Genomic DNA, 58,617 nt, shown 5'->3' on the forward strand with positions numbered 1-58,617 from the left:
ACAACCTAAAGGATTTACAGATCCACATCATCCAGATTATGTGTACAAGTTGAGGAAGGCCTTGTATGGTTTGAAGCAAGCACCTAGGGCTTGGTATGAAAGGTTAACTGAATTCCTTGTAAGCAATGGTTACAGTAAGGGTGGAATTGATAAAACTCTGTTTGTGAAGAATGACAAAGGTAAGCTCATGATAGCACAGATTTATGTTGATGACATTGTCTTTGGAGGAATGTCGAACTCAATGGAGGAGCATTTCGTCCGACAAATGAAATCTGAATTTGAGATGAGCCTAGTTGGTGAATTGAACTATTTTCTAGGACTACAAGTCAAATAAATGGAGGATTCTATGTTCATATCACAGAGTAAGTATGCTAAAGGGTTAGTCAAGAAGTTTGGCCTTGAAAAGGCTGGTCACAAGAGAACTCCTGCTGCTACACACATCAAACTTTCCAAGGATGAGCAGGGGAAAGATGTTGATCAAAGTCTCTATAGAAGCATGATTGGAAGCTTGTTGTATCTCACTGCTAGCAGACCAGATATCACCTTTGCAGTTGGTGTATGTGCAAGATATCAAGCAGCTCCTAAGGCTAGTCATCTGCTACAAGTCAAGAGAATTATCAAGTACATCAATGGCATGAGTGACTATGGTATTCTCTATACTCATGATACAAGTTCTTCTTTAGTTGGTTTCTGTGATGCAGATTGGGCAGGTAGTGCAGATGATAGAAAGAGCACATCTGGTGGATGTTTCTTCCTAGGGAATAATCTGATTTCATGGTTTAGCAAGAAGCAGAATTGTGTCTCATTGTCTATAGCTGAAGCAGAGTATATTGCAGCTGGAAGTAGTTGTACTCAACTCATGTGGATGAAGCAAATGTTGAAGGAGTATGATGTTGAACAGGATGTCATGACATTGTACTGCGACAATCTCAGTGCAATCAATATTTCCAAGATTCCATACAGCATAGCAGGACCAAGCATATTGACATTAGACATCATTTTATTAGAGACTTGGTGGAGGATAAAATTGTCAATTTGGAGCATGTTACAACTGAAAAGCAATTGGCTGACATTTTCACAAAACCCCTTGATGCAATCACTTTTGAAAAATTAAGAGGCAGTCTAGGGATTTGTTTTTCTGATGCATAGCAATTAGCGTGCCCCAGTGTGTTAACGGCTAGTTTATTCTTGGTCATCATTAACTGCCGTTGTGACATCAGCAGAGAGAAAGTTACTTCATGGTTCACTTATCCTATAACTACCTCCAATGGGCAAATTGTGTTCTCTCAACCGTTTGTGCATCTATCTTCTTCCAGACTTATCATCTCTCATTTGCTATTCTGTTTCGTTGTTCTGTACTCTGTCTGTAATTGCTCTCAATTCATCATGTCTCAAAGTTCAGGAAAGAAGGAATCTGTCAATGTCAAGATTGAAAGAACTGCTAAAGGAGTCAAGTGTATGGGTTTGAAGAGTGATTCTTCTCAACCATCTTTTATGTCCAAGAAAGCTCCCAAGAAGATGCGATCACGAAACCAAACATGTAAGGTCTACAAATCACAGGTCAAGAACAGCAAAACCCCAAATGTTCCTATCCTTGAGGATGTTCCTGACGAAGAGGAAATCAATGATGAAGATTCTCCTGTGAAATCGCCCCCTGATGTTGTGCCTGATGTTGAGACATCTGAGTCTAAGGAAAGTTCTGCTCAAGAAAATCCTGGAAAGGATTCCACTTCTCAAGAAGATTCAGGCAATGCTACCCAGCCTGATATCTCTGTTTCATCCTCTTCAAAGGATGTTGATCCAAAGAATGGTAACTCTGAGGATATCAATTCTGAAGAGCCAATCCAGGCTCCAGCTTCTGTTCAGGACATCTCTGATGATGGTTCTGATGGTGTTCCTCTGACTGAGTCATTTGCTGATAGTGTTGCTGCGAGGATGAAGAAGAAAAGAAGGGGTTCTTCTTCTGAAGTCACTTCTACTCCATCAAAGAAATTCAAGTCATCACCTATAAACTACAAGTCACGACAGGCCAGTGTGAAGAGTAAGGGAAAGCACAAGGAAGACAAGACTCCTAATGAGAAGAAGAAGAGGAAGATTCCAATTGAAGACTCTGAGTCAGATGTTGAAGTCGGTGTCCAGGACATTCGATCTTCTGAGAAAAAGAAGTTTTCTGGTAAGCGTATTCCTCAGAATGTTCGTGCTGTTCCTATTGATAGAGTGTCTTTCCACTTAGAAGAGAATGTTCAGAAGTGGAAGTTTGTTTGCAAGAGGAGAATGGCCAAGGAAAGGGAAGTTGGTTCTGATGTTCTTGAATGCAGAGATGTAATTGCACTGATTCAGAAAGCAGGTCTGATGAAGACTATTCAGAATGTGGGACGGTGCTATGAGAAGCTTGTGAGAGAGTTCTTGGTGAATCTCTCTGTTGATGTGGGACTTCCTGATAGTGCAGAGTTCAGGAAAGTCTATGTGCGGGCTGAATATGTGATGTTCTCACCTGCTGTGGTCAATCAAACACTTGGAAGAAGTGCTATTGAATTTGTTGATGAAGAAGTGTCCATGGATGATGTTGCCAAGGAGCTTACTGCAGGTTATGTGAAGAAGTGGCCTAGCAAGAAGTTGTTGTCTACTGGAAATCTGAGTGTGAAGTATGCTATTCTTAACAGGATTGGTGCTGTGAATTGGGTTCCTACTCAGCATACCTCTGGTGTTTCTGCAACGCTTGCCAAATTGATCTATAGGATAGGCAAGTCTATTGCATTTGATTTTGGGACTTTTGTGTTTGAGCAGACATTGAAGCATGTTGATACTTGTGTTGTGAAGCTGCCTGTTTCATTTCCTTCACTTCTTACTGAGATCATTCTGAAGCAACATCCTCAGATGTGCTAGACATTGCTTTACCAATCACTTTGGATCAACGTTTGTTTCTGGAGCCACATGTGCTAGACATTGCTTTACCAACCAGCAGAACATCTGCTCCTCCTGTGACTGAATCTGGCACTAAGGCCATAATTACTGAATTACTAGAAGTCTCCAAGGCTTTGCGGGAGACAATCAGGGTGAGTACTGCCAGGAAGCTCAAGGTTGATGCGTTGCTACTCAAGCTACAAGAAGAAGAACGTCCAGATGGTGAGCAAAGTGTTGCTGCTACAGCTGCTCAGAAAGCGGGTAATGAAGAGGAGGAAGGATCTGAAGAAAGTGCAGACGAGTCTGGGGAGGAGTCCGGCTCTGAAGCCTAGTTTGCTTTGTTCTTTTGGTATTGTTTTTTTTTTATGCACCCTTTGCAAATTTGTGCTAAAAAGGGGGAGTATTTCAGAAGTCTGTGATTTCAGAAGTTTGTTTGTTCAGATGTTTGAGTTTTCTTGTTCAGATGTTTGAGTTTTCAGAAGTCAGATGCTTGAGTTTTCAGATGTAAAGACCTATGTTTCTACTGTGAAGTTTTACTGTGAAGTTGCTTCTGATAGTGTTAGCTTTGGTTTGTTTAATTTGAAGACAAGTTCAAGATCAGGCTATGTTTGTTTCAAGAGGCATTTTCTGTTAGCAGAATTTCTGACAGCCTATGTGTTGCCAACTTCTGAAGGCAGTATTTCTGAAACGTTACTTCTGAAACGTTATTTCTGAAACGTTACTGTAGTACTTCTGATCATGTGCGGTTAGCTTCTGATAGTAGTACTTCTGATCATGTGCTGCCAGCTTCTGACGGTAGTATTTCTAACACTATGATGTTCAAGCTGTTCTATTTTGGTGTCATCATGTGCTAAGGCTGATTGTACTTCTGGTTTTTTGTTTGTAAGTATTTTTGTTCCGACTATGCCTTCTGAAGTATGATAGTTGGTTGTGGAGTTGCATCTGTAAGGCCCTAAGTTCAATTTGGAACAATTTTATGGATGTTTGAATAAAATTGAAGTTTTAGCTAATGTTTGATAACTGGCAGATTAGAACTGTCAACTTGTGAGAATATTTAGAGGGTCTTAACGACTTCATTTGGGAAAACTTCCTTCATGAGAGTTGTAACCCTTTAAGTTAAGAAAATTCTCGATGTGGTTTCGTGTAAATCCGATATTTGTAGCTCCAGATATCCCTATTTTAATGAGCAAAGGTCGGGCTGTACAGTACCTACGAAATTTTATTAAAAGTTGGGTTTGTGTTTTGGGCTTAAACCTTTTTAATTTGGGTTAAGTGGTGGATTAAACTCATAATCAGAAGGTTCTTAGGCTGAATGGAGCATTATGGGCCAAGGAAGGCTGATCCAAGGAAAGAAGCAAGGGTTTTGAAAACCCTAAGGCTTGGTGAGCCGCCGGCTGCCCATGGAAAAGGAAGGGGGCTGCAGCTGGTTTTTCCTCTGAATTATGAGCTTTAATGAGCCATTAATACTCATAATTCATGATCCTTGCTGGAATTTTTCTCTTGAAAAGCCATGAATATGATCCTCAAATGTTGTTTATGATCTGAATCTATGATTTTATGCGAGTTGCCATGGTATTTGTTAAGTTTTGTGCTATTTTGCACTTGTTATAACATGATCCTTGTTTTGTGCTATTTTTCTCTTGGTGAGCCGCCGGCTGCCCATGGAAAAGGAAGGGGGCTGCAGCTGGTTTTTCCTCTGAATTATGAGCTTTAATGAGCCATTAATACTCTTTTCTTGGGCTGTATCAGATCTGAAACCAGAACCCTAGCCCACACAAGCCCTGGCCGCCACCTATAGGCAAGGATTAGAGTGAAATCCTTATTTTCTTACATGCAAAACAGCACCAGAAAATATTTCACGTAAACACCAACCAAACAAGCAAACCAGCACCCTTCCCCTTGCTCCTAAGAGGCCTCCACTCGTCACCCTTGCACCACCAGCAGCCACCGCCCACCAAGGAGGAGGAGACACGAGAAAGAGAGAAAAACCGCAAGGAAGGAGAGGAAACGCGAGAAGGAGAGGAAGCACGTGGAGGAAGGAGAATTTTGGACAGCAGAGGAAGCTCTTTCTATTCTTCACTTCTCTCCATCAAAATCCTGCTTCTTTTCATCTAAATTCATTCAAAACCCGAGGTAAGGGCTGGTTCTAGGAATGGGTAGGTTCTTTAGGGAATATGCCATGAATTGCCATGAGAAACAACTTGAGTTTTGGACTGTTTTTTCATGATTTCCTGTACATGCTTGCTTGCTGGAATTTTTCTCTTGAAAAGCCATGAATATGATCCTCAAATGTTGTTTATGATCTGAATCTATGATTTTATGCGAGTTGCCATGGTATTTGTTAAGTTTTGTGCTATTTTGCACTTGTTATAACATGATCCTTGCTAAATGTTTGGTTCTGAAATTTTGAGTGGATATTTGGGTTGTTGGGGCTGTACCAAGATTGCCATGATCAAAGGGGAAGCACGGAAAATTATTTTTGAAAACCATAGAGGCATGGGAGTTTCGCTGCCAGTTTCCTGTACTGGACAGCGGACTTCAGAGCCCCTTTTTACCTGTTTATGGTCATCAAATGAAAAAGTGATTAAAATGAAAGTTGTAGATTTTCGAAATATCTTTCCAGACATATAAAAATCATAATTTTTGGTTTAGTAATGTGATCTGGGGGTCGTGTTTAGTAACTGTCACACCTGCTGTTTTTCCTGTTCCGGACAGTTAGCTTTAAGGCCTAATATCACCTAATTCTGGGACTCAAATGAACAAGTGTGTAACTAGAGAGTTGTAGATATTTAAAATAGCTTTCTGGAAAGGTATCACACGTGATTTTTGGTTGAAAGATGCATTCTGTGGCTATATTTTTGTGAAAGTTGTTTCTGCTGTCAATATGTTGAAGTTGCGATGATATATTATGCATGAGTGAATGTTCTTGCGTTCCTTTACGTGGATTATATTTATTTTCTCAGTTAATGGTTCAAGGGTCGCTCACCTAGCCGTAATTCCCTTGTAATCTGTGAATGTTGTGTTGTGAAGGTTGTTGTATAAAGAGTATGATAAGACTCTAGGATTGACTTTAGAGACTTAACAAAGAGAAAAGTGTAATAAACTCGCTTGCAAGTAAATGTGAATAATTTGGACATAGGTCAGGTAGACTATGGTCCATGAGAACGATGGTACCTTGCACGCGAGGGAGTTATTTGGGTTGACTGCGGTCTCCCGTGAACCTTGTGGGCCGGTGTGGCTTCACGTGATTTGGTTGACTGCGGTCACCGTGAACTTTTGTGGATCATTGCGGCTCCACGTGATTTGGTTGACTGCGGTCACCGTGATAACCGTGCCTCTGCGGAAGCACGAAGATGGCCATGGAAGTTTTGGTGGGTTGTGTGAAGTGAGATTCCGTTAGTAACTGACTTTTTCCCATAAAAGACATATAATGTACTTATATTATATATGTTGTTGTTGATTTTGTCATTATCATTCTTTTTGTTGGACCTGACCCTGCTTGTTTGCTATGTGTTTATTTGGGGGGGGGGGGTAGATGGTCGTGAAGATAATGGCGACGACTCATTCTTGGGAGTTGATGCTACGTGACGAGACACTACCAGATGACGACTACACTTCTGATGAAGAGGAAGAAGATAAAGAGGAAGGGGCCAAGGATATGGTTGGGTTGTGAGACATCCATTTTTCTTTTGGGTTGAGAGTACCGAGTTTTGGAAGTATTGAACCATTACTTTATTTTAGTTGAGATAGTTTAACTTGATGTAATTTACTTTGAAGTTTTCTTCCGGATATTTATTTCATACTCTTTTCAATGATTAATAAAGTTTGAGGTTTAGGTTGATGTTTATTTCCGCAAGTTTGAAATGGTTAAGTTTCGAGAATTTTGTAAAATTGAACTTTTATCATTAATTCAAGATTAATAAGTGAATCGACGAAAACTCTTTACGAAAATTGGTTAATTAGTTACTGTGTAACACTAGAGAAATCGGGGCGTTACATTGTGGTATCAGAGCTCCGGTTGAGAAACCAGAGCACTAAGGGTTTTGGGCTTACGAGTTTCCGAACTTGTTGGTGTTTTTGTTTTGTTTTTTGATAAAGATGTTTTCAAAGCTTCACGGTGAGATTAGGTAGACTTGTTTGCTAAGATGTTTGCTTGGCTGTGAGATTGTCTGTAGTTAGTATCATTGCCTTGATACTTGAGACTAAGTGTTTGATTATATTAAGATGTTTGAACTCTGAGATCGATTGATGGAATGTCAATCGAAGGAAGAGTGGGCTTTTGAATCCCTTTTGCGCCCCAAGGTGTACGCCTATGTGCGTTTGTGTGCACCTGTGCTATTGGTAAAGAAGAAGGATGGGAAGTCCAGGTTGTGTGTGGATTACCGGCAGCTGAATAAGGTGACAGTGAAGAATCGTTATCCGATGCCTCGGATAGATGATTTGATGGATCAACTTCGGGGAGCTGTTGTTTTCTCGAAGATAGATATGAAGTCAGGATATCACCAGATCCGTGTCAAGGAATCTGACGTCCAGAAGACCGCATTCAGGACTCGATACGGGCATTATGAATATCTTGTGATGCCGTTTGGGGTTACTAATGCACCCGCAGTGTTTATGGACTACATGAACAGAGTGTTCAGACCATTCCTGGACAAGTTCGTGGTGGTATTCATCGATGACATCCTAATCTACTCGAAGTGTAGAGAGGAACATGAGGAGCATCTACGCCAGGTGTTGGGCGTGTTGCGAGAGAAACAGCTATATGCTAACGGCTCAAAGTGTGAGTTCTGGATGGAGGAGGTGAAATTTTTGGGGCATGTCATATCAAGTCAGGGTGTGGTAGTGGACCCTAGCAAGATCGAGACGATTCTGTCATGGGAGCAACCTAAGACGGCAAGCGACATCAGAAGCTTTGTTGGGCTTGCTGGCTACTATAGACGATTCGTCAAAGATTATGCAAAGTTGACTTCGCCGTTGACCCAGTTGACAAAGAAGAATCAACCGTTTGCATGGACGGAGAAGTGTGATGCTAGTTTCCAGGAGTTGAAGAAGCGGCTGACCACCGCACCCATACTAGCTTTACCTAAGGAAGGAGAACCTTATGACGTGTACTGTGATGCGTCACACAATGGTTTGGGGTGTGTAATGATGCAAGATAAGAAAGCAATTGCCTATGCTTCAAGGTAGTTGAAGACTCATGAGAAGAACTACCCCACACATGACTTGGAGTTGGCTGCCATAGTTTATGCTCTCAAGATTTGGAGACACTATCTCTATGGCAGTATGTTCACGATCTACAGTGATCATAAGAGTTTAAAGTACTTATTTGATCAGAAGGATCTGAACATGAGGCAACGGAGGTGGATGGAATTCCTTCAGGACTATGAGTTCACTCTACAGTACCATCCGGGGGAAAGCAATGTCGTAGCCGACGCTCTCAGCCGGAAGGCTATACATGTGTCCTTAATGATGGTCAAGGAGTTAGAACTGTTGGAGGCTTTCCGAGATATGAGCTTGGACGTTAAGCTCGCACCAGGAAGACTGAGTTTCGGAATGGTGACGGTGTCAAGTGGACTTTTGGAAGAGATCAAGTCTAGACAAGAGACTGATGAAGGGATAGCTGAGTGGCGAGACCGTGTGACTCAGGGAAAGGCACCAGAGTTCTCTATTGGGAATGACAATATTCTGCGATGCAAGGGACGGATATGTGTGCCTAACGATGCAGAAATGAGAAGATTGATCCTGGATGAAGGGCACAAGAGTAGGTTGAGTATCCATCCCGGAATGAACAAGATGTATCAGGACTTGAAACTTCACTTCTGGTGGCCTGGGATGAAGAAGCAGGTTGCTGAGTATGTTTCTACTTGTTTGACATGTCAGAAAGCGATGGTAGAGCATCAGAAGCCCGCAGGGAAGCTGCAACCACTAGATGTCCCAGAGTGGAAGTGGGACAGTATTTCTATGGACTTCGTGACGGCTTTACCTTTAACTCGGAGGAAGTTCGATGCAATTTGGGTTGTTGTTGATCGTTTGACAAAGACCGCTCATTTTATCCCGATCAACCTAAAGTACAAGGTGGAGAAATTGGCGGAGATTTATGTGGCTGAGGTTGTGCGTCTACATGGTGTACCGACCAGCATCGTATCAGACAGAGTTCCGAGGTTTACCTCTCACTTTTGGGGAGCCTTGCAGCAGGCCCTCAGAACTAAGTTGAGATTGAGCTCTGCCTATCATCCGCAAACCGATGGGCAGACAGAGAGGACAATCCAGTCGCTGGAAGATTTGCTACGGGCCTGTGTGTTGGATCACAAGGGCAGTTGGGATGAGATGCTGCCATTGATCGAATTCACTTACAACAATAGTTTCCATGCGAGCATCGACATGGCACCTTACGAAGCTTTGTACGGTCGGAGGTGTCGTACGCCCTTATGCTGGCATCAAGATGGGGAAAATTTGGTGATTGGCCCGGAATTGGTGCAACAGACCACCGAGGAAGTCAGGAGAATTCAGGAAAAGATGAGAACCGCGCAGAGTCGCCAAAAGAGTTACGCCGACAACCGACGGAAGGAGTTGGAATTTCAGGCCGGAGACCATGTCTTCTTGCGGGTTACCCCGATGACAGGTGTCGGAAGGGCAATCAAGTCCAAGAAGCTTACTTCGAGGTTTATTGGGCCGTACCAAATCACGGAGCGAGTTGGACCGGTGGCGTACAGGATCGCCCTACCACCGTTTCTATCCAACATCCATGACGTTCTTCATGTGTCGCAGTTGCGGAAGTACATGGCAGATGATTCGCATGTGATTACGCCAGACGACTTACAGCTGAGAGATGATCTGACAATGGAGGTGCCACCCATCAAGATCGTCGACCGAAGCATAAAGCGCTTAAGAAACAAGGAGGTGCCTTTAGTGAAGGTCGTGTGGAACCAAGAGACTGGTGACGCGACCTGGGAGTTAGAGGATAAGATGCGGGAGTCACACCCCGATTTATTTGTAAACCCTTAAGTTTCGAGGGCGAAACTATTTTTAAGGGGGGTGGTATTGTAAGGCCCTAAGTTCAATTTGGAACAATTTTATGGATGTTTGAATAAAATTGAAGTTTTAGCTAATGTTTGATAACTGGCAGATTAGAACTGTCAACTTGTGCGAATTTTTAGAGGGTCTTAACGACTTCATTTGGGAAAACTTCCTTCATGAGAGTTGTAACCCCTTAAGTTAAGAAACTTCTCGATGTGGTTTCGTGTAAATCCGATATCTGTAGCTCCAGATATCCCTGTTTTAATGAGCAAAGGTCGGGCTGTACAGTACCTACGAAATTTTATTAAAAGTTGGGTTTGTGTTTTGGGCTTAAACCTTTTTAATTTGGGTTAAGTGGTGGATTAAACTCATAATCAGAAGGTTCTTAGGCTGAATGGAGCATTATGGGCCAAGGAAGGCTGATCCAAGGAAAGAAGCAAGGGTTTTGAAAACCCTAAGGCTTGGTGAGCCGCCGGCTGCCCATGGAAAAGGAAGGGGGCTGCAGCTGGTTTTTCCTCTGAATTATGAGCTTTAATGAGCCATTAATACTCTTTTCTTGGGCTGTATCAGATCTGAAACCAGAACCCTAGCCCACACAAGCCCTGGCCGCCACCTATAGGCAAGGATTAGAGTGAAATCCTTATTTTCTTACATGCAAAACAGCACCAGAAAATATTTCACGTAAACACCAACCAAACAAGCAAACCAGCACCCTTCCCCTTGCTCCTAAGAGGCCTCCACTCGTCACCCTTGCACCACCAGCAGCCACCGCCCACCAAGGAGGAGGAGACACGAGAAAGAGAGAAAAACCGCAAGGAAGGAGAGGAAACGCGAGAAGGAGAGGAAGCACGTGGAGGAAGGAGAATTTTGGACAGCAGAGGAAGCTCTTTCTATTCTTCACTTCTCTCCATCAAAATCCTGCTTCTTTTCATCTAAATTCATTCAAAACCCGAGGTAAGGGCTGGTTCTAGGAATGGGTAGGTTCTTTAGGGAATATGCCATGAATTGCCATGAGAAACAACTTGAGTTTTGGACTGTTTTTGCATGATTTCCTGTACATGCTTGCTTGCTGGAATTTTTCTCTTGAAAAGCCATGAATATGATCCTCAAACGTTGTTTATGATCTGAATCTATGATTTTATGCGAGTTGCCATGGTATTTGTTAAGTTTTGTGCTATTTTGCACTTGTTATAACATGATCCTTGCTAAATGTTTGGTTCTGAAATTTTGAGTCGATATTTGGGTTGTTGGGGCTGTACCAAGATTGCCATGATCAAAGGGGAAGGAAGGAAAATTATTTTTGAAAACCATAGAGGCATGGGAGTTTCGCTGTCAGTTTCCTGTACTGGACAGCAGACTTCAGAGCCCCTTTTTACCTGTTTATGGTCATCAAATGAAAAAGTGATTAAAATGAAAGTTGTAGATTTTCGAAATATCTTTCCAGACATATAAAAATCATAATTTTTGGTTTAGTAATGTGATCTGGGGGTCGTGTTTAGTAACTGTCACACCTGCTGTTTTTCCTGTTCCGGACAGTTAGCTTTAAGGCCTAATATCACCTAATTCTGGGACTCAAATGAACAAGTGTGTAACTAGAGAGTTGTAGATATTTAAAATAGCTTTCTGGAAAGGTATCACACGTGATTTTTGGTTGAAAGATGCATTCTGTGGCTATATTTTTGTGAAAGTTGTTTCTGCTGTCAATATGTTGAAGTTGCGATGATATATTATGCATGAGTGAATGTTCTTGCGTTCCTTTACGTGGATTATATTTATTTTCTCAGTTAATGGTTCAAGGGTCGCTCACCTAGCCGTAATTCCCTTGTAATCTGTGAATGTTGTGTTGTGAAGGTTGTTGTATAAAGAGTATGATAAGACTCTAGGATTGACTTTAGAGACTTAACAAAGAGAAAAGTGTAATAAACTCGCTTGCAAGTAAATGTGAATAATTTGGACATAGGTCAGGTAGACTATGGTCCATGAGAACGATGGTACCTTGCACGCGAGGGAGTTATTTGGGTTGACTGCGGTCTCCCGTGAACCTTGTGGGCCGGTGTGGCTTCACGTGATTTGGTTGACTGCGGTCACCGTGAACTTTTGTGGATCATTGCGGCTCCACGTGATTTGGTTGACTGCGGTCACCGTGATAACCGTGCCTCTGCGGAAGCACGAAGATGGCCATGGAAGTTTTGGTGGGTTGTGTGAAGTGAGATTCCGTTAGTAACTGACTTTTTCCCATAAAAGACATATAATGTACTTATATTATATATGTTGTTGTTGATTTTGTCATTATCATTCTTTTTGTTGGACCTGACCCTGCTTGTTTGCTATGTGTTTATTTGGGGGGGGGGGGTAGATGGTCGTGAAGATAATGGCGACGACTCATTCTTGGGAGTTGATGCTACGTGACGAGACACTACCAGATGACGACTACACTTCTGATGAAGAGGAAGAAGATAAAGAGGAAGGGGCCAAGGATATGGTTGGGTTGTGAGACATCCATTTTTCTTTTGGGTTGAGAGTACCGAGTTTTGGAAGTATTGAACCATTACTTTATTTTAGTTGAGATAGTTTAACTTGATGTAATTTACTTTGAAGTTTTCTTCCGGATATTTATTTCATACTCTTTTCAATGATTAATAAAGTTTGAGGTTTAGGTTGATGTTTATTTCCGCAAGTTTGAAATGGTTAAGTTTCGAGAATTTTGTAAAATTGAACTTTTATCATTAATTCAAGATTAATAAGTGAATCGACGAAAACTCTTTACGAAAATTGGTTAATTAGTTACTGTGTAACACTAGAGAAATCGGGGCGTTACATTGTGGTATCAGAGCTCCGGTTGAGAAACCAGAGCACTAAGGGTTTTGGGCTTACGAGTTTCCGAACTTGTTGGTGTTTTTGTTTTGTTTTTTGATAAAGATGTTTTCAAAGCTTCACGGTGAGATTAGGTAGACTTGTTTGCTAAGATGTTTGCTTGGCTGTGAGATTGTCTGTAGTTAGTATCATTGCCTTGATACTTGAGACTAAGTGTTTGATTATATTAAGATGTTTGAACTCTGAGATCGATTGATGGAATGTCAATCGAAGGAAGAGTGGGCTTTTGAATCCCTTTTGCGCCCCAAGGTGTACGCCTATGTGCGTTTGTGTGCACCTGTGCTATTGGTAAAGAAGAAGGATGGGAAGTCCAGGTTGTGTGTGGATTACCGGCAGCTGAATAAGGTGACAGTGAAGAATCGTTATCCGATGCCTCGGATAGATGATTTGATGGATCAACTTCGGGGAGCTGTTGTTTTCTCGAAGATAGATATGAAGTCAGGATATCACCAGATCCGTGTCAAGGAATCTGACGTCCAGAAGACCGCATTCAGGACTCGATACGGGCATTATGAATATCTTGTGATGCCGTTTGGGGTTACTAATGCACCCGCAGTGTTTATGGACTACATGAACAGAGTGTTCAGACCATTCCTGGACAAGTTCGTGGTGGTATTCATCGATGACATCCTAATCTACTCGAAGTGTAGAGAGGAACATGAGGAGCATCTACGCCAGGTGTTGGGCGTGTTGCGAGAGAAACAGCTATATGCTAACGGCTCAAAGTGTGAGTTCTGGATGGAGGAGGTGAAATTTTTGGGGCATGTCATATCAAGTCAGGGTGTGGTAGTGGACCCTAGCAAGATCGAGACGATTCTGTCATGGGAGCAACCTAAGACGGCAAGCGACATCAGAAGCTTTGTTGGGCTTGCTGGCTACTATAGACGATTCGTCAAAGATTATGCAAAGTTGACTTCGCCGTTGACCCAGTTGACAAAGAAGAATCAACCGTTTGCATGGACGGAGAAGTGTGATGCTAGTTTCCAGGAGTTGAAGAAGCGGCTGACCACCGCACCCATACTAGCTTTACCTAAGGAAGGAGAACCTTATGACGTGTACTGTGATGCGTCACACAATGGTTTGGGGTGTGTAATGATGCAAGATAAGAAAGCAATTGCCTATGCTTCAAGGCAGTTGAAGACTCATGAGAAGAACTACCCCACACATGACTTGGAGTTGGCTGCCATAGTTTATGCTCTCAAGATTTGGAGACACTATCTCTATGGCAGTATGTTCACGATCTACAGCGATCATAAGAGTTTAAAGTACTTATTTGATCAGAAGGATCTGAACATGAGGCAACGGAGGTGGATGGAATTCCTTCAGGACTATGAGTTCACTCTACAGTACCATCCGGGGAAAAGCAATGTCGTAGCCGACGCTCTCAGCCGGAAGGCTATACATGTGTCCTTAATGATGGTCAAGGAGTTAGAACTGTTGGAGGCTTTCCGAGATATGAGCTTGGACGTTAAGCTCGCACCAGGAAGACTGAGTTTCGGAATGGTGACGGTGTCAAGTGGACTTTTGGAAGAGATCAAGTCTAGACAAGAGACTGATGAAGGGATAGCTGAGTGGCGAGACCGTGTGACTCAGGGAAAGGCACCAGAGTTCTCTATTGGGAATGACAATATTCTGCGATGCAAGGGACGGATATGTGTGCCTAACGATGCAGAAATGAGAAGATTGATCCTGGATGAAGGGCACAAGAGTAGGTTGAGTATCCATCCCGGAATGAACAAGATGTATCAGGACTTGAAACTTCACTTCTGGTGGCCTGGGATGAAGAAGCAGGTTGCTGAGTATGTTTCTACTTGTTTGACATGTCAGAAAGCGAAGGTAGAGCATCAGAAGCCCGCAGGGAAGCTGCAACCACTAGATGTCCCAGAGTGGAAGTGGGACAGTATTTCTATGGACTTCGTGACGGCTTTACCTTTAACTCGGAGGAAGTTCGATGCAATTTGGGTTGTTGTTGATCGTTTGACAAAGACCGCTCATTTTATCCCGATCAACCTAAAGTACAAGGTGGAGAAATTGGCGGAGATTTATGTGGCTGAGGTTGTGCGTCTACATGGTGTACCGACCAGCATCGTATCAGACAGAGTTCCGAGGTTTACCTCTCACTTTTGGGGAGCCTTGCAGCAGGCCCTCAGAACTAAGTTGAGATTGAGCTCTGCCTATCATCCGCAAACCGATGGGCAGACAGAGAGGACAATCCAGTCGCTGGAAGATTTGCTACGGGCCTGTGTGTTGGATCACAAGGGCAATTGGGATGAGATGCTGCCATTGATCGAATTCACTTACAACAATAGTTTCCATGCGAGCATCGACATGGCACCTTACGAAGCTTTGTACGGTCGGAGGTGTCTTACGCCCTTATGCTGGCATCAAGATGGGGAAAATTTGGTGATTGGCCCGGAATTGGTGCAACAGACCACCGAGGAAGTCAGGAGAATTCAGGAAAAGATGAGAACAGCGCAGAGTCGCCAAAAGAGTTACGCCGACAACCGACGGAAGGAGTTGGAATTTCAGGCCGGAGACCATGTCTTCTTGCGGGTTACCCCGATGACAGGTGTCGGAAGGGCAATCAAGTCCAAGAAGCTTACTTCGAGGTTTATTGGGCCGTACCAAATCACGGAGCGAGTTGGACCGGTGGCGTACAGGATCGCCCTACCACCGTTTCTATCCAACATCCATGACATTCTTCATGTGTCGCAGTTGCGGAAGTACATGGCAGATGATTCGCATGTGATTACGCCAGACGACTTACAACTGAGAGATGATCTGACAATGGAGGTGCCACCCATCAAGATCGTCGACCGAAGCATAAAGCGCTTAAGAAACAAGGAGGTGCCTTTAGTGAAGGTCGTGTGGAACCAAGAGACTGGTGACGCGACCTGGGAGTTAGAGGATAAGATGCGGGAGTCACACCCCGATTTATTTGTAAACCCTTAAGTTTCGAGGGCGAAACTATTTTTAAGGGGGGTGGTATTGTAAGGCCCTAAGTTCAATTTGGAACAATTTTATGGATGTTTGAATAAAATTGAAGTTTTAGCTAATGTTTGATAACTGGCAGATTAGAACTGTCAACTTGTGCGAATTTTTAGAGGGTCTTAACGACTTCATTTGGGAAAACTTCCTTCATGAGAGTTGTAACCCCTTAAGTTAAGAAACTTCTCGATGTGGTTTCGTGTAAATCCGATATCTGTAGCTCCAGATATCCCTGTTTTAATGAGCAAAGGTCGGGCTGTACAGTACCTACGAAATTTTATTAAAAGTTGGGTTTGTGTTTTGGGCTTAAACCTTTTTAATTTGGGTTAAGTGGTGGATTAAACTCATAATCAGAAGGTTCTTAGGCTGAATGGAGCATTATGGGCCAAGGAAGGCTGATCCAAGGAAAGAAGCAAGGGTTTTGAAAACCCTAAGGCTTGGTGAGCCGCCGGCTGCCCATGGAAAAGGAAGGGGGCTGCAGCTGGTTTTTCCTCTGAATTATGAGCTTTAATGAGCCATTAATACTCTTTTCTTGGGCTGTATCAGATCTGAAACCAGAACCCTAGCCCACACAAGCCCTGGCCGCCACCTATAGGCAAGGATTAGAGTGAAATCCTTATTTTCTTACATGCAAAACAGCACCAGAAAATATTTCACGTAAACACCAACCAAACAAGCAAACCAGCACCCTTCCCCTTGCTCCTAAGAGGCCTCCACTCGTCACCCTTGCACCACCAGCAGCCACCGCCCACCAAGGAGGAGGAGACACGAGAAAGAGAGAAAAACCGCAAGGAAGGAGAGGAAACGCGAGAAGGAGAGGAAGCACGTGGAGGAAGGAGAATTTTGGACAGCAGAGGAAGCTCTTTCTATTCTTCACTTCTCTCCATCAAAATCCTGCTTCTTTTCATCTAAATTCATTCAAAACCCGAGGTAAGGGCTGGTTCTAGGAATGGGTAGGTTCTTTAGGGAATATGCCATGAATTGCCATGAGAAACAACTTGAGTTTTAGACTGTTTTTGCATGATTTCCTGTACATGCTTGCTTGCTGGAATTTTTCTCTTGAAAAGCCATGAATATGATCCTCAAACGTTGTTTATGATCTGAATCTATGATTTTATGCGAGTTGCCATGGTATTTGTTAAGTTTTGTGCTATTTTGCACTTGTTATAACATGATCCTTGCTAAATGTTTGGTTCTGAAATTTTGAGTCGATATTTGGGTTGTTGGGGCTGTACCAAGATTGCCATGATCAAAGGGGAAGGAAGGAAAATTATTTTTGAAAACCATAGAGGCATGGGAGTTTCGCTGCCAGTTTCCTGTACTGGACAGCGGACTTCAGAGCCCCTTTTTACCTGTTTATGATCATCAAATGAAAAAGTGATTAAAATGAAAGTTGTAGATTTTCGAAATATCTTTCCAGACATATAAAAATCATAATTTTCGGTTTAGTAATGTGATCTGGGGGTCGTGTTTAGTAACTGTCACACCTGCTGTTTATCCTGTTCCGGACAGTTAGCTTTAAGGCCTAATATCACCTAATTCTGGGACTCAAATGAACAAGTGTGTAACTAAAGAGTTGTAGATATTTAAAATAGCTTTCTGGAAAGGTATCATACGTGATTTTTGGTTGAAAGATGCATTATGTGGCTATATTTTTGTGAAAGTTGTTTCTGCTGTCAATATGTTGAAGTTGCGATGATATATAATGCATGAGTGAATGTTCTTGCGTTCCTTTACGTGGATTATATTTATTTTCTCAGTTAATGGTTCAAGGGTCGCTCACCTAGCCGTAATTCCCTTGTAATCTGTGAATGTTGTGTTGTGAAGGTTGTTGTATAAAGAGTATGATAAGACTCTAGGATTGACTTTAGAGACTTAACAAAGAGAAAAGTGTAATAAACTCGCTTGCAAGTAAATGTGAATAATTTGGACATAGGTCAGGTAGACTATGGTCCATGAGAACGATGATACCTTGCACGCGAGGGAGTTATTTGGGTTGACTGCGGTCTCCCGTGAACCTTGTGGGCCGGTGTGGCTTCACGTGATTTGGTTGACTGCGGTCACCGTGAACTTTTGTGGATCATTGCGGCTCCACGTGATTTGGTTGACTGCGGTCACTGTGATAACCGTGCCTCTGCGGAAGCACGAAGATGGCCATGGAAGTTTTGGTGGGTTGTGTGAAGTGAGATTCCGTTAGTAACTGACTCTTTCCCATAAAAGACATATAATGTACTTATATTATATATGTTGTTGTTGATTTTGTCATTATCATTCTTTTTGTTGGACCTGACCCTGCTTGTTTGCTATGTGTTTATTTGGGGGGGGTAGATTGTCGTGAAGATAATGGCGACGACTCATTCTTGGGAGTTGATGCTACGTGACGAGCCACTACCAGATGACGACTACACTTCTGATGAAGAGGAAGAAGATAAAGAGGAAGGGGCCAAGGATATGGTTGGGTTGTGAGACATCCATTTTTCTTTTGGGTTGAGAGTACCGAGTTTTGGAAGTATTGAACCATTACTTTATTTTAGTTGAGATAGTTTAACTTGATGTAATTTACTTTGAAGTTTTCTTCCGGATATTTATTTCATACTCTTTTCAATGATTAATAAAGTTTGAGGTTTAGGTTGATGTTTATTTCCGCAAGTTTTAAATGGTTAAGTTTCGAGAATTTTGTAAAATTGAACTTTTATCATTAATTCAAGATTAATAAGTGAATCGACGAAAACTCTTTACGAAAATTGGTTAATTAGTTACTGTGTAACACTCGAGAAATCGGGGCGTTACAGCATCAGTTGAGGGGAAGCTCTGACTATGGGGGAGAATTGTTTCTCTAGTTTTTATCCTCTCATATTGTGAGTTGTTTTAGACAAAATTTGACAAAGGGGGAGATTGTTGGAACATGTTGTCGTGCATTTTGTCAAAACAACCGATTGTCGAAGCAGATGCCGTGGCATCTGATCTCGTGAAGCTAGGGCATCAGTCCTCAGCTTGTGTTTCTGTTGTGGGCCCTCTGAAGATTTGCTGAAGATATGTTTTTGAGTTACTTGAGGAGCAAGTAGCTATTCCAGAAGGGTTTATTTGTTGGGTTGTTATTTTTTGAAACAATCTTTGTTAAAAGATTGGTTTCTATCTTTTCTTGTGCAATAAGAAACCGAATCTATCAAGATTGCGTTTTTGAATTGCTGTTACTGCAATCTGTTTCTTCAGCCCATGCCAACCCTTAAGCCCATGCTACCGCTGCTGAAGTCTATAAAAGGATGAAGACCTAAAACGTGAAGAGTACCGAAGCTAATAGAGAGATCGAGTGTTTTAGGATTTGTTATTGTGCTTCGTTCTTTGTTATTTGTGAATCCTCTTTGCTCACTGATTCTATAAAGCAAAGAAGGGTTCTGTGTTGTTTGATTACATTCAAACCCTGATTGTTCATTGTGTTTACCAATCACTGTGGCAGTGATTGAGAGAAAGTGAGGGGCTCTCATACTTAGGTTGAGATTCTAAGTAGAAATGCACTGGGTAGATTAGGGAGTGAACTATGAACTGAGTTGTTCATGAGTGTCTGTAATTCTTGAATCTTGAGATAGTAGATTTCCTTTCTTTGGGTGCAAACCCTCCAGACGTAGGTGAAAGTTTTCACTGAACTGGGTTAACAATTACTGTGTGTTATTGTTTCTGTTGTTAAGTTTTGTTTTACTGTTAAGCGGTTGTCGAACCTCTTGTCCCAGCATCGTGCAGGACAATCGTATCAGAGGGAACCTGAATTACAAACTCAAAAGGCTGCTCTCAGATATTTTCACTCAGAACAAACTGGTCTAGACTCTGTCTGACCTAGGACTTCATGAGGATCTGGCTATGTCCATTGGAGATGCTCTCAATGGGACTAAGTTGAAGAGAATGCAGATCATTGACAAAGTTCAAGTTGAACCTGAAGAAGAATCATCTGAAGAAGTTTGTCAGAAGAACCACCCTGTTGATGACTATCCTCTCTGGTCTAAGAAGGATAATCCAGCCAGCATTCTGGAATAAGTGAGAATGCTCAGAAGTGAAGGAGATCCAATCACACTCGAGGAATTCATCAAAAGACTTCCTGATAGCCCTCCTGAGGTACCAACAAGGAAGTCCAAGAGAACAACTAGCAGCAAGCCTTCAGATCCCAAGGGCAAAGGAATTCTGATAGAGGAAACCAAGAAGATGAAAGCTGCATCAAAATATGTGGTCATCAGGGAACCAATTCCATAACCCTCTCCTGAAAGAACTCCAGTGCACCTTAGAAATCTCAGTCTGATAGCTCTGAGAGCTCTATGGCTTCCTCCATTGGAACTCAAGAAGAAGAAGATGACACCAACAGAGGAGGAATTGTTCACTCTAACTCTGAAGAAGGTTCACTCAGAAGGAATGTCAAGAGGAAAGCTGTCATGGAAGAATCTTCTGATGAGGAAACCGAAGATGATGATGTTCCTGTGACCAAGAGGCAAAGAGTTCAAGTAATCCAAATTGAGGAGGAAGTTGAGCAGGATGATAGTGAAATTATTGGGAATGTGCTCCATGTTATAAGGAAATCTCCAGAAGCTGAAGAATCCACCGATTCTGATGAAAAGCCCATAGGCAAGAGGAAGAAACTGCCTCTAAAGGGTCCACTTCAGAAGAAGGAGCCAGAACCAAAGCAAGCATCTAAGAGTGCTTCAGAGGTACAAAGGATAAGGAGATCAAATATAGCTTATGATCCTGCAAGGATTGCTAGACTCACCAGATCTACAACCCTCAAAGGTTCAAGTAAGGCATCTACCCAAAGCATTAATTTAGATTCTGCCTTAGTAGTTATTTCTGAACAACCTGTACCTATAACTACCTCCCTGCCAACCTCAATCCAAACAATTCCACCTCAAATAGAACCTCACACACAAACCATATCTCAAGCCGAAACACAAACTCCCCACTCAAACATCCAAACTGCTACCACTTCAATTCCATCCATCCCAATTCAAACCTCTTCCACATCCACAACTACTGAGTTTGTACCTCTCGTCAATTCATTCATTAAGGGTATCGCTCAGAGTGAGGCCACCTTGAGAGACTTGGCTCAATAATTCACACCTAAGCCTCCATCCACTTCAAGAACCCTTCTGGTAACTGAATTTGGTGAGATTCCTGCTGTGGAAGACAAAGGAGATGAGGATGTTCAAATTCTAGAATCTCCTTTCAATGTGCAACCTCTCCAGCAGGTAGCCCCTTATTTTGAAGATCTGCTCCAAGATGTTGTTGCTGAGTCTTCTTATGTATCCTTGTCTCACTACTCCACGGTGAACTCAAGAGATCTGAGCTTCACCTAGCCTAAGAAGACAGCTACATCCAGGCAACGACAAGAGACTATTTCAGAGTTTGACCATATGGATGAATCAGATCATTCGGGACTAGAGAAGGTTCATAAGGATGAATCAGCACCTTCAAGACAAAATAGAACTGAGAGTTCTAATGCATCAAGCTCTAACGCAACCAACACTCCTCAGCCAATCATGGATTTGGCACCCTCCTTCAGACCACAAAGTCTTATTCAACTCATTCAGGGGTTCTCTGATGAAGCAACCAGAAGACTGCAATGGCTATATCAGGTAACTGATAATCAATTTGATGCATCTTTGGTTGATGGTATGTGGTCTGCCTTCGGAAGATGGTCTGAAAGAAGGGCTTATGAGCTTGAGAAGCAGCTTAGCAAAGAGAAGCGTCTGAGAATTCATGATGTCTCTAAGAGAGCTAATGAGCAGAGGCAGAGGGTGTTACACAAGGTTTGTGAACCCATGAGAAGAGCAATGGCTGCAAGAACTCATGTTGTCTCTGAACGTACCTCAGAAGATGCTGAGATGATTCCAGCGGAGGTTGCAGAGGACAGTACTGAAGAGATCATCATTCATGAAGATGCAGAGGTTGATGAAGTTCAGATGGAAGAACCTATTCCAGTTGCTGCTGAAGTTCCTATTCCTGTTCAAGCTCCAGAACCAGCTCCACATCCGGAAGTTGCTGTCCTGGCCGCCAGAATTGATAGGATACAAGATGATCAACAGAGGTTGTTTCAGATGGTTGAGCAACAAGGCATCATTCAGAATGAACAAGGTCAGCAGATTCGGGAATCTACAAGCAGAATGGAGAATATGATGAAGTGTCTTATCGAGAATCTACCATCCTCTTCAAAGTCTTGAACCCCTCCCATCTATCCTTCATGCATATTTATTCATCTTATCTGTCTGTGAACTCATTCTATGTTTGACCATGTTTTATTTTCTTATGTGTTTTTGCTACAACTTATTTAATGCACCGTCCACATATCTTAGTAACTCACATGCATTTATGTTCGATAAGTTTTATGCATTTTTTTTTCTGTTACTTCTCTTCTTTATAATCTATTGCTTTCCTTCTTCTCCATCACAATTCAATTCATTCCTTTCTCTCCTCAAATCAAAATGTCTTCTGTTGATTTGATTTCTGAACTTAAGGCTCTGGTATTTGACCGGACCTTTCCCTGGAGTGTCAATCTTTCACTCACTCAAATCTCCCATGCTCTTGGGAAAATTGAGTATCTGCTGGACTGCTGGCTGACATCGAATCAGACCCACTGTCTGAATACTCTTTAGGAAGTTCTGAAAGAACTCCTTCACCTGGCCTCTCGCCGGAAGGATCTTGAAGTTCAATTCGAGAGCATTTGTCTGCTCATTGAGCATAAAAAGAGGGAACGAGAAGATCAAGAAGAAGCAGGTGAAGTGCTTCAAGTTGTTGCCTCCACTCCTACCATCTATGAGAGTGCGATTCTGAAGGAAGAACTGGCTGCCCAGTTAGCTTCCATTGATCAGGACATTCGTCCTTTGCACCTTCAGCTTCTTTCAATGATGGAATCTCGTGCCTTCTTATGTGTATAGGAATTGTTCTCCTAGTATTTTCTTATCCTCTGTACTCATTTCCGTTCATTAATAATAACATGCGTTTTATCTAAGTTAATTCTTTGTTATTGTTTTTGTTTTTCACTCTTTTTGCTTATGACAAAAAGGGGGAGTACATAAAATGGTTTTTGATAAACTTTTAATTTTGTTTATATAATATAAAACCAGTTGAGGAGAATAAGTATCAAATACTTATAGCACATAGATATTGCCAAGCGTCCTAAACAAGGAATACATTTTGTTCAATCTTCTGAACAAACATGCCTCTGACGCCTTATCCCAATCCATCTGGACAATACTCTATGTTTCCATGTGACATACGCAAGTTCTAAACCATAAATTTCTGATGAGTATACATTCTTCTATGCGTATCTTCCGATCACCTCACAAGACTCTGAATCTAGACTCTTCATCATCTCATCAAGTCATAGATTCAGGGGGAGTCAGGGGGAGACCCCAGCTCAGAATCAGGTGCAAACCTAGATTCAGAAGGAGCAACATAAACCGTTACACAAGGATAAGTTTTAACTCTGATCTCTTCTCTCTTGTGTATCCAGTTTATTGACTAAGAATTGTTCATCAAAATACTTGTTTTGTCATCATCAAAAAGGGGGAGATTGTAAGATCAAGATTTGATCAGTGGTTGCATCTCTATATTTTGATGATTACAATTAAGGTTTTTGAGGATGAACAATTATGGTACTCTAACATTTGTCTTTTATATTTGTGACAAACAGGTTCTGATTCTGACCCAAGTCGATTCCATCAGAAGATGAAGACCAAAGAGTAACCAAAAGAGAGTGCTAAAGCTCACCATGTTCGCTCAGAACAGTGGCAAATCCTTCAGAAGTTCTGAAGATAGAAGCTCTCAAGAGGTACAGAAGAACCGGAGTCAGAAGTTCTGAAGACCAGATGTTCCAAAAGGAACGGTCCTGAATTAGAAGATTCAAGTTCTGAAGACCTGCAAGAAGTTGGCTCTGAAGACCCAAGCTATTCTAGCTCTGGCGTTTAGAAGTTCTGAGGAACATGTCCAGAAGCAGAAGTTGCAACGTCAGAGGATCCAAGCTTCCGTCTAACTCTAATCAGAAGCTTCACCAACGTCCATCTGAAGCACTCCAGATCATAAGTCAGCTGGTGAAATGACAGGTCGCTGTCATAGTACACATCGTACTGTCATAGCCTGTCCGCCACCTACCTCGTTCAGCTTAGCAGTTTGATATTACAAGATTGTCACTCCAACGGACAAAACCCTTGCAACGGCTACACCATATGCCTTGGAGTATATAAGGACTGAACATAGAAGAAAGAAGCTAAGAAACTTTGCTGATATTCTTGAATCCATTCTAACCGATCTCTTAGCAATATTTCTTCATTGTTCTTGAACATCTGAGTTTACTATTAGCTTTTCAGAAGCATTTCTTGTAAACCCAAAATCTTTTACAAACACTTTGTAAAGTTCCTTAAGAGACCAAGTTTGGTCAGATCTTGAGAGGACTGAATCAAGTTTGATTCAGTGTTTAGCTAGTCTTGAGAGGATCGGTTGATCAGCTTCTTGAGAGTATACTAGTGAGAAAATCAGTGTACTGTTAGTCACTTTGCAGGTTGCAAGTGCAGTTGTAACATTCATTGATTTTAATGAATTACCTTCATCAGAAGAAGGAAGAAATCACCTTCACGGGTGGACTGGATTAACTTGAGCTTTTATCTCAAGTGAACCAGGATAAAATACTTGTGTGCTCTACTTCATATTCTTTAGCACTTAGTTCTTATCTTTAAGTTTGTCAAAACTTAAAAAGGGGAAAACTTTTGTTGAAAAACTCTATTCAAACCCCCCTTTCTAGTGTTTTTCGCACCTTCATCTGTTACACTCACTTGAAGAAGCAAGTAAGGTCCGTTGAAGAAGTAAGAGCAAGGTCTAAATGAGAAGTGTCTCAAAGAAATAGAAGTTATCACTTGAGCTATAAAGATGCAAGTTACACTAAGAAGAAATGGTGACAGTACATGACGAACGCACTGTCGCGGGTGCGTGTCAAAGTATTCTGCTTTGAATAAAGTACAAAGTGTTGAACACCAGGATCGATCTCACAAGGACTTGGTGAAGTATTAATTGATATTAGAGTAAAACAAAACAATTAAAAACGGGGTTTGGTTTATTTGATTGAAAAGTAAGAAAACATAAATGAAAAGAGATTTAAATTTGATAAGAGAAAGTGTTAGTCCTCGGATTATAACATTTAAGTGCAACGAACCTTCATTGGTTACAAAAGATTAATTCTTCCTTATTAATTCCTTAATTCGTGAAAACTAATTAACTAAGCGGAAATTAATTCACAGTTTCCTAAAACTATGTGATTAAGAAACAGTTACGTACTAAAGTGAACTAAGCGAACATGCATCAACCCTTATTTCTAAAACTACGGAATTAAGCAAACCCTAGATTCAGAATAATAGATTAAGAGAATTAATAAAGAACGATTTTGCATGAAGAACAGAACCTCAAGTTTGCAAACACAAAAATATTATAAATCTTAAGACTAACTAGTGAGTTTAACAACTCATACTGGAAAAGAGGGAGATATAGGAGGTGAAGGTGGGTGAGGTGAGATGGTGGTTAGGTGGTGCGGTGGTGTCTAACAAAATCTTAAACCTCATTTATTTATACTAATAAATAATTTTATTCATCAAGTAACAATCCCATGTTATCTAAGGGCTTGTTTGGTGGTCAGGATAGGATAGGATATGACATGATAGTAATCATATCCTGTTGTTATTTGTTGTTTGTTGCGCCAGCAAGATAGGATAACACTATCATGTCTCCTATCCTATCCTGTCCATCATGTGTAAAAGTTATGCTGAGGGGGGAGCTAGGATAGAACATGATAGGATATCAGTTATATATTTTCTTTCAGTATCCTAACTCCAAATTAATTTATTTTATTATTATATAATTTATAATTTATAATAATATTAATTAATAAATATAAAATTATTAATTTAACTAAAATAAAAAATAAATAAAATTATAATTCATAAATAGTAAAATAGACTACTTACTTACAAATATATATTGATTTATTAATAGTAATAGACTAATTTAATATTTTCATCTCCTATTATTTAAAAATTATTTATCTACCTATATAATAATTTAAATATAAATTACTTTTGAAATAATTATATTTTTAATTTAGTTAATTTTTATTATTTATCACGTGTCACAATTAAGTAAAAACCATTTGGTTACAAATATTGATTTTTTAATAGTAATAGACTAATTTTCTATTTTCATCTCCTATTATTTAAAATTATTTATCTACTTATATAATAATTTATAATTTAAATCTAAAATAATTTTTAAATAATAATATTCCTAATTTTGTTAACTTTTATCGTTAATTATCATGTGTCATAACTAAGTGAAAACCAATTGATTAATTGCATAATTTTATTTAAAATATAAGCGATATTCAAAACAATAAAACATGCTGATTAATTATTAAAATTCAAATTAATTTTAGTTATTTTAAAATTCAAACAGACTCATAAATTATTAAAATATAAATCTTTTCTAAATCTTCACAAAATCGGGCCCATAGAAAGGAGTTAGCTGCTTAACACTCAGGCATTCGCGGGTCCCACAAGAAGTTTGAATCTTCGATCGAGGTAAACATGAGAGTTGTAGGTCTTTAAGTCAAATTCACGGATCTTTAATCGGATCCGCGTTCGGAGTTCTGTAGCCCAAGATATAAACATTTTAGTGCAGATTGTTCCAGACTCGCAAAATTAGCGACAACAACTTTGTAAGGCAATTATGGCGGAGTTCAGACTGGTTCTCGAATTGCGTTGAACATGAAAGTTGTAGGTCTTCAAGTCATCTTTCCAATGACATATTATTTGACCTAGTTAGATATCTATAGCTCCATTTGCAACTTGTTCAAGTGCCAAATATCATACACACTTGTAAAAGAGTAATTTCTTCTTAATATCTCTGCATTACTTTTTGAGAAGAGATCCAAAGTTGAAATAAAATCTCTTGAGATCTAGAATTTTGTGATGAACGAATTTCCGTCGCAAATAATTGTCACTAATTACTTTGCGACGAAGATCTTCTTTCTTCGCATTCTGTCCCTATTTCTATTTCAATTATTCACTAGGGTTTTGTGATGCATTGAGGTTCTGTCGCAAAAATGTCATGAAAATAGAAAAAAAAATGGTGAGTTTAATTTCTATACATTGACGGTGTAAATTTTTCTACACCGTCAACCAATCAGATTGTAAGGATGTGAGAAAATCTCTATTTTTATTTAATTTCATTAATTGACGTAACATATCATTGAAATTTGATTGGTTGACGGTGTAAAAAAACTTTACACCGTCGGTGCATCATCTTTTTTCTCAAAAGTGATATCACAAGTCACCATGATATCACCAATCTCATTGAGTTTTTTTTTTTTTGAAAGTATCAAATCCAATCTCATTGAGGATTAATGATATGCACTAAAGTTTTACATAAAATTAAAAGAAACTACTCGACTTTATAAATAAAACTGCACCATATAGGTAAAAAAGTTACACTTTGAGAGGAGGCATAGTTGAAAGGGAAATTTAATATTCTTCATGATCGATGATGGATTTGGAAACAAAATTTGTAAGAGTTGTTGTTGCAGAGATGAAAAAAAAAAAACCCATTGATTGAGCATGGGGCTGCAAATACTCCACCTAGAGAGCGCGAAAGCCACGGTCAAACGAATAAAGTTTATATTTTTAAAAATAGAGTGATGTGGCCTAATAATTTTTTTTTTGCTGCATTGGAAAAACTACAAAAGGGCTAAGGAATAAAAGCATAATCACTCAGCATAAGAGTCATAATCTCCAGCTGAGGATTGTCCCATACATGAACACCAGGTTGCAAACTTTCCGCACCCAAACGAGCCAAACGGTCTGCCACCCTGTTGGCAATCCTGTTAACAGGTTGCAGCACCACAATCCAGTCTCTAGGAAGCCAATTGTTGATGTCCTGAAGCACTGGCATGAACCGGGTCCTCTCTTGGTCGCCAAAGGATGAGATCAACTCTTGACAATCAACCTCGCATATGAGGTTTCTGAAGCCACGTTGCCACCCACACTCCAATCCGTCACGGAGCGCCGTAGCTTCCGCCAGGAGCGGGTTACCGCCGGTTTCAAAGGAGATGAAGCCACCCATCCATGTTCCCTTGCTGTCACGAAACACACCACCACCACCCATGCGACTAGGTTCTCCACCAAAGTGTAAGACCTGGATTTTCAGAACAAGCTAATTTCCGACTCACGCGTAGAATCAGTGTAAGCGTGACAGGAGTTTGATATTTGAGAAAGATTAATGAAGAAGAAAGTTCAGGAATTGCTTGAGGAATGTTGCGTAGTCATTTTAGGAATTAGAGCGAGTCGTCTGCACACCCGCCTTATGGCAAGCGTGTCCAGAATAGGCTAATTTCGCTTTAGAGCAACGTTTTAAGTGAGATTTCGAATCCTTGGAAAATTTAAAGATTTTCTTTATTTTTCCTTCGACCAGCGTTTCATTTCGGAACTCTAGACTGTACGCACGATAGTATTCACTTTTCGGAAGTCCGACGACGCTAATTTCCTTGCTTCGAAACCCTAGATTCGAGCGATGGAAGAAGACTTTTTCTATTCGGGACTTCTAACGAAGTTTCCGTCCGCGGTGCCAGATTTGTTTCGACATTTCCAATCTTTCTTCAGAAGGAAGTTTTGTCGTCTGAGCATCACAGCAAAAAGTAGTTTAACGGGACAGATTAACTTACACCGCCTTTGGGATTTTAGATATCGTTTTTCCCAAATCATAGATAATTGTTTTGAGTTCTGGAATTCTGACGCCAGAATCTCTCTTAGAATTCCTCGGTGGACGTGCTACAAAAATCGGAATCGCGAAATTTTCATTTTCCCGCGATTTCACCTGCCTATAAATAGCTCGAAAAAGCAAAATCTCTTCATTCTCACCCATTCAAGGCCGCGAGCAAGGAGAGAGGAGGAGAGGAGAAATTTTCGCGAAAACTTGACCAATCTTCGTGCAGTTCGTCCCTACTTCTAGGTATTGAGGTAACTAGCATGAATCCTACCTCTGTTTACTGTTTCTGTTGCGTTTCTGAAGTCGTTTCTGTGCTCACAGTTTTGAGCTTTTTCTAAAATTGTCCGATTTCCTTGATTTCTTGGTTGGGTTATGTTCCTTATGTTCCCATGAGTCTAAAACCTCTGTCAGTAATCGCCGATTGCGATTCAGTTGTCCAAGATCTGAAAAATTGATTCAAAACCCCATTAGTCGCACATTTCGAAACTTTATTGTCGAAAAGCTGTAATATGACTTCGTGCCTTTAGGATTTGTTGTCACGGATGTCATGAGGATCAATGCTGTCAAATTTGTTTTCCGAACTGATAACTTTGAAGTTTTGAGCCTTTATTTTGGACCAAAATGCCCCTGGATAGTCGTATTTCGACCCGATTGTCCGAAAATTGTTCCGACAATTTCTTTGCCTTAGTTTTACCCTAAAACTACCTTGTGAATTGATTTAGATCGAAGAAAAAGTTCGAAAACCCTATTTTCCATAGTGGCCGAAACCTAATTGCTTGGGTACCGTGTCCAAAAATAATTTTTGGGTCTCTATGACCTGAGCCATTGCGTAGCTCTTTCAATTGTCGAAATTTTGGCGCCGGTTTCGTGTCATTCTGAGTTCTGTAGCTCGAGTTATGCTCGTTTTAGCGAACGAAGTCTCCGTTGTCAATTTGTGCCTAAATAGGAACTCTGAAGCTTTAGAGGCTTTCTTTACGATTTCGATTAGTATTAGTAGATCGTGTTGCTCCTAGTGAAGCTTGTGTTGATGATTGTGTTTTCTTTGTTCTAGGTTCGCAATTTCCATGCCCAACTTCTACTCACGAAGGTAAGGGTAACTCGGTTTTAGAGCGTCTTTGAGTCTTGCATGCTTTTATCGCACTGCCTGTGTTTGAGATGAAGATGTTTATATTGATTGGCAGATGATTATGATTATTATGCTGAATTTGGAAAATGTTTTCTGAGAGGCTTCGGCCGTTTACTGGTTTCTGTCGTTACTGCTTCCTAGTGGATGGAACATGTGGTTACTTTGGATTGGTCCTTGGGTGGGCTTTGTTATTGTCTGACTTGGCATATAGGGCTTGAGTCAAGTGGCGATGAGGAGGTGTGTCCTATCATTGTCCCATCTTGCGAGGTGCTAAGTGGCGATCAGGAGGTGTGTCCTATGATTGTCCCGTCTTGTGTGACGTTAAGTGGCGATTAGGAGGTGTGTCCTATGATTGTCCCGTCATGTATGACGTTATAAGTGGCGATGAGGAGGTGTGTCCTATCATTGTCCCGTCTTGAGAGACGATATTGATCGATCCATTTTGTTAGCAGCATATAGTTGCATTATAGGGAACTAACACCTGACCCTATGTTGTTGGATTTTCGTATTGGTTTATTGATATCTGATTTGATGTTACATTGTTGAGGTTATTATTATCTGAGTCCGATTTATGTTTAAGTTGTTGATATATGAGTTGAGTTATGTTGCTGGTTATTTACCATGCCAGGTAATTAAATTCGAACAGCATGATTTTTCTCTTTTATACATGGTAATTGCATGGAGTTAACCCTTTCTATTTGCTACTTGTTGTTTGGGCGCTTAACGCTATTAGGCGATGGAGATCCTTCCGCCGAGGCATAGCTACTCGAGTTGGAGATTGAGTTGTAAGCGGTGGAGTAGAGGTATGAGAAGCAGCTTTGCTTCTCTTCTTGTGGATTATGTTGGAGTCTCTTTTACTTTATGAGAACTCTGTTATTAAAGTCTTGCTTCCGCCACTGTTAAAGTGCGCATGTTCATTCTGAACCTTACTTATGGTATTGTAAACTATTATTACTGTATATCGGGAAACAAGTTATCTAAATAAAGTTATGGTATGTTTCCAACCTTTTAGCCGAAGTGTTTAGTTGTTTTACAGAAAAAAAATTCCCTTGGTTTTTAGGGATTGCAGAGTGGTCCTTAGACTTTGTTAGGTTACTAATGTGACTCCTCAGTTGAGAAATTGGGGTGTTACAATTGTGGTATCAGAGCTTTGGTCTAGAAAACCAGAGCTTTTGGGTAGAGTGCCTGCTTAAGATGTTTGAACTCTGAGACCGATTGATGGGGTGTCAATCGGAGGAAGAGTGTGCTTGATTACTGTTTATATAGATTATTTTTGAAGGTTATTCGTAAGTGAATAACCTTATGCTAGTTATTGTTAATTATACATTTGATATAAGTATATACATAGTTAGTTATTATAGAACTTTGTGTTGTTCTGGCCTGAGTATCTGTTGTGGTCTTTGACTGTTCATGAAAACAGGAACAGGAGGTTTCCACAACCGATCGAGACTCAAGGTTCAGACAGCATGAATCCGATGGAGCAAGCTATTGCTAATCTGACTGCCCTTATGGCACAACAAGTTACTAACACTGCTGCAAGGGAGGAAGCTGAAGCTCAACGTGCTGCTACTGCTGCTTTGGTGGCTGCACAAAACCAAGCTGAAGAGAATGCTCGCCGTGTTCAGCGGGAGGAACGTGAATTAGCTGCTGCTCAGACCAGGGGTCTGAATGATTTCAAGCGTCAGGATCCGCCGAAGTTCTCTGGGGGCTTCGATCCGGAAGAAGCTGACTTATGGCTCCAAGAGTTGGAGAAGATCTTTACCTTCTTGCGTACAATTGCAGAGATGAAAGTTGATTATGCAACCTACCTGCTAACGGGTGAAGCTGAGTATTGGTGGCGTGGGGCTAGGGCTATGATGGAGGCTGACCATCAAGCCATCACTTGGGAGTGTTTCCGTGGAGCTTTCTTGGACAAGTACTTTCCTAGAAGTGCTAGAGCCGCTAAGGAAGCACAATTTCTGAGACTCCGTCAAGGAGGCATGACCGTTGCTGAGTATGCTGCAAAGTTGGAGTCGTTGGCTAAACACTTCCGTTACTTTAGAGGACAGATTGATGAAGGCTACATGTGTGAGCGATTCATTGAGGGGCTGTGTTATGAGCTGCAGAGGGCGGTGCAACCGCTAGGACTGAATCGCTACCAAGTGCTGGTGGAGAAGACCAAGGGGATTGAGGCCATTGATAATGCAAGGGGCAAATTCCAAGGTCTGAACAAGCCTTACCAAGGAAGTGGAGGTCCGGCTAGGACTAACCCAGGAAGAGGTGACAAGGGTAGGCATTTCCAGAAGAAGCCGTATGTTCGTCCTCAGGGTAGGGGGACAACTTCTGGGTCCTTTTATCCTACTGGTGGAAATGCAATTGCACTAAGAACCCCATCTGGGAATCGGGAGGATGTGACTTGCTTCAGGTGCAACAAAAAGGGGCACTATGCCAACCACTGTTCTGAGAGTCTTGCGGCGTGTTGGAACTGCAACAAGCCAGGCCACACTGCTGCAGAGTGCAGGATTCCTAAAGTTGAGGCTGCTGCAAATGTTGCTGGGGCTAGGAGGCCTACTGCTGGTGGAAGGGTCTACTCGATCAGTGGAACTGAAGCTGAGGAAGACGATGGTCTGATCCGCAGTACCTGCGAGATTGCGGGTAATTCCCTTATCGCGCTATTTGATTCTGGTGCTACGCATTCATTTATAGATATAGCTTGTGCGGCAAGGTTAAAGCTAGAAGTGTCAAAGCTACCGTTTGACTTGACAGTGTCTACCCCTGCATCTAAGAGTCTAGTAACTAACACTGCATGTCTGGAATGTCCTTGGATGTACCTAGATAAGAAGTTTGTAGCAAACTTAATCTGTTTACCTCTCAAGGGATTGGATGTGATCATAGGCATGGATTGGTTGTCCCACCATCATGTTCTTCTTGATTGCGCCAATAAGGTAGTTATCTTTCCCGATGCTGGACTCGCTGAGTTCCTGAACTCGTACTTTTCAAAGCTTTCTTTGAGGAAAGGAGCTTTGAGTTCTCTCATGTCTACAACCGTGGTGGAAGCTAAGGAGAATGGAGTACACGGAATTGCTGTTGTGCAAGATTTCGAGGATGTGTTCCCCGAAGACGTACCTGGAATACCTCCGGTCAGAGATACGGAGTTCACAATTGATATAGTCCCAGGCACTGGACCTATATCAATCGCACCGTATCGTATGGCACCGGCAGAACTGACTGAGCTGAAGAGTCAACTCGAAGATTTAACCAAGAAGGGGTTTATCCGACCTAGCGTTTCTCCGTGGGGAGCGCCAGTGCTGCTTGTGAAGAAGAAAGACGGAAGATCGCGACTTTGTGTGGATTATTGACAGTTGAACAAAGTCACGATAAAGAACCGTTATCCGTTGCCAAGGATTGACGATTTGATGGATCAGTTGAAGGGTGCTGCTATTTTCTCGAAGATTGACCTGAGATCGGGATATCACTAGATTAGAGTCAAGGATGAGGATATTCAAAAGACGGTGTTTAGGACACGCTATGGGCACTATGAGTACTTGGTGATGCCGTTTGGAGTTACGAATGCACCAGCTGTATTCATGGACTACATGAATAGGATCTTTCATCCATTCTTGGATCGCTTCGTTGTGGTGTTCATCGACGACATCTTGATCTACTCGAGGAATCGTGAAGAACACGAGGAACATCTACGTCAAGTATTACAAGTTCTTCGGGATAAGGTACTGTATGCTAACGCGACAAAGTGTGAATTTTGGCTCGAAGAAGTAAAGTTTTTAGGACATGACATCTCAAAGGAGGGTATTGCTGTGGATCCCAGTAAAGTGGAAGCGGTACTTGCATGGGAGCGTCCTAAGACTGTGACAGATATAAGGAGTTTCATCGGTTTAGCTGGATATTACCGACGATTCATCGAAGGTTTTGCTAAGATTGCAGGACCATTGACGAAACTCACCTGGAAGAACCAACCTTTTGCTTGGACAGAGGATTGTGAACAGAGTTTCCAAGATATGAAGAAGCGTTTGACGACCGCGCCAGTTCTGACATTACCACAAGAGAAGGAACCCTACGAGGTTTACTGCAATGCTTCGTACCAAGGTTTGGGTTGTGTGTTGATGCAACACCGAAAGGCTGTGGCTTATTCTTCAAGGCAATTGAAGATACATGAACGGAACTATCCTACGCACGATTTGGAGTTAGCGGCTGTGGTATTTGCGCTCAAGATTTGGAGGCACTATCTTTATGGGAGCACTTTCACTGTTTTTAGTGATCATAAGAGCTTGAAGTACCTGTTCGATCAGAAGGATCTGAATATGAGACAAAGGCGTTGGGTGGAATTCATCAAGGACTATGATTTCACTTTGTTGTACCACCCAGGAAAAGCAAATGTTGTAGCAGACGCATTGAGTCGCCAGACAATTCATGTTTCATCGTTGATGATTAAGGAATTGGAACTTATCGAGACTTTTCGCGACCTCAGTTTGGGTATGCAAGTGACACCTGGAAAATTGAGCTTTGGGATGGTGACGATCACTAGTGATTTTCTGAACGAGATCAAGGTGAAACAACTGTTAGATGAGGAGCTGATCGAGAAACGGAACTTGATCATTTTGGGAAAAGCGCCGGATTTTGAGGTAGGAACCGACAACATTCTGCGTTGCAAAGGACGTGTCTGCGTACCATTGGACATGGAGTTGAGAAGGATGATTCTTGACGAAGGTCACAAGAGCAGATTGAGTATTCATCCGGGATCGACAAAGATGTATCAAGATCTAAAGTTGAATTTTTGGTGGCCAGGAATGAAGAAGAATGTAGCAGAGTTTGTGGCGGCATGTCTGACATGTCAGAAGGCGAAGATAGGACATCAAAAGCCTGCGGGTATGTTACAGTCACTTGATGTGCCGGAGTGGAAGTGGGACAGTATCTCTATGGATTTCGTGGTAGCTTTGCCAGCTACGAGGAAGAGATTTGATTCCATTTGGGTCATTGTGGACCGTCTGACGAAGTCAGCACATTTCATACCGGTGAAGACCACGTTCAATGTGGAGGCACTTGCAAAAGTGTATGTCGCTGAGATTGTACGACTTCATGGAGTACCATCGAGTATTGTTTCTGACAGAGATCCGAAGTTTACTTCGCATTTCTGGAAGGCGTTGCACGAGGCGCTTGGGACGAAGTTGAGGTTGAGCTCTGCCTATCACCCTCAGACGGATGGACAGACAGAGAGGACAATACAGTCATTGGAAGACTTGCTGCGAGCCTGTGTTTTGGATAGTCAAGAAAGCTGGGATGAGCTGTTGCCGTTGATCGAGTTTACTTATAACAACAGTTTTCATGCTAGTATTGGAATGGCACCTTATGAGGCTTTGTATGGGAGGAGATGTAGAACTCCTTTATGTTGGTTTCAAGATGGCGAACATCTTCTCGTTGGACCTGAATTAGTACAACAAACTACTGAGAAAGTGAAGCAAATACAAGAGAAGATGAGGACGTCACAGAGTCGACAGAAGAGTTATGCTGACACACGACGGAGAGAGTTAGAGTTTGAGGCGGGAGACCATGTGTTTCTTCGCGTGACACCAACTACCGGAGTGGGAAGAGCGATAAAGTCGAGGAAGCTGACACCGAAGTTCATTGGACCGTATCAGATTATCGAGCGAGTCGGTAAAGTAGCTTATCGGATTGCGTTGCCACCTTTTCTTTCCAAGATTCATGATGTGCTACACGTGTCACAATTGAGGAAGTATATTCCTGATCCCTCTCACATCATCAAGGAAGATGATATTCAGCTTAGAGACAACTTATCTTTTGAAGTGGCACCAATGAGGATTGAGGAACGTAGGATCAAGCAGTTGAGGAACAAGCAGGTTCCTCTGGTAAAAGTGATTTGGAACCAAGTCACGGGCGATGCTACTTGGGAACTAGAAGAGAGGATGAAGGAACAGTATCCGGAACTCTTCACTGAGCCTTAAGTTTCGAGGACGAAACTTTCTTTTTGGGGGGTAGTATTGTAAGACCTGGATTTTCAGAACAAGCTAATTTCCGACTCACGCGTAGAATCAGTGTAAGCGTGACAGGAGTTTGATATTTGAGAAAGATTAATGAAGAAGAAAGTTCAGGAATTTCTTGAGGAATGTTGCGTAGTCATTTTTGGAATTAGAGCGAGTCGTCTGCACACCCGCCTTATGGCAAGCGTGTCCAGAATAGGCTAATTTTGCTTTAGAGCAACGTTTTAAGTGAGATTTCGAATCCTTGGAAAATTTAAAGATTTTCTTTATTTTTCCTTCGACCAGCGTTTCATTTCGGAACTCTAGACTGTACGCACGATAGTATTCACTTTTCGGAAGTCCGACGACGCTAATTTCCTTGCTTCGAAACCCTAGATTCGAGCGATGGAAGAAGACTTTTTCTATTCGGGACTTCTAACGAAGGTTCCGTCCGCGTTGCCAGATTTGTTTCGACATTTCCAATCTTTCTTCAGAAGGAAGTTTTGTCGTCTGAGCATCACAGCAAAAAGTAGTTTAACGGGACAGATTAACTTACACCGCCTTTGGGATTTTAGATATCGTTTTTCCCAAATCATAGATAATTGTTTTGAGTTCTGGAATTCTGACGCCAGAATCTCTCTTAGAATTCCTCGGTGGACGTGCTACAAAAATCGGAATCGCGAAATTTTCATTTTCCCGCGATTTCACCTGCCTATAAATAGCTCGAAAAAGCAAAATCTCTTCATTCTCACCCATTCAAGGCCGCGAGCAAGGAGAGAGGAGGAGAGGAGAAATTTTCGCGAAAACTTGACCAATCTTCGTGCAGTTCGTCCCTACTTCTAGGTATTGAGGTAACTAGCATGAATCCTACCTCTGTTTACTGTTTCTGTTGCGTTTCTGAAGTCGTTTCTGTGCTCACAGTTTTGAGCTTTTTCTAAAATTGTCCGATTTCCTTGATTTCTTGGTTGGGTTATGTTCCTTATGTTCCCATGAGTCTAAAACCTCTGTCAGTAATCGCCGATTGCGATTCAGTTGTCCAAGATCTGAAAAATTGATTCAAAACCCCATTAGTCGCACATTTCGAAACTTTATTGTCGAAAAGCTGTAATATGACTTCGTGCCTTTAGGATTTGTTGTCACGGATGTCATGAGGATCAATGCTGTCAAATTTGTTTTCCGAACTGATAACTTTGAAGTTTTGAGCCTTTATTTTGGACCAAAATGCCCCTGGATAGTCGTATTTCGACCCGATTGTCCGAAAATTGTTCCGACAATTTCTTTGCCTTAGTTTTACCCTAAAACTACCTTGTGAATTGATTTAGATCGAAGAAAAAGTTCGAAAACCCTATTTTCCATAGTGGCCGAAACCTAATTGCTTGGGTACCGTGTCCAAAAATAATTTTTGGGTCTCTATGACCTGAGCCATTGCGTAGCTCTTTCAATTGTCGAAATTTTGGCGCCGGTTTCGTGTCATTCTGAGTTCTGTAGCTCGAGTTATGCTCGTTTTAGCGAACGAAGTCTCCGTTGTCAATTTGTGCCTAAATAGGAACTCTGAAGCTTTAGAGGCTTTCTTTACGATTTCGATTAGTATTAGTAGATCGTGTTGCTCCTAGTGAAGCTTGTGTTGATGATTGTGTTTTCTTTGTTCTAGGTTCGCAATTTCCATGCCCAACTTCTACTCACGAAGGTAAGGGTAACTCGGTTTTAGAGCGTCTTTGAGTCTTGCATGCTTTTATCGCACTGCCTGTGTTTGAGATGAAGATGTTTATATTGATTGGCAGATGATTATGATTATTATGCTGAATTTGGAAAATGTTTTCTGAGAGGCTTCGGCCGTTTACTGGTTTCTGTCGTTACTGCTTCCTAGTGGATGGAACATGTGGTTACTTTGGATTGGTCCTTGGGTGGGCTTTGTTATTGTCTGACTTGGCATATAGGGCTTGAGTCAAGTGGCGATGAGGAGGTGTGTCCTATCATTGTCCCATCTTGCGAGGTGCTAAGTGGCGATCAGGAGGTGTGTCCTATGATTGTCCCGTCTTGTGTGACGTTAAGTGGCGATTAGGAGGTGTGTCCTATGATTGTCCCGTCATGTATGACGTTATAAGTGGCGATGAGGAGGTGTGTCCTATCATTGTCCCGTCTTGAGAGACGATATTGATCGATCCATTTTGTTAGCAGCATATAGTTGCATTATAGGGAACTAACACCTGACCCTATGTTGTTCGATTTTCGTATTGGTTTATTGATATCTGATTTGATGTTACATTGTTGAGGTTATTATTATCTGAGTCCGATTTATGTTTAAGTTGTTGATATATGAGTTGAGTTATGTTGCTGGTTATTTACCATGCCAGGTAATTAAATTCGAACAGCATGATTTTTCTCTTTTATACATGGTAATTGCATGGAGTTAACCCTTTCTATTTGCTACTTGTTGTTTGGGCGCTTAACGCTATTAGGCGATGGAGATCCTTCCGCCGAGGCATAGCTACTCGAGTTGGAGATTGAGTTGTAAGCGGTGGAGTAGAGGTATGAGAAGCAGCTTTGCTTCTCTTCTTGTGGATTATGTTGGAGTCTCTTTTACTTTATGAGAACTCTGTTATTAAAGTCTTGCTTCCGCCACTGTTAAAGTGCGCATGTTCATTCTGAACCTTACTTATGGTATTGTAAACTATTATTACTGTATATCGGGAAACAAGTTATCTAAATAAAGTTATGGTATGTTTCCAACCTTTTAGCCGAAGTGTTTAGTTGTTTTACAGAAAAAAAATTCCCTTGGTTTTTAGGGATTGCAGAGTGGTCCTTAGACTTTGTTAGGTTACTAATGTGACTCCTCAGTTGAGAAATTGGGGTGTTACACAAAGCTTCCATCAACGTTCAGTTTCACCGTTCCCGCTGGCGGAGGCTTCCAACTATCACTCATACGCTGGTTCTCGTTCTCAACATTGAGGGGATCCTGGAAATGGATAATTTCATCATAGTCATGGCAGATGCGACGCCAAGCCTCCTGCAGTGTCCAAGGAGAAGGTTCAAACAACATGTTGTTTTGCCATCTCCAAATGCCCCACAACACCACCACAAATTGAACTCCGATGCTGCTTCGAGCTAGTTTAGTGACCCATCTTCTGGGATCTTGCTGCAGAAAATCATCTCTGGACAGGATTCCCAAACGAAGCCAGATTTCCCTCGAATGAGGGCAATCCCTCATGCAATGAAGGATCGTTTCTTCCCCTCCTGAGCATCGGGTGCACCGCGAGTCTTGGCTCAAATTGCATCTGAAACGATATGTATTAACCTGCAAAGATTCATGACAGATAATCCAGATAAAAAAACGCAATTTCTCTGGGACTGCAAGCTTCCAAATCCAGTTCCACATCCCTGTTGGGGCCTGCGGATGATCCTGGGCATGGAGCCAGGCATATGCGTCCCTAGTGGTGTAGCACCCTGTCGGATTTCCATCCCAAATCCATAGGTCAGATCTCCCCCCTCGAAGCACTAGAGCAATCAGGTTCAATTTATCTCTGAAGATGGGAGGCATCTCCGTATAGGCCCGTTGAAAATTCCACTGGTTTCCTTGAATCAGGTCTCGAAGACGCAACCTGGTGTCTGCAATATTAACGAAAGGAAGCTGGTGGGCTAGGGCACCTAACCCGCTCCAATCCGCATACCAAACGGATGTGTCGCCGCTCCCAAGACGAAACCGAAAGCCATTCTGAATTTTGTCTCTTGCCCTAAGAATACCTCTCCAAACAGGTGAGTCGGAGGTACGGTGAGGGGCATGTAAAATTGAGGATGTTGTCAAATATTTGTTAGCAAGAGCCTAGACCCAGAGTTTGTGAGGGTGATGCTTGATACTCCACACAGCTTTACCTAACAACGCTGTGTTTGCTATTGCCATGTCCCGAACACCCAAACCGCCTCTCTCCTTGTGATCAACCAGTTTGTTCCAACCAATCAAATGCCAACCTGGTCTACCTGAGCCCTTCGACCAAATGAACGATCTCATGGTCTTGTTGATCTGATTTAAGAGCCCTCTAGGAAGCCAAAATGCTTGCATGCAGTATGTGGGGATAGCTGAAATCACAGACTTCACCAAACAAACCCGACCAGCCATGTTCAACATATTTGTCTTCCAAGACGCCAATTTTTTCTGAATGTTTTCTAATAAGAAATTGAACCTGCCATTCCTTGATCTCCCCCTTGCAAAGGAAACCCTAGGTATCGACCAAGATCATTCACGAATGGGATTGGAGCAATGGAAGCTATTTCCTCTTTCAGCTCACGCCGGACACCTTTGGAAGCTATGGCTTTTGATTTCTGGACATTTATTTTCAAACCAGAGTTGGCACAGAAAGATTGCATTATATCTGCAAGAAGATTTACCTGGGATGGAGTGGCTTTGCAGAACAGGAGCACGTCATCTGCGAAAAAAATATGGGAGATAGGGGTCCCATTCTGAGATATACGCAAAGGCTTCCAACTCCCTATATCAACTTGATTCTGAATAGTAACTGATAGGCGTTCCATACAAAGAACAAAAAGATACGGGGAAAGAGGGTCGCCTTGTCTAAGGCCTCTTCCTGTTTTGAATTCCGGGAGGCGGGCTCCATTCCAAAGAAGGGTCGGGTTAGAGGAAGAGACACAATGCATGATAAGATTCACTGTCATCAATGGGAAGCCATAGAGAAGGAGAGTTTCCTTCAAGAAGTTCCAATCGACACTGTCATAGGCTTTCTCAAGATCTATCTTGAAAGCAAGGCTACCCTCTTTAGCCATAGATTTCTCCATCATATGAACTATCTCTTGGGCGAGGAAAGCATTATCCATCGTACCTCTCCCAGGTAAGAAGCTGTTTTGCATAGGGCTCACTATCCCATTCAAGAAGGGTCTCATTCTATTGACAAGCACTTTGGTAATAAGTTTATAAGTAACATTGCAGAGACTTATGGGGCGGAATTCTTTCGCAGATGAGGGGAAGTCCACTTTGGGAATGAGAACCACCAGGATTTTCATGAGATTCTCATCAACTCTACCTTCCTCAATTGCCACTTTTACCAGGTTCCACAGAGCATCACCAACTGTGTTCCAGAACCGTTTATAGAAGATTGGTTGAAAACCATCAGGCCCTGGAGCAGAGAAAGAACGCATGGACATTAAAGCTTTGTATACCTCATCCTTGTCAACGGGAAGAACTAACGACTCTCTAGCAGCTGGAGAGAGACGAGGCACCACCGAATGCAAAAGGCCAGCACCCGTGTCCAGGGGAATGGCGCTGAAGAGAGTGGAGAAGTAGTTTCTGATCTCATTTGCTAGGGTTTGCTGATCTGTACACCAAGAGCCATCATTGAGCTTGAGTCTGTGAATGTTATTTCTTCTCCTGCGGATCACTGTATGAGCATGGAAGTATGACGTATTGCGATCTCCAAAGCGAATCCTATTACCCCGCGCTTTTTGGTACCAAAGGAGTTCTTCATGTTTTAACACGTCCCTCAGTTCCTTCTGAAGTTCAGCTTCCAAGCGCACCAAATCTGAGGAGACCTGCTGGTCTAAAGCTCTTTGGATCCCTTTTAGTCTCGCCTCCACTCTACGCTTCCTCCTGAAGATATTTCCAAAAACATCTTTATTAAAAGACTGGGAATCATTTCTAAGGCGGTTCAGCTTGACTTGGATGTCCTCATCACTACTCCTCCAAGCATTCTTCACCACAGTTTCATACTCAGGGGGCTCCGCCCAAGCCGCCAAGAATCTGAAAGGTCTATCATTTGCACCTTGCATCATAGGTCCACAGTGAATGAGGAGGGGGACATGATCTGATTGATACCTGCATAAAATTTCCACAAAAGCGTCAGGAAAAGCAATGTTCCAATCCACATCTCCTAATTCTCTATCCAATATTTTGGATAGCACAATTCTGTTATTAATTTTTCTATGCCAGGTAAAAGTGCCACCAACTACTCCCAAGTCGGAAAGGTTACAGTTTGTTAACACCTCCGCAAACCGTGCTTCTCTATTTTGGAGGAAATTGCCCCCACGCACCTCCGAGGGGAAGAGGATTTCGTTGAAGTCCCCCACTAGGAGCCAAGAAGCAGTAATGGAGTTCCTCAAGTTGTTCAAGTGAGACCAGAGGAGATCTCTTCTACTGGGGTTAGGAGAGGCATAAACTGCGCTGCAAACCCAGGATAAATTAGTCCTCCATACTTCAAAGGAAATGACCTGGTTATGCATATCTAGGAGGCGAAAGGATACTCCCGAGTTAATACTAGCGAGTACCCATATACCACCGCTGAATCCAACTGCTTCTGAAATGAAACTAGGACCATAGCCCAAAGAATTCCAAAAAGCATGCACACTTCTGAATTGACACTTAGTTTCCATGAGCAGGATTAAATCCGGCTTATGGCACCTCACAAATTCCTTCATGAAAACTTTAGGCTATGTTTGGTTGGGTGGAAAGAAAAGGGGAGGAAAGAAAACACGGAAACCGATGCATGAATTTAGTCTAAATTCATGCATCGGTTTCCGTGTTTTCTTTCCTCCCCTTTTCTTTCCACCCAACCAAACATAGCATTACTGTTTCCACTTCTAGCCCCTCGAATGTTCCATGAAATGATTTTAAAATGTTCAAAACCAATCATTAAACCTATTAATATTAGGGGGCCCGTCGAGAGCAGGATTCTACGTTGTGCCTCCGGTCATCTCTACTTCCTTCCCTTGGTCAAACTCCGCTTGGTTATTGGAAACCGTCATCTCCTCATTATTGGTAATCAGCGCAGCATCATTATTTATGATAGGAGTGGGTCCCCTTGCTGCATCAAAGTTGATTGTGCGTGGGTCCAATCCTAATGGAATAAATGATGTGGCCTAATAATAGGGAGTCTACAAATTAATTGTCTCACTCTCCAAAATAGAATTCAGATTTAAGTTATTAGGAGTTTTCCTCGGACCTTTTCCTCATGTAACCAAAAAAAAAATTTAAGCTATTACGAGATTAATTTTTATGCACTGTCATTGCAAATACATTTTTTACAATTATTCAATCACATCTTCCATTTCTTATTTTAAATATTATTAAATTCAAAATTGATTATAAGCTAGATAAATGAAAGGATGCGATTGCATGATTGTGTAAAACTTATTTATATTGTCAGTATTTATATTGTCAGTGCATATAAATTAATCTTCTATATAAACGTAGGTGCCCTCGCTTTATTTTGAAAAAAAATTGAGTGGTAAAAGTATACTCCTCCATTCTTTTTTAAGTGTCATTCTAGAAAAAACTCTCCAACCAAGATAGTGGGTTATTGAAGTTTTTTTTTTCTCATTCTTCCGTCTCACATCCTATCATGAAGTTATAAAGTTTTCCAACCAAAATAGTGGATAATTAATTTTTTGTTCCGCTCTCTCTCATATCATTACACTATTTATCGTTTTTCCATCTAGTAGCAATAAAAATTTATAACTTCCTTCCAAATTTTAATGTTAACATATTTTTCTATGTAACTTTGAAAGCTATTTTGGGTACTTTTATTGGAATTTAATTTCCACTTACTAGACAAGACTTTGAATTGATGTGATGAGAATTTATTTTACACTTACTAACAAAGATATAATTGACAAAATGAACCTTTAAACATCAAAACAATAGTTAAATATAACAAAAAATTTATTCTAAAACGACACTTAAAAAGGAACGGAGGGCCGGAGTATGATTTTTTATGACATTTTCGCTAAAAGAAAATGTCTTCACTTGCGTTCCACATTGTTAAATGCTCTCACTTTAGTAGTAAGAGTATGTAATTTTTTATGACTCATTTGATAAAAATTGTTCTCACTTGTGTATCTCCTTTGGTAAAAAATAGTCGTCACTTCTAATAGTGTATGCTAATTTTTTCTATTTACAAATTTATAGGTTGTTTAAATGACCAATCAGAAAATTTTGGTTAAATAACTCATCATTCAATTACATTAAAGATAAAAGAGTTGAAATTTTAATATTTTATTTATTAATTTATATATAAAAATTATATTGTTCCATTGAATTGTGGTTAAGAAACCGACATGAGTTATTTAGACAACCTAAAATTAATATGTAGATATTGCCCTTATGTTTTTTAGATAAGCCATTATCCTTGTAACATTATAGATTAGCGAAAAAAAAAAAAGAGATATATGCAATCAGCGGGATATTACTTCCAATCAAATTATTTAAAAAAGAATAAGTCAAAATATTGAGATATTATATTAGAGAAAAATCAGGGATGCAATCAGTGGAAGATATCAATTTCAAACTAAAATCATTTCGCAACTGTTACACCTTATCGTTAGACTATAATAAGGCAATATCAATTTTTATATATATTCTCCTCAAATTCTAAACATAATCTTTCTTTCAAAAAAAAAAACATAATCTTAGGAACCAGAATTTTATCTGTCATTGTTATATTTTAGTACCTTGTTGCTTTTATTTTTATGGAATCTTAAATGAAAAGTTTTAAATATATGAGTTGTGGAAGGAAAGTTTAAAAATCAATTCCTAAAATAATGATTTATCTTTCAAATGTCATGATCTCCCCGTTTTCAATTTCTTTTGAGATAAATATGTGTTTTCTCTCAAGTGAATTATTGATTTTAGTCTCCTATAATTTTGTTTTGATTGCAATCATAATAAAACAACAAGTGTCTCCGTATGATAACTCAAGTGGTAGGAGCTGGAGACATATGAGTTGGGTAGGGGGTACAGGGATCGATTCCTGGAGGTGCAATTTATCTTACAGATGTACCAAAAAAATACTAAAACAACGATTTATTGCTTTTAATCTCTCCATTCATTTTATAATATTTAGTGGCGGTTTTCCATTCATTTTATAATATTTAGTGGCGGTTTTAACTGTAACCAACACATTTTGTGAAAAGTCTCCAATAAAAAAATTAGCACTTTTGGTCCTTTACATTGGTTAATTTTTTGCAAAAATAATTCGTAATTGGGACTAAAAAGGTAAAAATGTGTAAATGTAAGGGACTAACTTTGCTAATTTTTTTTTTGAGGAACTAATAGTGTAAAATCGTGATAAGTGAGGGAGCAAAAGAGCTATTAAGCCTAAAAATAAAAAATAAGTAAAAATTGAGTCTATAAAAAATGAGTTATCAACATAATAGTATAGTGGTGGAAGGCTTCGAAGGTAAATTAAAATAAGAGTAAAGTACACTCACCCCCCTCAAGTTTTGTTAGAATAACACTTCACCTCATTCTTATCTAAAATCTACACCCCACCCCATTTTATATAGAGGCAAATTTAGTGACGAAAAATATTCTTAATTAATAATTAGTTATTATTTAAATTGTTAATCAATAATTTTAAAAAATATTTTCAATATAATCCAATAAATATAAAAATGAAAACATCACAGTCCTCCTCATTCTCTCAATCGCGTTCTTCCTCCGTAAATTCACAATGCAAATTCTGCAATAGCACACATAACTGGTTGACAAACCATATCTCGAACATAGTGAAACATGCTTGTGTTTTCATATTTGGTAATAATTCAATTTTAATCAAAATAATATATTTATACCTCCAATTTTTAAAATTGGATTGTAGACCCAAAAAGCAACACAAATGGGTGAAGAAAATAGAGAAACAAAATTAAGAAATATGAAGTGGATCGGAGGTTAATAGAACCCAACGATGCGGTGGAGCACCGTTTTTAACAAAATCCAACAATATCTTAAACCAACAAAGCGTTCGCTCACAACTTAAAGGGGTGAAGTTCACAACAAGTAGTTGAACAAGTGGCTTTGGGGATGTGCGATTCACGTTCTGGGGTTCAGGTCGCAACAAAACTTTGAGGCATGGTGGTGTCATGGGGTTTCACATTCTGGGATGGTTGCCGTCGTGTTAAATGGAGCAAAGGTTTGGTGGTGACCATTTGTGGTGAGAAATATGATTTGGAGATAGATGAGACGTGGACTTAACAGACAGAGTGGATGATTTTTTAAAATTTAATTCAGTAAAATTATTTTCATAAATTGATGTATGATAGTGTATATGCATTTAATTTATTTAAATTTTAACTAATTAGTAATTATTTTTTATTAGTGAGGAATTTGTTTTCGTCACTAAATTTTGCCTTTATAAAAAATGGGGTGGAGTGTAGATTTTAAAAAACAATGGAGTGGAGTGTCATTCTTGCAAACCTTGAGGGGGGTGAGTGTATTTTACACTTAAAATAATTAAAAACGGTTACCTTCCTCTATAATTTTTTATTTTGAAATCCCTTAAAATTGAATAATATTTTTTATATCCCATGTGGTGAGAAAGGACAGGCTTAACACTATAAAAGATAAGAGAAGGAAAGCCAAGTCCCCAACCACTCCACAACACATAACTCATTACATCCTTCACAACCATCCTTCAGAAAAATGGTGTCCCCAAAGCCTCATGCTGTGTGTGTACCATTTCCAGCCCAGGGCCATGTGAACCCGTTTATGCAACTAGCCAAACTCCTCCGTTGCATGGGTTTCCACATAACATTTGTGAACACTGAGTTTAACCACAAACGTTTGACCAGGTCTGTTGGGCCAGAATTTTCGCTTCGAAACCATACCCGACGGTTTGCCACCTTCAGATAAGGACGCTACTCAACAGTCAACACATTCCATCACTGTGTGATTCAACTAGGAAGACTTGTTATGAACCTTTCAAAGAGTTGGTCAACAAACTCAACTCTTCTCCTGAAGGGCCTCCTGTGAGTTGCGTAGTTACCAATGGTGTTATGGGATTTGCTTCAAGTGTGGCCAAAGATCTTGGTATTCATGAGATTCAGTTTTGGACAGCATCGGCTTGTGGCTTCGTCGGATATCTGCAATTCGAAGAACTTGCCAAAAGAGGCATTATTCCGTTCAAAGGTGCGATTTCTTCCTCTGATTATTTGGTTTTTTTTTTGGAATGCTAAAATGAATAAAAGAATGGTAGCACGTTGGGGTGCTAGTACTCATTCTCATATTCGCGGTTTTAAAAATTAGTCACATCCTTTCTCATACCAACTTAGGTAGGTAGTAACTTGAAAATCTACCCAATCTCGTGTGACTGCTTCCCGAATTTTTTTCATGAATTAGAATTTAAGTGTTGCTCAACCACGGGTTCATTCATTTTGGACAGTCTGCCACCGAACCCATGTCATCTTGGCGTCTAGGGACTGCCCACATAAGAATAGGGACAAGTTTCACAGAACATCAAAACTAAGGAGAAAGATGCACGTGACAAAATAAATTCTAGTAGTAAATAATGACTATTGGATTAAAAGAAAATCAACAGTGCGGAAATAGGAGCAACACATTAAAAATACACTTGGTTCCTCAGTAAAAATAATTGATATTGCATGTGCGCTGGTCACTGCTTTAATTTATGTAGCATTTACTCATGTACAAACCACATGCCTATTTAACAGATTTTTACATTATCCATGATAAGTATTTTAATTTCTGTGGACACCCAATAGGCCCAACCGCCCAAGACCCATTAACATTCTTAATCTCCTTTCTTGACAATAATCTTTTAATATGAAAATAGTACGAATAAATTATTGATTCAAGAATGATTTATATATTGATATTGCTCTATTTCGGATGCATTTGTCAAATTTCAGATGAAAATTTCCTGAGCGATGGTACCTTGGATACAACTTTAGGTTGGATCTCTGGCATGAAAAATATGCGACTTAAAGACATTCCAAGTTTCATTAGAGTCACCGATCTAAAGGATATCATGTATGATTTCTTGGGTTCTGAGGCACGATACTGTTTGAGATCTTCTACAATCATCATTAACACATTTGAAGAATTGGAAAGTGAAGCCCTTGATGAGCTTAGGTCTGCAAACCCAAACATATATAACATTGGCCCACTTCAACTGCTTGGTAGAAATTTTCCTCAAAAGGACGACGGTTTTAAGGCAGGTGGGTCAAGTTTATGGAAAAATGATTCTGAATGCATGAAATGGCTTGATAAATGGGAACCTTCTTCAGTGTTATATGTTAACTATGGATGCACAACTCTTATGACTGAGCATCACTTGAAAGAATTTGCTTGGGGAATAGCAAATAGCAAAGTCCCATTTTTATGGATAATTAGACCAGATGTTGTGTTGGGTCAGGACTCTATAAATGTGCCACAAGAGTTCTTAGATGATATCTAGGACAGAGGATATATTGCAAGTTGGTGCTTTCAAGAAGAAGTACTTACTCATTCATCAATTGGGGCCTTCCTCACTCATTGTGGTTGGAATTCTTCATTAGAAGGCATATCTTCGGGTTTGCCTTTGATTTGCTGGCCTTTCTTTTCTGAGCAACAAACAAATTCAAGGTATGCTTGCACAACATGGGGAATAGGGATGGAAGTTAACCATGATGTGAAGCGAGAGGAGATAACAACCCTTGTGAATGAAATGATGAAAGGAGAAAAGGGAGAAGAAATGAGGAAAAAGGGTTTGGAGTGGAAGAAAAAAGCAATAGAAGCTACTGGTTTACGAGGATCATCTTACAATGATTTCCATAAGTTCATAAAGGAGACTCTTCGCCACAATGCTATCTGAGTTTGTTTTTGCGTGTCAAAATAAATTGTATTTTATTCGTATGCAATTGATTGATTTCGCTTGTAATCTTTCATTTATGTCTGTTGTTTCTTTTTTTTTTCTTGATAAATAAAATGGTAGAATGGTGAGAAAACAACTTCAAACTGATGGTGATTTTAGAATCATCAATTTATTTTAGTAGTAATGTGATCTACTATAGGCTGATGTAATTACGCGTTAGGCTCGGAATCGAGTCAGGTTAGTGCGGAGTGCACGCTCGGTGAGCAAACGCATAATTGACCGCGAATACGAACCGGGGTCCAAGGGGCGGAGCCCCTGGCAGCGCCCCGTTCGAAATTTTTTCTGAACGTTGGTGACCCTAGTTTGAAATTGTGAATTTTTGGAACAATCGTGATCATTCGTGCAAACACAACCTTCTATATAAGGTTGCTTGCAGCCTAAGGAAAATGTACAGGAAAATAGAAACAGAAATTCGAATAACAAAACTCTCTACTTTCTTTATCTGTTCTCTTGTGCCAAGAAACAGATTGATTGTCAAGTATTATCCCAACAAAGATTTCGTGAACCCAAGCAATTATAGGGTCGAAATAATTTGTTCGGAAAGTGGACGCTCACGATTCTTGACTTTATCCAGGATTATCACAACCAGTTTTCTAACACAAACTACCGGGTTGTTGGCATGAGCATAGACTCATATTGAGCATGACACTAGCTGTGTTCACTTCATTTATGTTTGTCTTTGAGTAATGTATTTGTATTTTTGATAATTTCATGCATTGAATTGTTATTTTGTCTAAATATATTTGCTTATTAAGTTTGATATCAACTTTTATTATATGTAAATCTTATCATTTGGAAAATAAAATAAGTTCCCTAATTATTTTCCCTCCAATATTTAACTTCAAATTAAAATAACCCTAAAAAGTCTTATAATTACTAGTGTGATAACCCGTGCGCTGCACGGAATTTTCTGTTGTAATTTTTTAATTATAAATAAGTTAATCGTATATAATTCAACTGTGTAATATTATATAAAGAGAAAAATGAAATAAATAAATGAAATTGTGTTTTATACATCAAACATTTCCAAATACTTTCTTAAACATTACATTTACAGTACTGGTCTGTTGTTTGTCCGCCTCATCAAGTATACAAAGTTTAAGACCCTTTCTTGAGCGTATTCTAGAGAGGGCTACATATAACTGACCATGTGTGAAGACGGGCCTCGGAAGGAAGAGCCCAACCTAATATAGTGTTTGTCCTTGGCTTTTGTTTATGGTCATAGCAAATCATACTGCAATTGGAAACTGTCTTCTTCTGAATTTAATTGGAAATTTAGAATCAGAAGGAACCAAGTTCATTCATAAAATGTGCATTTTGTCATTACACGTTCACCAAGTTCATCTACAATTAACCTGGTTCCATTGCATAAACCTGTTGCTTGACCTATATTTCTCAAAAGCATGATTGAAGTACCAACTTTCAATAATAGTTTGTGGTTAGGCATTCCTGAACTTTTAGTTTTGTTCAAATATTATGTGGTAAACCACTCACCTCGGATTTCAGAATCTTCATCAGATCGCAAGGTAGAGTCGGAGTTCAGATATTCAAGTTTTGGTGCAGCTATCATGCCAAGCATGTAAGTGTTTATCATTTCAACAGTCTCCAGTGTAGGGGCCAATATTGCTCTATCTTGAATGAATTGTGGGTCTTTCATTTTGTGAGGAGGGTCAAGATATGTATATTTAATCATTTTCATTAATGAGTCAAGACTAATTGGGATGAGCAGATCTGGCGGGATTTGAACAACATACTCTCCTGCTCCGGAATCAGGATGATCGTCATTTCCAATTTTAAGAATTCAATCTCCAGACTCTTTGATTTCTTTTGCTTCATCAGTCGTCTCAGCTGCGGTAAGCCGCATTTTCTTAGACAATTTTATAACTTTGCAATGCTTCCATAATAAGGAATAATTTACAGTAGCTTCCACGATTTCTTGTCTGCATCCTCTAGTAATTACAGGTATTTGTCTAAAATCACCTTCAAGTATTACTACTTTTCATCCAAAAGGTTTATGTATGTTTTCTTCATTTTTCAACCTCATGAAATCTCGGGCTGTAACATCTCGAGCTTCAAAAAATAATATTTTTTCAACATTGAAGCTTCATCCCATATAATAAGATTTTTTTTCAAGAAGAAGCTTTTCTCGTAGACTTCTCCGCTTTATATTACATGTTGAAGTCTTTATAGCATCTAATTGAATACAAAATTTAGAATAAGTTGTTTTGCCTTCATAATGATGCTATGTCACTCGAAGCAACATTAAGCACAATTAGTACTCTGGATCTAAGTGACGCGGATAAAATGTTCCAGACAAAAGTTTTTTCGGTTCCACCATAGCCATATAAAAAGTAGAAGCCTCATGAGTTTGTCAACACAAATATGACAACCCTTTCATATGCAGTCTTTTGTTCCGGTGTAAGCATACTAACCAACTCTTCATATTGTACCTTTAATGCATCTTTGTCATAGTTTATTTCATCGACAATAAATATATTATGAAATTGCGGGACTTCATCATATTCTGGAGTTGACAAAGATGAGTAATCATTTAATGACCTAGCATATTTTTCGAGCAACTTCTAAATTTCAATGTTACATAATTTTTTTTTAAATCAGCATATGCGATTCGTAGTACTGCAGTCGAGAAGAAAGATTAATTAATTATTTTGAACTGTATCGAATATAACTAATGTTGTTCACATGCGATTCATAATGACCTACCATTTCTTGGGTTTACTGTAGAGATAATAATTTGAAGAATGCTCAAAACATGTGGCCAAGTTGGAATAGGATGCCAAGATCAAAGCCAACGAACAACAACGATTGATTTTGGATTCAATAAGCAACATAATTACAGTAATAACCATGCAAAAAATACAACAATGTGTAATAATAAAGTGAATTACAAAACTACCCTCCAGGTTGCATACACTTCTTCTATTCATATATATGTACACTCACGTTGATTTTTTTCCTAATCCTCGTATGACATAATTTTAGTATTACATTTTCATTATTGTATATTTATGAAAAAATAATTTTTATTTGTTTTAACAGAAATAGATTTTCATGTACAATGTTTCTCTCGTGGGATATTTTTATCCTATAATTTGTACAAAAATAAAAAAGAAAACTATATTGTTATGCAATATACTTCCAATATGAAATTATATTTTAAATTAGTGAAATTTCATTAAAATTTATTGTTCTAGTATTTTCAAGTAAGATTTACGTCTAAAATTATTTAAAAATAATGAAAAAGATATTGAAATGAAATTAAAATTTAGTTATAAATAATTTCTAACAGTAAATTATTTCCATGTAAAATATTTTACTTCGTGAGAGTTTTTTACCATGTAATTTAAACATATTTATATATATATAAATATATATATATATAATCTTTTCTAGTCCTCGTACGATATAATTTTACTATCACATTTTTATGCTTTTATTTGTTTTTGCTTTCAAAATTATTAACAAATTATGGGAAAAAATATTAAAATTATATGAATATTTATTTATCTATTAGTTTTAACATTAAAGTGTATTCATGGAAAATGTTACAAAAACGAAATCAGACTATATATCTAGTACATTTTAAATATGAAATTATATTGTTAATTAGAGAAATTTGATTAAAATATATTTTTCTATTATTTCTTAAATGAAAATATTTTCATGTAAAATTTTCCTTGCCACGAGAATTTTTAATGTTTACTAAATTCATACTTTTTCTATATTTACTCTTAAATTATTTGAAAAATTATGAAAACGGCTTAAACTATATGAAATTTTTTTTTATGTTAGTTTTCTCATGAAAGTAAATTCATTTAAAAGGTGCCTCCCCGTTGAAAATTTTGACCCTGTAATTTGTATAGAAATAAAAGTCTATTATATTGTTTGTGTTGATTGATGAATTTCTTTTCCTACTTTTTAGTTAATGAAAGTTATATGCTTATGTTTTTAGTTTCACTTTTAGAATTTCTTAAAAGCTTAATAGCTCTTTTGGTCCCTCACTTATCACATTTTTTGCACTTTTGGTCCCCAATAAAAAAATTAGCACTTTTGGTCCTCCACATTGCTTATTTGTTTGCAAAAATGATCCCTATTTAGACTAAAACTGTAAAAGTGTGTAAATGTGAGGGACTAATTTTACTAATTTTTTTCCTAGAGGGACCAAAAGTGCAAAATTATGAAAAGTGAGTGACCAAAAGAGATATTAAGCCTTTCTTAAACTCATGTTAGTCCAAATTTATTATTTTTGCTTATAGAGTTTGTTCTTCTTACTTCCTCTCCTCTCAGATTTTATAATACAATGAAGATTCTCATTTATAAAAGTGTTCCCCTATTGAATCTTTAACAAATATGATGGTGAAGTAGTTAAGTTGATATTTCCAAAATTAAATTTGAATTATTGTTATGATTATTCAATTTAATTGATTTTTTCTTTATTTCTCTCTTGTTCTAGTTCTTTGATTGAGACTTTAATGTCATTACGATTCCCTATAAAACAAAATTTAATTTGAAAATTTCCTCACATAAAAGGGGTTTTTTTCGTCCGTGCAAGCCTCAAGCTTCATGGGATAGATGTTGATGATGTGTGCCCGTTCTGTGGTGGGGAAGCTGAGACGAATGACCATGTTATGGTACGATGTCCGGTGGTGCAACCCTTGTGGTTCGCACCACCCTTGGCTGTGCGGGTGGCGTCATTCTCATCCATGCATGAGTTGGTCGTGGCTTTCTTGACTACTGCAGAGGAGGATTTAATCTCAGTTTTTCAGACTTGGATATATACGTTGTGGGAGACCCGTAATTCTTTGATTTTCAATAACAAACCGGTCTCCATTGAAGGTCTATTGCAGCGCGCGTCGGTGTTGATGGAGGCTCCTCAACCAGGCCTAGCTCCGGTGGCTCGGACGCGAAGGGAGCTGCCTTCATCTTGGTCGCGACCGAGGAGAAAGAGCATCAAGGTGAATATGGATGTGTCTTACTGTGAGGGAGAAGGAGCTAGCTATGGGATGGTGGTCAGGAATTATGCGGGAGAGGTGCTCGCAGCAGCAGCTTCAACAGCAGCTTTGACGATGTCTGCAACGCTTCCTGAAGCTTAAGGGCTTCGTTGGTCCATGGTGATGGCGCGAGAGCTTGGTTTCATGAACGTTTGCTTTGAAACAGATAGCTTGCATGTCTTTCAGGGATGAAGAAGCTCCTCTAAGGGTGGCTCTAATTTATTTACCATTTTAGCAGATTTCCATAGCTTAGTATCTCAGTTTAATTCAGTTTATGTTACTTTTTTACGTCGTAATGACAATGCGGTCGCTGATTACCTTGCTAGGCATGCTTCCTCATATCCAGGGTTTGTCTGGATTGAAGAAGTACCGTTAGAGGTGATTTCGCTTGTGGGCGCTGATGTTTTGACTTCTATGACCCGTTCTACTTAATATAGGTATTAGTTTCTTTCAACAAAAAAATCTTTTCTGCCCTACAGTACATTAGAAAGAATAATAAGTTTCCTCAAGTTGCAAAATCCATACATAAACATGCTACATCTTTGCTCACCCTATCAGCTGCTCCAACAAACCAATTATCAGCACCTACCGCACCAACCGATAACAGTATAATGACTTGATGCCGTAATGAATTGTCCATTTTATCTAGACTCTAATAATCTTAGCATCATTCTCAGTAATGTGTCCTTGCACCACACTTTCCTTCTTAGCAGCTAATTAAAGGCATTTGTTCCCAGCAACACGACCATTTCTTGCTTGCCATCTACACTGTTGATGACGCCTGCAAAAATAAAAGACTGATGAGAATCATTGAGACATTAAAAGTCTTTGTTTCCAAATTATATAAATGAGAAAAACAAATAAGATATTTAGGCATATGATGTCTTATCTTTCTTTCATCTATTTTACTAATCTATATATATATATATGTAAAACTCACTTGAGCTATAAGTATTAAATACATTAAACAATGAAGTTAATCAAATTAAATTTATATTTAACATTCAATATAATGTAACTTTTGAAACATGTCAATCTTTTTATTTTTTGACTTTACACATGCCAATATAATGTAACCTTTGAATTAAATTATGTAATAATTTTTTATTAAATAAATTAAATATAAAGATTAATTTAGCTACCTATACTAAATAATAAAATTATAAACTAAATTTTGAGTTTTTTTTTTTTACATTACCCATTTATTATTTCTTTATTTCAAGAAAACAATCATCAACTATAAAAAAACTACATTAAATCATATGGCAGTACTATATATTAAATAGTAAAAATAGAAAATATATTAAATAATAAAAAGCTCCCGTTTTTATTAATTATATCAACTATTAATTATAAATTTCAGTTACTTATAAAAAAATATTTATAAGTATTAATTAAAAAATGTTAGAATATTAATTATCAATCATAAATTGAAGGGGAGAAAGTTAAAATAAAACTATGTAATATCTTGATACACAAAAAAATATTGAGAGTTAAAATTAATTATAATAAAATAATATTTATTAAAAAATAATTAAGAAAATGTTGTCTTTAAATAAAAAAGTGGCGCTCTATAGGTATTTACCATTAACTATAATATGTGTGTATTCGTTGAAAAAATTCTTTAAATATAATATTTGATCTATTATATATTAGTAGAAATTACTTGAAAAGAATAACGGAGTAAAATAACTATGTCCAAAGTTGAATAAGTTTAAATTTAATAAATAATTCTTTACACTGATAAAATCATTTCTTATTATAATTTTAAAAGTTAAAATTAATTTATTGTGGATATAATGTGTAAAAAATATGTCTTTATAACTTATTTAAGTTATTAAAATTTATTACTTGATTTCATATATTTCAAATTCACATAATGATTTTCTATATTTTTTAAATGAATAAAATTTTAAGTCTACTTCAGTGCTAATTATTTAATATCAATTACTACAGAGAAATGCATGCGTATTTAATAATAAAGTTGTTTGTGTTGAACATATATGAGACTATTGCTTGGTTTGTGTGTTTGGTGGGTCAAGGGGAAGTGAAATGATTGTCCATGTGATTTGGAACAGTTTGCTAGAGGCTTTGAGCGTATCGAATGGCCACGAAAACAAAAGATGCCACGAACAGTGTATTGGGAGCAACTGCCAGCCACTATTTTGAAGTTTAATGTGGATGAGGCGTCGAAAGGGAACCCAATGGTAAGTGGTATTGGCGGGGTTTTGTGGGTTCAAGGAGGAGGTGTTAGGTTACTTTGCAAAAGGAACTGGAATGTTGTGAGCTTTTGACGAAGGTTCAAGTAGTGTTACATGCTTTGTTATTTTTCCAGCAATTTAAATTTTCAAACGTGGTGGTTGAGAGTGATTCCTCCTTAGTTGTTGGGTGAGTGTCTAGGGGAGATAGGAGGTCATGGAAATTGAAAAATCTATTTAATCATATAGATCATCTGATTTTTGTAATTCAGTGTGTTGGTGTGGTGCATGTATTGCGTGAGGGAAACACCGTGACGAACTTTTTGGTAAATCAAGGGTGTGGTAGAGAACAACAGATAGGGTTTGTTGTGATTCAATATAATTATCTAAATGAGAAGATTGTTCTCATTTTTATTGCGTTTCAATATTTTTTTTAAATATCAATTATTAATTTGAGTAATATTAATTATTTAGATCTAGAGAACTCTAATTCTATTCAATGAATGTCTCACCTACGTTATTATTTAATTTATTATATTTTATATTTAAACATATTTTATATTTATATTTATTAAAACTATAATAATTATATATAATTTTAAAAATATTATAAATCAACCCGTGCAACGCACGGGTATTATTTCTAGTAGCTAGTAAGACTGGCTTGAATCATTAGACATTTATGTAGTGACATCATTGGATAAATATAAATAGGAAAAGCAACTAAAATAATCAAAAGTATGGTGTCTTATCTTTCTTTCATTTATAGAAAAGAAATAAAGGTGTGCAGTAACAAACTACCTTGAATGTACATTTCATTTCTCTCAATTACCAAGGGCTTTGCATTCAATTCACTTTGAATGTAAATCTTCTTAATGTGCTAACTTTTGGACCATTTAACCACCAAGTGAATTGAACAACATAATTTCTGTATAGGATTAAAAAAATAAGATCAAAGGGTGGAAAAATAGAAAGGGAAGCAGAGTAGGGTGGAAAGCATCAAGATCAAATCTACCTCAAGTTTTTAACTTCATAAATATCAAATAGCATTTTCGTCCCGAGTGAAACCAAAATAAGACTTACATAAGCAAAAGTTTCAATACATTAATTCCTCACTGATGGAGTGGTCCAAGCTGAAATTGTATTATCATAATGGAGTTCAGCAGCAAATTAATGTGACGTAAAAGATAGCTTTCAAGTCTCCTACGTGGCCACAATGATAAACACCTGCAAGGAAGAAAAGCTATACTTCCTTTCATTTACAAAATGCTCCAACTATTCTATCTATAGGCTGTGCAATTTGATGAGGAGAAGAAGATGTATAACAAAAACACAATTAAAAAATACCATTGTTCTATTTTCCCCCAATTAGAACTCCTGAGATTTAAAATAATCAGATTGCACGCAAATCACACACATAATGATCACTGGATTCAACTGATTTCTAATAAAAAAAAAAAAAATCATACCCGGTCCTAGAAGAAGACTGCCACGAAATGATCTAAAAAATTAAATCATACACAAATCACACACATAATGATCTTTATTTCTGGATTCGCTTATAACCTGGTATATTTCCTAATTTGGTCCAATGTTCCACATGTGCCATTAACATATTATGGAATTCCTATTTATACATGATTCAAATTTTAAATTTCAAAATGTATTGATTGAATGAATTAAATTTTGAATTTATTGATTTATTTAGTAGTTAATTTGGACCAATGAGAAGTCATCAATTGTGGAACAATCAGAAGAAGACATTTGAAAATTCATTTTAACCACTAATAAAATTAAAACATGTGTCATTTAAGTTACTATATGACCCACTTTGATGGATGGACTTTATATATCTACTAGTATGTATACCCGTGCCGATGCACGGGGGACATATTTCCAAGTATATAATAATTTGCTTTTAATATATATAATTGTTTATTTTGTACAAATAAAAAATAAATGTAAATATTTTTTTTAATTAATGTGTTTATGATATAATAATATAATAAATTGTATGATTTTTCTTTCGTTTTTCCTATCTACAAATAAGTTTACATAATTTATAACTTATAAAAATTGTTAGAAAATATGAATTACATATTAAATATTAAATTACATTTTTTTTACACTATATTATTGTGATTTCCTAAACTCTAAATAAACACGGATGAGTAAAAAAATTTAAAGGATGCAATAATAAATCTCTTATATAAAATACTATAATATATTTATCAAAAAGCAAGAATTAACTAAAAAACACAATAGATATCTCTAGTGGAAAAGCACCACATTCAAGTAAAACATACAAAATTGTTGGATTTAAAATCAAATCTATTTAATTGTTAACCACCGAGAAAAATAACAAACACAACTGCAAACTTGAAGGTATTTTCATACTAAATGTTCCTCTTCGTATCAGTCTTTTTTTTATATCCCAACAAATTTTGACTATATATTTTCTATCCCCGAGAGATAAATTGTTCTCTCTCTCTCTCTCTCTCTCGCGCTAATGTATGAAGGACTTTTTATTCCAACAACTTGTTCATTTGAAGCTGAAATAATCTATGTTTTGAGATTGTTATGCTGATTGGATGCTTAGAAAACTTGACTTTAGCGACAAGATAATTTATTTTACTTTCTCATCAAAAAACCTAAATATAAAAAAATATAAGTTATATATATTAATTTATTCTAATTGTCGTCAAAATTTCATGTTTTTCTGATCTCGCAAAACCAAATTGTAATGCTTCTGTATATCTACTCCTAAAAATATTTCAAAAGTCTTGAAAAAGTTTAAATAAAACATTTTCTATTATTTTCAACTTGAAGGTATTTTCATACTAAATGTTCATCTTCGTATCAGTCTTTTTTTTATACCCCAACAAATTTTGACTATATATTTTCTATCCCCGGTGATAAATTGTTCTCTCTCTCTCTCTCTCTCCCTCTGCTAATGTATGAAGGACTTTTTATTCCAACAACTTGTTCATTTGGAAGCTGAAATAATCTATGTTGTGAGATTGTTATGCTGATCGGATGCTTAGAAAACTTGACTTTAGCGACTCAATAATTTATTTTACTTTCTCATCTAAATCCCTA

General features: G+C 38.9%; 3 long non-coding RNA genes and 1 pseudogene across 3 annotated transcripts; all 4 read left to right on the top strand.

Annotated features, from left to right (window-relative positions):
- The first annotated feature begins 4,573 nt into the window (after positions 1-4,573).
- On the top strand, positions 4,574-6,745 carry LOC130748681 (uncharacterized). The gene is made up of 2 exons (XR_009022759.1): positions 4,574-5,037; positions 6,440-6,745. It is a non-coding gene; the product is annotated as an uncharacterized LOC130748681 (long non-coding RNA).
- Positions 6,746-10,156: 3,411 nt separating this feature from the next.
- LOC130748563 (uncharacterized) lies at positions 10,157-12,583 on the top strand. The gene is made up of 2 exons (XR_009022732.1): positions 10,157-10,875; positions 12,278-12,583. It is a non-coding gene; the product is annotated as an uncharacterized LOC130748563 (long non-coding RNA).
- Positions 12,584-15,994: 3,411 nt separating this feature from the next.
- Positions 15,995-18,417, top strand: LOC130748686 (uncharacterized). Its single transcript, XR_009022761.1, has 2 exons — positions 15,995-16,713; positions 18,112-18,417. It is a non-coding gene; the product is annotated as an uncharacterized LOC130748686 (long non-coding RNA).
- A 27,611-nt stretch (positions 18,418-46,028) lies between these two features.
- On the top strand, positions 46,029-48,314 carry LOC130749560 (linamarin synthase 1-like; annotated as a pseudogene).
- Positions 48,315-58,617: the final 10,303 nt, after the last annotated feature.

The sequence above is a fragment of the Lotus japonicus genome, chromosome 3 (genome assembly GCF_012489685.1).
Source record: "Lotus japonicus ecotype B-129 chromosome 3, LjGifu_v1.2".
Classification (NCBI taxonomy): Eukaryota; Viridiplantae; Streptophyta; class Magnoliopsida; order Fabales; family Fabaceae; genus Lotus; species Lotus japonicus.